The sequence below is a fragment of the Cupressus sempervirens genome, chromosome 11 (genome assembly GCF_028749045.1).
Source record: "Cupressus sempervirens isolate cs-2001-9-10 chromosome 11, ASM2874904v1, whole genome shotgun sequence".
Taxonomy (NCBI): Eukaryota; Viridiplantae; Streptophyta; class Pinopsida; order Cupressales; family Cupressaceae; genus Cupressus; species Cupressus sempervirens.
In genome coordinates, this window is record NC_143128.1 from 426554796 (window position 1) to 426626884 (window position 72089).

The following is a 72089-nucleotide window of genomic DNA, read 5'->3' on the forward strand; positions in this document are numbered from 1 at the left end:
TTAGAATAGTAGGGCCTTAGAATAGTAGGGGACCTTACTTCCGATTATAGTTGTATGGGTGGGTCCCCTTAGAATAGTAAGGGAAACTGGTATGGGTCCCCTTAGAATAGTAGGGGAAACTGGTATGGGTCCCTGAGGAGCTACCTCGTGAATTCTCCTATAGGTAGGAAGGCTAGGGCTCCTCTTTCTCGGCTCCATCCCACACCAGAGGTAGGGACTAATGAGAGAACATACTATTTTACTACCTCGGTAGCTACTCGTTAATTCTCCCATCCAGGTGAATGGAGCCGACCAATCAGTCCAGCTTGAGAACAACTATAAACCAACTACCATAGAACTATGCCACCCACAATTAGTCTAACCTCTTTATTAATCAGCTTGCTAGAATAGGGGGGGCCCAACCAACTAATCTACAATTCTAATGGGGGGTGGGCCCCCCACCCATAACTAGAATTGCACCCTCGGTGGCCATGTTACGTATATAGCCTTCCTCCCTCGTTTCTCTTCCTTCCTCAGGTGGGAGGGCCCCTACTATTCGCCAGGGAGTTGAGCACGGGGTTGAGCTCCTTTCCTTATTTAGTTCAGTCTAGAATCTGGCTATCTATCCGGTTGAATGGAAGCGATGACTAATAGCTGCTTCGGAGATCGGGTGAGGGCAAGGAGAATAGAGCTGTTAGATTGGCAGATGAGAAAGCATTTCAGATTGGCTAAAATCCTGCCGACAGCTGAATCCTTCACTGCTGGAGGACAATAAAACCTTTCCTAGAAGGAGGCCCTAATGAAGGAGGGAGGAGGGCCCCACTACCTAACTCTCAAATAAAGGAGCGTTGATAGGAGCGGAGAAAGGATTGATGCTCTAGCATTGGATGGCTAGATTGATGCTCGATCAAATAGATGGGCAACCGAGGAAGGATGGGGATGGATATAAAAGCAGATAGAAAAGCAAGTTATTTTCTCCTTGCCCTGGTAGTCCAGCTACTTGCCTTCCTTTCAACCATCCAGCTTGAATAATATAATAATAGGGCGTATTGGATGGATGGTCCAGCTTGCCTTTCGGAGGTAGGGCCCCGCCCGGTTGGGAGGACAGGCTCCAGACAAGTTAGGCAACTATTTGAATTCTCTCCCTGCTTCCATGGACTAGCAGGTAGTTGGGCTAGTTAACTACTCTAGTTGGGGGTGAAGGCCCTAAGAACTTACAACCGAGGGTGATAGATTAGTTACTCGAGCTACCTTCCTTTACGAACTGCCCTATCAGCTAACAGGGCAATAACCTTCCCATAACCCTCACTAGCTATAGTCCCCCTTCTCGATGGCCAGGAGCAATAGAGTTTCCCTGGGGTTCTAGCCATTTATCATTTGGTCCCTCGCTCGGTACCAGCCGCCACCTCTAGATGGCCCTACTATTCTAATGGGCCTGCCTGCAGGATGGACAAAGCTACCTCCCTAATTAGTATACTCATTTACTGGGGGTGGGGGATGGACCCTAGAGAAGTTGGATCAAGCTACTCATGTGACCAACAAGTTAGGTGACGACCCTTCAACTATCCAACTTCGGAGCCCCCGAACAATCCAACTAGTGGAATTCTATCCTACTATCTCGAGTTAGGCTAGCCAAGAGAAATTTAGTTCTTCTTTTCGGCTCCAACTATTCCAGCAGATCCCAGTGGCCATTAATGAAAGCACGGTTGCCCTCCTAAAGTTGGGGGGGGTGGGAGATAGTTGTTGTTGAATTCCATCCAGTGGGTGTTAACTGCCCCGGCCTAACTATAGTTGTGAGAACTCCAGGCTAGCCCGGTGAAGGATCAAGAAACGATGTCCAGCTCTGATTGAAGGATAGTTGATAATCTAGTTAGTGTTGTGGGAGGGAATCATAGCACCCCCTGGCTGGTGAAGAGAAAGAAAGCTGCCCACACCCCCGAGATGAGGAGTCCTGGGGTTGGGTGGGATAGAAAGCCTCTAGGCAAGACAGTTTGTTCCCGAAAGAAAGGTAGGATAGCCAAGTAAGAGAAAGAACTTGCCATCGGCCCCCCTTGCATGGAGGTGGATTAATTGTGGGAGGAACTATCCCGGTTGCCCCTACTATCTATAGGTGGGATGGGTGGGTGGGAGGCCCCTACTATCCAATTATTTCCACTACTATAGGGAAATGGGAAATGATTCTTCTCGATTCCCTATAGAATGGTGGGGTAACATGCCAACTTTGGCACATCTATCCACCCTAATAATGAATGGGTCACTGGCAGGGGGTGGTTCATCGGTTAAGCTTTCTAGATGAATAATTCTAACTAGAAGAGAGTTTCACCCCAACCAGGCAGGCCCTCTAGTTTATTTAGGCAACTTCAAACAGAGAGCCGGGAAGAGGCGCACCTTCTGCTTGTAGTTGGACCCACCCAGCTCTCTCTTCGGGGTTGTACCTACTTCTCTCTCGCTCACTCGGTTCCCCTCCCCTTAAGTGCACATTGGAGGGCTGACTCTACAGGGAAACGACCCCTACTATTCTATATAGGCCCCCTACTATGAAAGGGGAGGGCTCGGGGGTACGAACCAATGTTGAGCTACGTGCTCTCCCAACGTCTCGAGGAGCGAGAAGTCTTAGCTTAGTTGAGTTGGTGATGCTGCCCTACTATATCTATGGGGTAGATTCGCATCTATACATGACATTCCTCCCCAACTGCTGGGTAGGCCCTCAGGGGATCTCCCCCCAAACTGGGAGGGTGATGGGTAGTAAGTAGGCAGGGAAAAAGGGAGGGCCCCTAAATGACCCCTATATAGTAAAGGGCCTCTGCATGCACCACCCTTTATTCTATTATTCTCGCCCCTCTTGAATAGTAGGGGTGAACCCTCCCTTTGCATCTCGATTCCCTATAGAATGGTGGGGTAACATGCCTGTGGGTGGCCCTCTATTCTATTGTTGACGGGCCCGCCTAGCCCGCATATTATTGTAGGCCCCCTAAGATAATTATTGCAGATTATTGGCTTATTAATAAACTGATTAATGGCAGCCCCTACGGAGGCCCCCCCTCAGATTCAATTGTGGGTGGGTGGGAGGAGATGGTGGAGGGAGCTATAGTTTTCCAATTGGAAAGCAGTAGTAGGATTCGGTGAAAGCCCCGTAGGGCACATCTCTCAACTAGAATTCTAACCCGAGAAGGTTTCTTGATTCTATACGTAACATGCCCCGCCATAGAATAGTAGGGGGAGCCCATCTCCAGTTCCGTAGGGGTAGGGGCCTCGGCAAATAGATTATTGTAGGGGCCCCGAATAATTTGTTGCCAGGAGAATAGTAGGGAGATTATTGTAGCCTTAATTAATTCATTAGCCTAAAGCTAGAGGTTGCCCCATAGAATTGATAGGGGGCCAGGTAGGGTGGGGGGTTGAGAACATGTTACGTATAGAATCTTGACTGCCCTATTATTCTATTATGAAACTTTCAGAGTGAGTCCCACCCAGAAGGATCTATTTTCACAAGTGAGGAAGGCCTCTCCAAGAAAGCCCCCTACTATTCTAAGGGCTGTTCTAATGTTCCTTAATTATGGCAGCAGGGTGCCCTACTATTCTATGGGAGATTAGTCTACTGTTACCAGGGTTCCCCCTCGTCCTACCGGGGGTGGGGGATGCCTCCTCATTGGATTGTGCCAGGTAACCTTCCCAAAAGAAAGCTAAATCATTCCCCTGGCTAACTATGTGGGCGAGAAAGCGATTGAACCAGTTGAGCTCTTGGACGGCCCATACTGGAGAGGGGGGGAGTCCGATAGTTGAACCTGCCTCCCAGGGGTTTTGTTTGCCAGCCCCATAGGCACGGTGGCAATGAAGGACAGAGGGCTAGAACTACCCTACTATTCTATGGGCCCCTACTATTCTAAGGCAGAAGGAGATGACTACCTATTCTAGTTGGGTGTTACCATCCAAAAGTTAGCAGGGGACCAATCAACACTGAACAATCCAACCGGGCTCACAATCCAACTTCTCATTAGGAGCCGGGTAACCTTCCATCCTCTCCTGTCGAATGTTAGCTCCCATGCTGAAGACCTTCAGACCTTCCAGAGATTAGTTCCCCGCACCAAAGGTTGGGAACTATTGCTTCCCACCCACCCCTACTATTCTATGGTAGCTTATTCTAGTTGTTGAATTCTCCCTCCCTAATTAGTTAGGGCCTAGACGACTATTAGTTAAGGTAGGGGTTAGTTAGTTTCTACTCCCTCACTATTGTCCTTTCTTTCTCCTACCAGGGGTGTTCAGTGAAGGGCTCTTGCTCCAACTCTAGGCTAGCCTACACGGAGGACGAGAAAGCCCTTCCCACCAGGCTTCTCTCCAGGCTTGTTCACTTCTCTCCGGGCACCGGCGAGAACGAACTGCCCAATGAAAAGGGTTGAACATCCTAACCTGGTACAACATTCACCACCGGTCCTTCCTCCGCTCCAACGGTCCTGTCCTCCACCTTAGGTTGAGCTCTCCCTCGTTAATTCTCTTTCCTGCACCCACGGTTCATCCGGGTAAACTAGTCCCCTTTAGAATAGTAGGGGAATAATCGCCATAATAGGGGTCGGTTTAGGATGGTTTGTTATACCAACGTTAGGCAGGTCAGTGGGGTCCTAACTATAGGGTAGTGCCTTCCGAAAGAAAGTGAGTTGGGCAAGAAAGTTAGTTAGGTTCTCAGAGAATCCTCCTACTCCAGGCTAGCCTACCCTTCCTACACCCCCGGGTGATACAGGATGGCCGGGTGAAGAAGGATGGCCGAAACTACCTTTATCTTCCTGGGTGGGGCTACCTTCCCTTAACTTCTCTACAACCACCTTCCTTCCTCCTTCGGGCTGGCTGGAGCTAGAAACTTTGGATCTTGCCTGGGGTGGCTCCCATCCTATCCATACACCATGAAGGATGGCAACTTGCCTAACTTCTTCCTATCTAGAGATCTCGCCGGTGTTGCTAGTTCGCTCTCCAATTCTCCTTGCCTCTCTCTCACCCATGGTCAACGATTAGCTATTCTAGTCAGGCCCCCTGGGTGACCTATCCTCACCCCTGGTTACTGAACTGAACACCTTAAGTGAGTCATTTTCTCGCCTGAACAGGAAAGAAACCAGAAAATGGATGCTCTTTTGAACCAGATGCCATTGATTGAGCTTTGTCCGGGGACATCCTAACTCAACTACTATCTCTGTCCTAACTCAACTACTAGAAAGTCCCATCCACCCACACGGATGACTTCCTATTGTTGAGAGAATGGAAGTAAGTGTGAGCTCCGGTTGAGTTTGACGACTGGCCCCTACTCTTTGACCGGGTGGGAGGGCCCTGGTTGAGGATATAGTTCCCTGGGCTGATAGCCATAAGTAGTTAGGATTAATGTTAGAACGAGGGTGAATGAAGGTCCTTCCCTCCTTTCAACCATCCAGCTTGTTGAAGGGAGGGCCAGATAAACTATAGGCCTGCCTGCCGGGGACCTGCTCTCCATCCTGAACTGCGACGGGGCCTGATGAGTGAACAGTGACCTGAACTGAACACCTTCTATTTGTAACTCATGCCATAGAATAGTAGGGGCCATGTTACGTCACTATATCCTCCCACCCAGGGGGGGTGGGAGGCAACTTCCTCTATCCTCCCACCCCTATGGCTATCCGGTCCCCTTTATAATAGTAGGGCAGATTATCTACGTCCTATAAAATGGTAGGGCCTCAGGGAGGGTATAGAAGAACTAGTTAGGGAGGGAGTCCTTAAAAACTCTAGGCCTCCAACTATAGGTAGGAAGGCTAGGGCTCCAACTAGAAATGAACAGGCTAGGGAGGGTATTTCTCGCCAACAGAGTTATTTCCTTCCACCCTGCTACAGGAGAAAGTGAGGACTCAAAAACATCTAGAAAGCTTTCACTCAGCCTGAACTGAGTTAACTACTATAGTTCCCCAGTGGCCCCGGGATGGAACCTTCCCTTGAGCCGGGTAACCTTTAGTTGGGTTACTCGACTGAGAATTCTGGCAATCCATCTATTCAACTATATGCTCTGGTTGGGGAATTCCTTCCTTTCGGCCAATCTTAACTGAACAATCCAACTGGGGGTGAAGCTCTAGGAGTTCTTTCATAACTAGTTGAATTCTATCCTACTATCTCGAGTTAGGCTGGCCAATAGCTACGGGGCACCGGCCAATCAAAACAAAGGATGGTCGGAGACTAGTCTTTTGGATGGAGAATCCTTCTCATGCGACGGAGTTCACTACCTGGGGGTGTTCTAGGCTGGATTCCTGGGGCGACGGAAAGAAAGAACAATCAAACAATCTGGAGCTAGTGAGGGCTATAATTCCTCTTAACCATCCATCGGGGCCACCCTCACTCCCACTGTCCATCCTTCACTTCCACCCTTCACCCCCTATAGTCCATCCTGCCCATTAGAATAGTAGGGCCATCCTGGTTTCAATGCAAGAACCGAGTCTACAATAATATAATAATAGGGGCCACCAGGGGCTCCTCTGCCATTCACTGGAATAGCTAGTAGCCCTGTGAGTTAGGCCAATTGAGGGTTCAGTGAGTTAGGTTCCTCCAACTGAGGGTGCTGATTGAACCCCGCCCGGGCCGGATAGAAACTTTGGATCAGTATAGAGGTAACCGGATAGAAGGATAGAGGTAACCGGATAGAAACTTTGGTTTGGATCGATCCTCCAACCAGCAGCCCCTACTATTCTATGGCCAGTCACAGGGTGGCAGGCGGGGGAAGGGGCAGGCTTTGAACCTGGGGGAAGAACAATACCAATAGCTTCATTCAACCAGTAACAATCCGTAACCGGATAGAAAGAACCCCAAGCGCTTGCCTGCCTCTCACCCAATTATCCAACTGGCTGAGAAAAAAGGGGCTCGGGCTCCTCGTTAGAGAGATATAATTGCTCCACCCCCGGTAGCTTCAACTAATCAATTAAACTAGATATATCCTTCCCTCACCCGATGATGCTCGGATTTCATGTTAGCAAGGGATAGGAAAGAAACCAAACCGGAGGTGGAGGATGGCGAGGGGGTCTCTAAAGGATGGAAGGTAACATTTAGGATATCCCCACGGGGTGGCTATAGCTAGTATTATGTAGAGAATCTAGTCTTCACTCCGGTGTTTACAAGGAAGGGTATATGGATGCTTTGATAGTTGGTGTTGACTACAGGCCCCATTGAAATGGCTATAACAATGAGGTCACTTCCATTCGACCAGATAGAAACGGATGGTAGTTGTTAACCTGCCTGATGGTTCACCTGCCTGCCTTTCTGCACCCCCGGTGGGAGTGAACATCCAGCTAAAAAAAGAATCTAGTCGTCTTGCCTCCCACCCACGTTTCTCACCGACCAACTAAACTGTCAGAGGAGTAGTACCGGAGGAGATTGTTCTACCTTCCTTTCCTCTGCATTGGCCTGGCCCGGTAACCTGGGTCCAACATCCTTATGGCAGAGTAGACTAGTTTTATTTGATTGAGGGAGGGAGTATACAACTCTAATAAGAAGGGAGGGCATTGGGTTATGTTCAATGTGCCACTTTCACTCATCCTGAACTGAACACAGAAGCAGCCTAAACACGGGGTGAAGCCATTACTCGCCTACAGGGAATAGTTGAGTCAAGTGGTTGGTCATCCTCAACTCAAACATGAAGCGATGTAGGCTTAGTATCCTCCCTGGGGGTGTAGGAGCTACCGATGGTCTGGTTGTCGTGTTCTCATTACTGCCTTCCAACCTTCCCTCCTTCATTGGATTGAACTAGTCTACTCCAATCAGCCTCCCTCCCTAACTAGGAAGGAAGGTGGTTCAGAAGCTACATCTCCAGCCATATCCAGCCAGTCATCAACCATATCCAGTCATCCCCATCGAGTCCTTTGTTTTCAGTGCTTGGAAGGCCCGTAGTAGGTTGGGGTGGGTGGGTGGGAGGAGACGGGGGCTTTATTTCCAGTTCAATCAGCCTAAATACGTAACATGCTATAGTTCCAAGCCTAGCTAGCCTAATCCTCCCACAGGAGGTTCAGGGTGGAGCGGGAGATAGGCCACACCCCCGGATTAGATTAGTTGTTCCCTCCCACCCGACGATAACGTTTCATTCCTTCTTTTCCCACTTCAAGATTTTGGCCCCACCCAGAAGCCTAAGATGTTACGTAGAGCCCCTACTATTCTAAGGGAGTCTAGTTGACCTACTATTTGAAGGGTGAGTGTTGAGGTAGCTATTGAGCCCCCTACTATTTGAAGGGCATTGAGGCAGCTGTTTAGGATTTTATCCTCTCGGAGATAACAGTTCTAGGAGTCGAACAATCAAAGGATGGTTTGTTATCATTACTTTACCCACCCCGCACCAACGGTTGCCCTCTACTCTATAGTTGTTGAACTCGTTACGACACATTCTTTCTTGTTGATGGGTTAGCATCTCCAGCTATTAGTCCCCAAAGGAAAGGATAAAGTAGTTGATTAGATTGTAACTCCCTAGTTGAAACCTCATTAACAGTAGGAGCCCAAGCCAATAATCTATTTGAGGGGCAGCATTGACTAGCTTCTTCTCAGTGGGGAAGTTCAACTGGGCACTCCCTAACCTCTCTGGATAGGAAACAAAGAATGGCCAGCAACCTGCCATAGTTTATTTGGCCTATCCTGCTGATTGCATCCATCGATCGGGCTAATAAACTACTTTCTTATTTTAGAATTCCCTGGGTGGGTTCATCGGGATTATAGCCTAGCCCTACTATTCTATGGCGAACCTGGGCTAGAACAGAACTATCGGGGGGTCTCATTGGCTCAACCGAGGGTGTGTATGGGAGGCTAGAGCCTGCTCATTGGCTCGGGGGTGTACTCTTCCCATGCGACCTTCAGGGAGGACAATCCTATAGTTCAGTAATTGAAGGAAGGGAGTTGAGTGTCCGATAGCTAGAACTATCCCTCTAATTGCCTTCCAATTCTCGCCAACATCACTGAAAATCAATATCCCTTGATGGGTGACTCCAGCTATTAGTCTAGCTTCCCTCCCACCGGCCTGCCTGCATGGATTAATGCCTACACCCCCAGGGAGGCCTTCACTGCTCGGGGGGGGGGGGGGGGGGGGTTCCATCCTTCAATTCTATTTTGCATCCTTCACTTCTATGGTCCTTCCTTCCTGCTGATTGAACCCTGGGTAACCAGATAGAAACTTTGGATCGATCCTCCCTCCTTTCTCGAACAAAAGCTAGAACCAAAGAGAACAAGATTAGGCTACTATCTAACAATCGGGGGTGAGGATGAGACTAGGCGGGTTCATCGCTCCTCCCATTCGTTAATCTCAACATCCATCCATCCTAGTTGAGCATGCTTCCATCCTGAGCATGCTGGAAGAAAGTAGTTGAGTCAACCGGCTAGAAGATTGGCTGAAGGACGGGCCAGAACTAGACAATCTACCGTAACCAGCTCCAACAACTGTGGCTCCAACCGGTGAACTAATATGGGAAATTCGAGAAACATGGATTGCGGCTGGTGGCTACTTCCTTCCGGTTGAACTACTCTCTCTCAACTGCTCAGAGTTCCCTCCTCGAGCGAGCAAAGAAACTATTTTTTTTGGTTCGTCAGAGAAAAGGAATGAAACAACCTTCTGAGGGTAGGGTGGGAGGACAATAGAAACAAGAAAGAGGGGGTGCCACCGGGGGTGAGGGATGCCCATCCTTTTTCACCCCCGGTTACACCCTTGGTTAGGTACTAGGCCAATCCAACTTCTCGAGGTTACGTCCCTTCCTATCTTGGGGTATTCCCTTAAACAATGAGTGAGGTTACTAGGGTGGTCTCTTCTCTTTGGGCCTTCAACAATCGGGGAAAGAAAGAAAGAAACTAATTTCCATCTGATGGACATGCAGAATGCTCGACCGAAAGGTGGGAGGGCAACCAAACCCTTTCTCGACGATAATTACTACCAGGGGTGGGGGATGAAGCACCACCGAACGATATTGCCTGGGGCTTCCTTCCAACCAGCCGGATGCACTGGACAGAAAGAAAGTGAGGTTCTCAGAAAAACTACTTCCTTCAGTGAGGTTCTCAGAAAAGCTACTTCCTTCCTTACTCGAAGAGAATATCTATCTATCTAGTTAGGCTAGCCCCCTACCAAAATATAGGCCACACCATGAGTTTTCTTGGAGAAAGAAGCCTAGCTACATGTTCCCATCCAGGAAGGACCATCCTAGTTGAAGACTTTATTGTTGAGAAAGCACACCCCCTCCTCTTTTTGTTACTCCATCCTATTGAACCCCCAAGGAATCATAAAAAAAATGAGGAGCTACCTGAAGCTAGTGAGGGAGAAGCCTACTGCCCCCCGATATTGAACTGAGCCCACCCAACAAATAGCTGCTATTTAGTCTTTCCTGCTAATGGCAGGGCCTACTGATCAATTCTCCAATTGGCCATCCTGATTACACCCCGGGGGGACAGAGAATGGGAAGGGAGTTTAATAAAGTATTCTCTGGCTGGATGGTAGTTATTATTTATCACGGCCATAAAATTTTAGGCGGTCAGCCCTATAGAATTGTAGGCAGTCATATGAACCAAACTTTTTTTTTATCGATGGTGACGGGACATTCCTTCTCCTTATTTTGATGCTTTAGTGACTACACATGGACCGCTACTTCCTCACTGGGTAAATAAGAGTTCGAGCAGATTCAGTTAATGATGCATTTTACCGCTATGACTGTTACTCACTCTGGAATGGGCTATGACTATCGATCTGGGTCTCTATCTGGATCTTCACCACTTGGAACCGAAACTTCTGCTAGCTTAGGAGATGATGGAACATGTAGGGATGCTAGGAAAGAAGCTACTTCTGTCTATGCTGCTGGCTCTGCTACTGCTGATGGATCGACTGAACCACCTAGATCATCTGCTTCATCAACGATAGAATCTAAAGAATAGTCTACTAAACCAATCAATCAACAGAATCAACTGATGCACCTGTCCTTGCCTATGCCTTTGCATCTGGATCTGGATCAACTTCTAGCTATCTCTGAGTGGTTTAAGTGTTCCTGACCTGTGCTGTATGGAGAGGTGAAGGCAAGGCTATCCCTTCAAGAATGTTATAGGGAGTGATAGCTATCTATCTGTGTGATCCTAACCAAGGGACGGTACCTAGACTCTGGTCAGGGGATAGTTTCTGTGCATCCTCCCAATGTGTTGATTAACAACAACTATTTGTGAAGGTGAAGTGAAGATTGGTTTGGTTCCAATGTGGAGATCTACTTCTTTCATGTGTGTGGAGTGGATTATTGCATTGTACAGCCATCATTATGTTGTGCTCATTGTCCATCGAGAAAGAAGTTGAGCATTGTCTGATGGATTCATTGCGTTGATGAAACAACCTGTCTCCTGTGTGGAGCTGGGGTCCCTGTACTCTCTGGCTGGAGTTGTCTATTGTGTCAGACCTATTGTTGTTCTTTGACCGACGCATAACTTTATCCTTGTGTTTGGGGTTTAAGATCTGTTGTTGCTTTAAAATTTGTTATTTACGCATTTCTCTGCTTCATCGACCTGCTGCCTGCCTCTACTATTCATTTACCTACCCTATCCAGCAAAATTATAGTGACTCTATGATAAGCTATCAAATTTGTTACTTAGCAAAATGGAAAGACTGACTATGGAACTAGAACAGGATTAGGATCTGGAACAGGATCATCTGCTGGGTATCGATCTCGATCAAAAGGCTCTAGATTTGGATCTTTAGGAGGCTATGGATCTTAAACAGGTGGCTCTCAAAATGGGTCTACCGCATATGGATCTCGCTTTGCTACTAGAGGATATGGATCTTTGGTTAAGGATCAACTGAATCTGGGACTTAATCTGCTTTAGATGGATCTGCGACTAGAGGATCTGAAATTGCTCCTGCCTTTCCTCTTGCTGCCTTAGATGCCGCTTGCTTAGCTGTTGGTTAAACAAGGTCAATTGAATCTGCAACAAAGAAGGCTGATAGCTTTCGAAATGGAAGGGATTTATGCTAGCTATGTATCTCCTATTGCTATCTCTATGCCATCTCCACTACTTCAGACTCAGGAGGAATTGGTTCATCTGCGTGTGGCATCAGATCTTAATTTTGACTCATTGATTGCATCTCGAACTGCTTCTGGCTACCTAACTTTAATAAGGGGGCTCCTTAATTGGATCTGCTTAAACTGCTCCAGACTCAACTTCTTACTTTGTGGGTTTTGCTCCTTCATACTTTGCCCCCGGTGGGCCCGGATCCGGGCGAAGTTATGACTAGGATGGCCCATTGTACAGCTTCCCCCCTTGCGGGACTGATGCTACTTATAGATAAATGGGTTCTTCAACGGGTGCTTCCATTCAGTAAACTGGCTAATAAACTGCTTCATCGACTGGATGGAGAAAAGTCAACCGGCTTTCGAACAAGAAGAGATGCTACTAAATCTCGAATGGACTATGCCTTTGCAGGATCAAATGAATCAAGGTAAACCGTCCCTACTACTGGATCTACTACTCAATCTCGTGATCAAATTAGGTTATGAACGGCCTTTTCTACTTTGGGTGTCATCTTTGCTTATGCTTACTCAGATGTGGACTGTGCCACTGCCTCCGGTGCTTTCCATGCACTTGCCCATGATACCTTTGGTAGCTAATGGCCTGGGTAGGATCTTAGCTCCGGTAAGGGTGTTTTGGTACCGTGTATGAGCCCATAGAATTGTAGGCACTGGTAGGGATGATCGACGATGCAACATGTAGGGGTGTTGCTTTATTAAAAAGCTGAGCACATGTAGTGGTGCTTATTGGCTGATGTCTGTATTAGTCTGCTGGAACCAATACTTGTATGGTCTTATCCAGCTTTTGATACCACCCTTTTTTCTTTATATACCACAGTTCTAGTTATCACACTAGGGTGCATTTTAACAAGAAGTGCCATAACTCGGTAAGGGGTTCATCTAGAATAATCTATTTGAGGGGTCACCATAGAATAGTAGGGGCCCCGTCCCTTTAGTCGAGCCCTTTAGAATAGGCCGGGGTCTGGCTCACCCTGATTGTTCAAGTGACCTACCCCCCTCCCCTTTTGCCACCCTAGTTCCCTAACGTCGAGCCCGAGAAGGTTTGGCTCGCCCTGACTAGCAAAGTGACCCGAAACGCCCCCGCCCCATTCTAGCCAACGGGGTGGGGGGGCATGTTACGTCTAGAATCTAGAATCTAGTCTAGCCCTCTAGTTGGAGATTGATGAGCAGAACTTCTAGATATTTCTCGGTGCTGCCTCGTAGGGCGATCCCATAGCCCTAAAATTCTATGGGGAGGGGCAGCACCAACCAGAAAGAATTGCTTCCCATCGGGGCCATAGAATAGTAGGGGCCCTCCCTCTAGATTCTATACGTAACATGCCCGAGTGGGAGGGAATCATAGGGTTCCCCGAGGGGGCATTGAAATTCCTTCCTTGTCTTGGCCGGAGTCACGAAGCATCTTCACTATCAAAACCCTCTAGTACTTTGATTCCCGCCGGGGGCACTTGCTCGTTCTGTGATCCGATCCCGCCCGTAGGGCCTCCATTTGGGGAGTCGCACAACCCTAATGTTGCCAATGCTAAATCAAGGAGGGGCACCCCCGGTTAGGCTATAGTGTAACTATCTAGAATTCGAGAAATAATAGCTAGTCGTTGGTAGCCGAGAACAATCTCACTACCGGGAGGGGAGGAGGAACTAAACTAGTCTACTCCCTGCCAGCCATACTGAATTCACTTTCTCGGAAGGGAGCACCAACTCATGCTAACTTTCTCACCCAATAAAGAGGAGAATGAAAAAAGGATGGGAGTCTCGCCTACCTGAGCTTTCATTGGAGCCTACCTACTTTCCTGCTAACAACTGGGCCTATAGAATTTTAGGCCATCCTTTTTGATTGATTGGCTGTCCAGGGCAAGGAGAAACTAACTTGATTTTATATCCATCCTTCACCACCCATCCATCCGGAGGGTCTAATCGCCCATAGAATAGTAGGGCAACCACTAAAATATAGGAAGGGCAACCGTTGGTGCCTACCCTTCCTACACAGTAATAAGGAACTAGCTGCCTATAGATTGTAAGCGCTCCCCTTTGAGAATAGTAGGGCCCCATAGAATTGTAGGGTGAGTTCCCCTCCTTTAGTTGTTGAGTGGGCAACAGCATCTAGCTCCATGAGGAGAAGCTGATGGAGGGATGAACATATGGAAATACAATATTCTAGTTTGAACTATATTCCCCATGCAAGGGAGGAACTCTTATCCAGGTGGGTGGGAGGAGATAGGGACTTACTTCCTTCGAATCGGATGGCCCGAAGAAAGTGAATGGGGAGATTGCAGTTCTATTCCCTCCTTCCAGAGGCAGGTGGATAATAGAGACTATTATTGTTGGAATACAAATAGTAGGAGGCAACAGTTCTATTCTTTGGATTGTTCAGGCCGGAGAAGGGAGAAACCCGACCCTCCCACTTCCAGTTCTGCCTAGCCTCATCTGGGGTTCAACTCCTCCATCCGACACCTCTGACCACCTCCCATCTATCTGGTCTTCCATTCACCAGAGTTGGAAGGGACTGATCTGATATAGTAGTTTAGCACCTCCCCTACCATTTTATAGGTGAGAGGACCTTTGCTTCTCGTAGGAGGCAGCAGTTCCATTCGTTTATCGACAAGGCAGGTTGATAATCAATACGATCTTTCACTAACGAATATGGATCAGGGAGTTCATCGAGTTCATCGAGAGGAGATATCAAATAGTGGGTCTTCATGGCTAAAGGGGAAGGTTCTATCCAATATTAGCCTAGATGACACCCGAAAGATCCAACCTCTTCTATAGTATAGTTCTCATCTGTCCTTGGTTCAATGCTGTATCGGAGACGCTTCAGCAGGTGCAGGTTCAATGCTGTATCACTCGACCGCTATAATTTGATGGGTGTGCATGGGGGCCCTACTATCCATAGCCTAGTTCTGGGAGAGCATCAAGTTTTGGTCGGCTAATATAGTCTCTGGCAGAACATCAGTCTGGCAGAGTATTGGGTTATAGTCTATAGTCTCTGGCATCTAGTCTATACTATATAGTCATAGTCTGTGGCATCCTTCGGTCTGACATCCTTCCCTTATGTCTGATCAGAGCATCCGGTCAACACCCGGGCTCAATCTGAATCCTCAGTCGAGCCCAACTATATGGATTATGGCTCCAGTCGAGCCCTAGTCGTTCTGCCCTAAAATTCTATGGGCCCTACAATTCGGCTGGGGGTTGGACCCTTTGTTTATAGTTTATAGAGAGGGGGGGGGGGGGGCTGCTCTAGTTCTTTGAAAAATAGAAGGGTGTTCATGGGGACTTGGATTATATATGTAACAGACTTCCTCAACTCAACTATCTCCTTCGATGCCATAGAATAGTAGGGGCAATTTAACCCCCCACAATTAATCTACCGACTATAGGGGTGGGTGGGAGGATATAATTGGGTTGGGGATCTTAGTTGCCCACACACATCAGCCTTCTAGACTTTCTATAGCGGGGGGGGGGGGGAGGGGGGGAATTGCCCCTACTATTCTATGGCAGGAGGGTAAAATAACAAGATAGTGATTTAGTACTCCTTGTCTCCCACCCACCCTAGATTCGTTATGTCAGATCGGCTTGATCCACACTCACTACTATAGTAGTTGTGATAAACCACTATAGAGTAGGTATGTTATGTATATAATGTTGGTAGTACGACGAACCATAATCCCTGGTGTACGATGTTTACTGGCAGAGTCTATCTAAAATAGCGACAACAAGATCTACTTTCTGAGCGGTGATGCAATCAGAAAGGAGCTGCTTTCCTAAACTATAGGATAGGAACGGGTTTGGGAGCATAGTTTCCACATTCTATTGGTACAGATAAAGATGGAGGAGTAGCACCAGATTCTATACGTAACATGCCCACCCCCAACTATCTAGAGTATGGAAATGCCTATTATTATTATTCGGCTAACAGGTAACATGCCCCCTACTCCCTATCGATAGTTGGCGTTGGCGTTTAGTAACGTCTAGTTTAGTGCTGGGCTGCAAGAGCATGATATTGCCCTTTCTTTTTTGATACCTACGGAGGTACCTTTTAAAGAGACAGTCAATCTCTTGGCTGTTGGGAGCGCCCATAAAAGTTTAGGTTTGGGCGCCCGGGGTGCCCATCCCATATTTCTGCTTCAGTGTGGAGAGAGATGCCTACTATCTATAGTTCTCATATTCCCTAACTACTTTAAGCAACAACGTCATACACACCATTTGAGCAACCGCGCCAGCCATCTATTTTCACAAAGACAATACGCAGCTATGCATGCGATTACCTTATGGTTATAGCCGGAGACAACTTCTCCGAATCATTCTTCCTCCGTTCGTCGTTTCATAGAACCCCTAACCTAGAATTTTATGGGCTATAGGCGTGAGTTTGGATTCAAGTTTCTTTAGCTCAATTCCTCCTGAATTAGCTTTCGGACCAGAGAGACAATCGGTTCGGGGTCCAATGCACGGGAGGATTCTTTGAGACCAATGAGCCTACTCTTCTAATGGGCATCGGCGTACTGTGCATATCAAAGAAAGGGATAAGTGTATTTCCCCATTTCGAGATGGCCTGATTCCCTATCTCTATATCGGGCGTGCATAAATGTATTCATAAGGACGGGGGAGAGTAAACTGCCCTTCCTATCCCCTTTTCTCGATTCCCACCAAAATTTGTTTGTGCCCTCTCTATCTCAACTATCGACATTTCGGTAGTTAGAAAATTGTGAAGAAGCCCGCTTTGTCAGATAGATCGCCAAAGAAACTATAGGGCCGGGCCCCTACCCTACCCCCCCCTTTCCCTGGTAAATAGTAGGCTAGGCTAATCCCCTATTATTTACCAGGGCAGGTTGGTGGGAGGCCCTATCTACCTATCCTGGGTGACCTCAATCCAGAAGGTTCGAACCCACATCTTTCTTTCAATGGTACCATCAACAACATAGAGACAGAAGACTCTGCATAGAGGCGGTTAAACCCCACATGGCTCCTGCACTCCTAAGACTATATCCATCCATTTAATAACCCACCCAACTGCTCAAACAACTACCACCAACCTGCAATTGTTCTCCCTCCGCGTCGTCTGATTGCTATGGTTCCACTTCGAATCCTATTGTTTGTTGGGTGAGATGCATGCAGGTGCAGGGCCCCCTACTATCTAATGGGTGCCCTACTATCTAATGGGCTGTCAGTTCAGCTCTGGCACGATTAGATGTAGATTCTGATGTCGAGCCAGCCATCCTGGAAAGAAAGAAGCGGTCCCTACCCTTTAGAATAGTAGGGCCCATACCCATAAAAGGGGTCCTTTTAGGCTAGGGGCCGGGTGGGTGCCCTACGGGGAAAGTTGGTGGGAGGAAGGTAGATGGGCTATCCCGTTGCCAAGTTGAGTTGAGTGGAGTTGAGCCCGGAGGTCGAGCAGATATAGATAGGGGCGGGGTGGGTACAGAGTGCCCCATATATGGAGAAGAAAGAGAGGGCCGATAGCCAGATAGATCGCTAGTGCCCCTTCGCTCCCTGTCTGTGCACCTTCCCTGTTACCTTTCAGTCCATATGCCCCAGGGAACAGAAAGGGTTGTTCCCTGTGTGTGGGTCTACCCTCCCCTATCTCTGTTGGGTAGTAAGGCCCTAGGGGCTGTGCCTATCTCTGGGTGGTTAGGAAGGCCCTCTAGATACTAGGGTTTTCTGTCTTTGGTGGTTAGGTGGGCCCTATAGATAGTAGGGCTTCGGAGGAGCCCTATATTGAGTGGGGCATCGTCTCAGGGCCTACTATTCTAAGGAAGCATAGTTGGCCTAGGAGGTAGCTTATCAGCCTATATCAGGCTGTTCTCTGCAACAATTATTCAATAATCCAATGTCATATGCAGTAGGCAAGGCAATAATATTAAAGAAGGGCTCCCATAGATTGAATCATAACTGCAATATCAGGATGCCCCGAATCGTGTGTGGGCCCCCCCTGCCCCCCCCTCTATACGAATTGAGGTAGAACTGGGGGCCATAGAATAGTAGGGGCCTAACCATGGGCCCACCCCTTGCCCTACTATTATATTACCCCCAAACAGATTCTTGTTGGGGCCCTACTATTCTAATGGGCTTTATAGGAAGAGATAGTGGTATCCGTCCGATATCGTTAATCTGTAGAGTTGAGAACAATCTTCATGGTGGAGAGCTAAAGCCATCCTATCTACTAAAGGATTAGAGAAAGATTCTATACAACTGTGGGGTTGGCCCCCCTTTCTATAGTTATCAGCTTGCTACGCCCATAAAATAGTAGGGGCCTATAGAATAGTAAGGGCCTACCCACCCATAGTTGCCCACCCCCTCGGCTGTTGTTATTGTAGGGCATAGTTGAACCGGTCGAAGGGATAGGATACATTTGACTGATTCCACCTGCCATAGTTCCCTCTTCCCCATCCAGTCGAGACTGCAATTGAGGGATAGAGGAGCTGGTTGGCGAGGGGGGGAAAAGACAATGAGGCACTCTGTCGTATCTACTATCTCCTCAGCCCCTGGGCCCCTATGGGAAGTCTGCTTTCTTTCAATCAATTCCCTTGCTTACTCTAGCTGGTCGTTGGGGGGCTAAAGTGCCGGGTGGGGGGCCCCTACTATCTACAGGCTAGTTCCTCATAGGGCCTGCTCTCCGCTGCTCCTCCCTCCGCTCTGCCCTCTCCAGTCAAACTATAGCCGGAGTAGCAAGGTAGCATAGCATCTCGCTCCATATTGTATTATATTATTCTTCCCTTTATAGAAACGTAGGAACCCTTATAGAAATGTAGGGGCCCTCTGCATGCATTCACTGGCAATCGCCCCATTCACAGGCCCATCAGGGGAGGGGACCGCATCTCCATTCTATACGTAACATGCCCACCTAATAATCGATCGTTAAGGTACAATAATCTATTTAGGAGTGGCACTTGCCCCCTATGGCCATAGAATTTTAGGTAAGGGCCATGGTAGGGCCTAGTTCCATGGTAGGGAAATTGATAGTTGAACCTGCCTCCCAACAACTATAGTATAGTATAGTAGGCTCCCATCCAGAAGCCCATAGAATAGTAGGGCCTGCTGATTGAATGAACCTTCCTCAAATTTTATGGCCTATAATTCTTTATATGGGGGGGGCCGCACCCCACTATTTTGATAGGTCTAACTCTTATCATGCAGAGTCTTATTGGGATGTTACGTATGGATGCGCTGATGCGGAAGGCCATCATCGTGTAGTTCCGCTTTCCCCCTTCGCCTATATAAGGAATGACTGGAAGATCCGGTATCAAGAATGGTAAAAGAAAGAAATCAAGTCAATCAAAGCTGGTGAGCTGGCTATAGATCTAGTAGACAGGACACAAGTGTAGCAAGACATTATCGGGGTTACTCAAAATTAGACGCTGGCGCTGGCCTAATTTGTTTGTTCTTGAGTCAGTAGAAGGGCCCTTTAGCCCTTTATAATAGTAGGGGGTAGGGGAAAGCTATTCAAAATATGGGCGGGGTTGGAGCCCTACTATTCTATGGGGATAAGGCTTGGGACAGACATAAATACTTGGGACGGAAAGCCCACGCCCCATGCCTCCCACTTTAGGGAAGGCCAGAGTGCGTGGAAAGTCAGTCAGTGTACAGGGAGGGAGTGGGCTTGCCAAAGTAAGCACCTGAGTTAGCTAGCCCTCGGTTACTACTACCATAAGCAAGGGCATCAAAGGCAGAGGTTGATTCGGCCTTTAGAATAGTAGGGGCTCCAGTCAGTCGAATAATCCATAGTTTATCCGGTTGCCTATAGATAAGTAGGGCTTGAACCAGTAGCATAATAAGCAAAAAAGCAGATATAGATCCAAAGCTAGATCCTGCAATAGTAGATCCATCTATAGCACCAGCATCAATAGCATAAGTAGCACCAATAGGATCAGTAGCGTACACCACCAGTATTGGTAACATAGGCAAAGGTATAGGCACCGATAGAGGCTAAGGCATAGTTAGCTAGAGCTACAAAGGAAGGAGCAGCACCAGTAACTAAGGAAGCATATTCACCAAGACCCCACTAAAATATAGGGTTCCAGGTCTGGATTCATAGCTTTCAGTAGCATCTGTTGAAGCACACGTAGCAAAGACAAAAGCAGGGCATCTAAGCCATAAGCATCTATTGAATAAAGCATCTATATATGAACCAGTCATTGATGTCGATGATCCATATCCAGAGACATACCCATCATAGCCAATAGCTACGGTTCCAGTCCTATACTAAGTAGAAGATCCAGTCCCAGCATCTTAACCAGATCATGATCCAAATCCATAGCCTGTTGAAGCACCACCTGTAGAAGCACCAATTGCCATAGCCTAGAATTTATAAGGTAGGGGGTCACCCCTACTCTTATATGGGCTAGCCCATCTCTAAATAAGGGCATAGTTTAGTTATTATGATCCATATCCAGTGCCAGTAGCTTATCTAGTAGTATCAATAGCAAGAGCAGAGGTCACTATAGCACGGTAAGCAATAGCCCATAAAATTTTAGGCCATACGCCAGCAGAGTCAGCCCTAAAATTCTATGGGCAGAGGTACCGGTAGTAGATCTAGTAGCAAGTCCAGGATCAGTAGTTGTTGACTAAGCAGTGGAGTCGCCCCTATAATTTATAGGCAGGTCCAGTTAAAGATGCGCAAGCAGTTCCATGACGAGATCTAGGTGAAGATACAAATATAGAACTATAAGCTAAGCAGATCCAGTAGCATCTTCTGTAGTTTACCTTTAACCAGTAGCAAAAGTAGCTAGAGCACCATAGGCACCATAGGTAGAAGTGCCCATAGAATAGTAGGGGGCATAAGCAAACCCGGATACTTCTTACCCACTAGCCAATCAAGAAATAAGGGCTTATACATGAGCACTACTAGTATAAGCAACAGAGTAAGCACCTTAACTATCCATCTGAAGCCGTCGCACCTACCCGCTTCCCGCTTCTATTATAGTTGTGAAACCGGAAGGTGTTACCATCCTTTCTTCACCACCTATTGGCCATATAGTTCTAACTAACTATAGCCCATAAAATGATAGGGAGAACTAAACTATAGTTGCGGACTTAGTTGTTTGTTGGCTGGATAGATAGGGAGAGAGAGATTAAGGAAGGCAACTGGCTATAAGCCGACTGGCCTGCCTCAGTGGAAGGAAACTAATTCAACTGAAGGAAAGGAGTTCAATATACCCCATAGGGCCCTACAATTATATGGGCGAGGTTAGGAGGCAGGGAGACTAGTTGTATAACTGTTCACTCATCCTTGACGAGGGAGGCAGTTCGTTTAGTTTTTGTTGGAAGGCCCTCTATTTTTTAGTTGCGTTGCCGGAAGTAGTTAACATCAATCACCCTACCGGCGCCTAAAATTTGATAGGGCCCTCTATAGCCCTACTATTTGCCTATTATTAGATTATTGCAACCGCCCAATTTTAGGCTAGGCAGGCCCAAGCTGGATGGTTGAAACCTTCCTTTCCAATTATAGAAAAGAGGGGGTGCCCTTTTTTTCTACCTTGGGCGGATCCTTTGAAATAATCAATCTAATAATAGGGCTCGATTCTCTACGTGATAGCCTGGAGGGAGGGTTCTCCCAACATTACTTTCCCTCTATGGGTGGATGGGACTTTCCCAACAAGTTGATTTCCCTCCTTCTCTGGGCGGGAGGCCCCTACTATTCTAAGGGCCTCACCTGCCCATTCCCATTCCCATTCCCATTCGCCATATAGGGTAGGGTAGGCCCGTCTCATAGATTATTGTAGGGGGTAGGGCAATCAATCTGTTTAGGGGCCCGCCCTATTATTCTAAGTTGTGCATGCAGAACTCCACTCATATTTAGGACGGACACTGTGGGGCCCCCGAGAAATGTGCCGTTGAAAGCCGAGATGTTGACGAATTAGCTATTTATGCAATGTGGTGAAGGAGACTGGGAACTAGAACTATAATTGTGGCGAGGACCATAGAATTGTAGGGTGATTCTGCTGGGGCTGCAGTTCATGTGGGAGGCTTTTATTTGAGAGTGGCTGGCGGGAATCTGCCGTTTGAACTCAAATAGTGGCCCTCCCACCCATGTATAGTATAGATCCTGATCAGCATCTTGCCTGGGGATTAACCTGCAGGGGTGATTGTATTGTAGCCCGCCCAATGGCCCCATAGAATAGTAGGGAAATCCTATAGCCCTACAATTCTATGGGACCTTTCTCAATTCCCACCTATAATGTGGGGTAACATGCCGGCTATCCACCCTGCAAGTTCCTCCCCACCCGGCTGATTCCCACTCAGCGAGCACGCCCCTAAACTTAGAATAGTAGGGCCCGCCCTCACCTTCACCCTACTATTCGGCAGGGGCCCTAAAATTATATGGCCCGGGCCTAGCCTATAGTTCCCCATAGAATTGCCCCTTCTATATTATTGGCTCACCTTCCGGCACGTCAGATGAGGGCCTTCATAACCATGAAGGTTACAGCCCTGGCGAATAGTAGAGGCCTCCCACCCCCACTATTTTGCCCTACTAATCTAAGGGGGCCATCTAACCTGACTACCCTAGAATGTTGTCGCTGGGTTCATCAGCCGTTGCCTTTTTTGAGAATCTGCTACCAAGTCCACCCACCCCTGAGATACCTCGATTCATTCTAAGCTCCCTAGGCTGGTGGCCTTACCCTACTATTATAAGGCATTGTGTAATCCCTGTTTGGTGTTAGCCCTTGTGATTGTATGATGAGCCCTCTGCCCCCTCCCCCGGCTGTTATTCTATCTTCGATGCTCCTGTGGGCTATAGGTCTGATAAGTGGGTCTGTATGGCAAGGGCAGCATGGGAGTTTGGTAGTCCTACTAGGTACATGTGTGGTCATCCATATCTGGGTTATGGCTGCCCCCCTTCTAGATTATTGTTCATGTTTGGCTTATGATTTAGAATCAATCTTTATAGTCCACGTTGAGTGGGGCCGAAGGCAGGCTCAATCCAAGGCGGGTGGAGGGGCCTATTCTATAGAAATAAGGCAGGATTTCATTAACGAGGGAGTATGAATTAATGAGGAGCTAGGAAGGGAGCACCAACTATAGCATGTTACGCAGATAGTGCATCCCTATATTTTGCCTACTATTTTATAGCCAGATTCTATACGTGATAGCCGCCTAACTAAGATTCCAACCAGCCCCTTCCCACTAGCAGGTTGATCCCTTTAGCCCCACCCCTATTTATTATTGTGGTAAGCAATAATCTTCTTTCTCTGTAGGGGCCCTACCCCTACGGGCGGGTCCCTATGCACTATTCTCAATTATCTGCCCTTTCCTACTCGGGCTAGGCAGCCCCTTTCATTGCCATAGGCCTGATGATGCAAGCAAGCAGCCCTATAGCCCATTAAACTCTAGGGTAGGGTTCAACGTGCCTAAAATTCTATGGGGCATGCGGCCCTATAGCCCATAAAACTCTAGGGTAGGGTTCAGCGTGCCTAAAATTCTATGGGGCATGCGGCCCGCCCTGGTAGGGTTCAGCGTGATGATGCTGCCGGCAAAAGGGGCCCCTGGTGAACCGCCACTTCATCACCGGCTCCCACCCATGTGTAGTACAGAATTGGCCCAGAAGCATGCCCATGCAGTGTAAATGAATGGGTCACCCCTATAGAATTGTGCATAGGCAGTCATATGACCCAACCCCTACCATTCTATAGGGCACTGGCAGATCAATGGAGGTGATGCTGCAAAGATGCCCCGCCTGCAAAGGTTAGGGCCCGGTTATCCCATAATCTGAACGCAGATATATGGGCCCATAAAATTTGAGGCTTCGCGACAAAAATGCCCTTCCCCTTCAGATTATTGGGCGGGTTAGTTTGGGCCCCTACTATTCGCAACTTCTCAAGTTGGGTCACCCTATTGAGTTCCATTGTAGGCAGCCATAGGAGCCAAACTGCATGCAGAATGCCCGCCCTTCTGCATGCACCAGAAAGCATGCACCATCTGCACCTCCATTGGCATGTTACGTATAGAATCTGGTGCACCATTGGCAGGTCACGATAATCTAAACCGCCCAAATTTGAGGCGGAGCCAGACAAATGATCGATCGATCTTAGTGCCGCATATTATTGTTAGGCCTCGCCCAACCATTATTAACCCCAACGCCCTACTATTATAAGAAAATAGGCTTCAATTTGCATGCACTATCCCTTTCCTTTGCCTCTATTGCTATTGAGGCTTAGCGCACCATTCTCCTTCGCCTCTGAGGGTTAGCGCACCATGTTTCTGTTGTATGGAGGGTAGTCTCATGAGTGCAATCCCTTGGGTTAGTGATTATTCCTCTGGCAGAGGATTGGCCTGGGGCAATCGGTATGGCCTTACGTAAAGCCTTGCATCTCGCATTGGTTCCTGTTGAGTGGGATGTGATCCGATCCCCTATGAGAATGTAAGAAATATTTTCCTGTGCTATGTGGGGCATTATGGCTAGTATCTCATGCGGTCTCGCTTGTTCATTCTACCGGAGTATGTGGAGCATTCTGGCCAGCGTAATCTGCCAAACTATCCTGGACTCTATGGTGTAATCTCAGTATGTCGCGTATTACTGGTAGGTAAAAGTGATTGCTTTGAGTCAATCCTTTGCATGAAATTCTTTGAGTGAATCCTGCATTGGGATCCGATGCCTTCGTTGATTTATTGGATGGATAAGAAATGTCTCTATCTTGGTTTGGTAATTTGGGGATGAATGTGCTTACTCAACCAATGTTATGCATTGTTATCGTATATAGATAGGGGAGACAATAGATAGTGCAGACCCTAGAGAATCTATAAAGAAAGGGGTTGCTTCAATCATGCATGCTCAGGATAGATATATACTATACAGTGGGGGCTGCCAGGTCTCTATAGTCTAGGCTGCCCCCGACAGTTATAGTTCTCCATAGAATAGTAGGGGCCTCTGCACCGAGAGTTCCCCCGAGCCATATCATATATAGTCTAGTTGCCGCCTTACTATGATGGGAAATAGTGCCGGGTACCTCGTCAATCGAGTACCCATGCAGAGGCCCTTTGCATGCATCGATGCATGAAGAGATCTGGGTGGGGCATCGACTGGTGGATGACTATGTATTATAGATAGATAGTCTGCTATCTGGCAACCGAGCATAAACTAACTACACTACACTACATGAGTCCTCAAGCCAGTTATTTTGGAGATGCGATTGGTGTCCACCTGGTTGGATTGCCCAGTCTAGATCTATCTCTCCTCTGTCACTCGCCCTCCCCACATCAATGCCATCAACTGATAGGGCTATATCTCAAGTGACATTGTATCTAAACTCAAGTGGAGGTGCCCATCCAGAACTATAGGGGAACGATCTATTCTCCTGATTGATCCCCTATAGTTCTGGATGGGGACTAAGCGAGTAAGCCCTGCCCTATATCGAGAAACATTTCGAATGAAGACATACGATGCAGTTTATTCCCTTAGTATCAATGGACCTCTGCATTCCGCTTGACCTAAACTCTTTACGAGTTGATACTAATCAAATCTAATCGCCTATAGAATGGTAGGGCAAAGGTTAAGGAATGAGGAACTAACTTTAGGCTAGGCGCTCGACCCCCTCGATCCCCCATATAGAGAGAGGGGGGTCAAGGCCAAGTATATGGTATGGCGACGACCTACCTACTATATAGAGCAGAGCTAGGGGAGGAGGGTATTATCCATATAGAATATATCCCTATCCCTATCTAGTTGGCAGGGGCGGGCCCATATCCCATCTCTGCCACTGGACCATATTATAGAGAGTTGCCCCCTACCCCTATCCCGATAGGGGTCGCCATCATATAGATAGATAGATGGTGCCGACTAGATGATTAGGATTAGAGAGTTGCCCCCTACCCTATATATAGATAGATCCTCCCCTAGTAAAGACTGTATAGATAGATGGCCCAATAGATAGATCTGGGTGCCATATGAAGGCCTTCATAGGGCATTACATATGGGTATAGATAGGCCCTTATCGCTAGATGATCACATCACTATAGACATAGACATAGACATACGACATGTTACGTATAGAATCTAAATCCAATAGGATTAGGATCAGGATGGTTTCCCATAGATCTATCGACCTATCTCTAGCTCCAGCTCCAGTTGGGAGGCCTTTACTGGGCCCTCTATATGGATTTCTGCCCCTCTATCCTATATGATATGCGCTATGCGCCAGAAGACCCCCCCCTCAATTTCAATCTATAGGGTAGGGAGAATATGAGATAGGCCCATAGATATATAGGGGCGGCTATATAGTCTAGTATAGTCAGTAGGCACTTCACCATTCGTAGCTGGGACAGTCCCCCGCCGCTCAGAGAATTGGCTAATCATGAAAGAAATGGGAACAGCCCCCTATATTATGAGGGTAGGGTCCCCGACAGTGTTACCGATCCGGGCCTATATTGAGTGGGGGCTATCCTAAGATAATGGGCACTCTGCCGAAGAAAGGCACTCTGCTCGGATACGCTTGTCCATCTCTTGATCTCTAGGCACTCGTCGGGATGCATGCAGAGGAGCCCCTGCCCCCCCATATAGATAGGGATAGGGCCCCATATCTAGATATACCATCAAGCAGAGCGGAGCATCCGATCAACATTGCCCCCATATATGGATAGGGCTTCAGTCGAGCCCTACCCTAGTCGAGCAAACATTAGATGCCACCCTTTGTTCAGTATATACAGGGTGGGCCCCAATCAATCGAGTTCCTCTCCCCCAGCTATAAACTATGGCCCTCTAATCTATATGGGTGGGAGAGCACCCCTCGATTGATTTATCAATCAATCAATCAATTGAGTTCCCCTATCCCTATCTATATATGATGCTAGGGCCTCATCCTCCTCCGAAATATGGAGTGGGAATTGTGGAGTGGAACCTCTATGGAGTGGACCTCTATTCTGTATGGAGTGGAGCTATGATGTGGTGAAGAAGAGAAGGTGGGTGTTTCTGTCTGTTTCGTCACCAACCGGCTACCTTCGGACCGGGTGGGAAGAAGCCTACTCGACCGACTTGAGGAGGCTATAGTTATATATCACTTGGCGGCTCTATCGGGTTCTATCGGTCCGGCCATCTAGGGAAGGAAACTATCCACTATCAAAACTTATGAGATGTTTTTTTAGGGCAGCCAGCCTGCCTTAGAATAGTAGGGGAGTTAGAATAGTAGGGCATGCCAAGCACAATTGAATAAGATGAAACATCCGTTCGATACCAAACGCGAACCCTACGGCAGGACCAGATAGTCAGAAATAAGAGATAAAATACGACGCGCCATAGAAAACATCAAACTATCCTGATATAAAATGCGACTCCTACTATTAATATGAATAAAGGGTACAGATAGAGGACATAGCCCAATGCTAGACCCTCGAGTTTATTCATATCAAAATCGAGATTGAGTTTACCCGCTTCCAGCATCGGACTAGCATTCTGTGCAAGGCCCCGTTCAAGTCCCACCCATTAGTAGAGGAGCAAGCAGGACCAGTTGCTTCACTGATTAAAAAAAACCTCCCAGGGGGGCCTGGGCATGTAGAGTCTCCTTCATCCATCCAAGATAGGTCAAGGCATTCTCGTGCAGATGGAGGCAGCAGAGTGACAATAGAGGGAGAGGCATAAGATAGCTATGGGCCCTATATCTATATCTCAGGAACAGAGAAAGATCTAGGCACCCCCACCACCTCCAATTCCACAGTGCCAAAGAAGCCCCATTAGCCCTTAGGCCGCTAGGGTTGGCCCTTCCCTTATCTCGTATCCCTTACAATAATAGAATAATAGGCAACCTTAAAATAGCCGGGGGAACCTATCATTTTATGGGGGCCCCTATCCCCCTATAATTTTATTCCTTACCCTAGCCCTAGCCCTAGAATTTTAGGTATGCCCCATCCTATAAAATTCTAGGGATAGGGCCCACACCTAACCTACACTAAAAATGATAGGGCTAGGGCTAGGGCTAGGCTAGGGATAGGGCCCTATAATTTTAGGTAGGTATGGTATGGGCTATCTATAATAATTCTCGGATAGATCTAATAGTAGGGTAGGGCCCATACCATAAAAGCCATACCCATAAAAGGAGTTCGAGGATGGATAGGATGGCTGGCTGGCTATAATAGTAGGGTAGGGTAGGGTAGGCCCCGCTTTAGAATAGTAGGGAGATTATTGTAGGGTAGGGCCCATAAAATTTTAGGCTAGGGGCCCATAAAATGATAGGGGGCGAGCCCTTACCTTACCTTAAAATAGTGGGGTGGGGTGGGGTAGGGGCCCCAATAGCCTATTATTGTAGGGGCCCCCCTTCATATTATTGTAGGGGTAGGGCAACTATGTCCTCATGACCACCCCCGACAGACTGCAGGGGGCGACCCCTACTATTCTATGGCGTGTGGCCCACCCTTATAATAGTAGGCGGTTAAGTCCTCATGCCATATAATAGTAGGGGCCACCCCTGGTTACGGGGCCTAATTTTAGCTAGGGGGCCTACCATAGAATTGTAGGCTATGGTAGCGGGGTGGGGGGAGATAGAAGGGGCCTCCCACTCACCCCCGCTTCCCCATAGAATTGTAGGGCCTATGGTTCATGGCGAAAGTTCTATGGTTCTAAGGGAGGTCCCCTACTCCCCTACTCTATAATGGGGGGGGGGCATTTCAGTTGGTTCACCTAAAATTATATAGGGAACTCTCCCCCAGGTTCTGAACCACTACCTATCTCTGCCTATAGATAGTAAGGTTCATCGGAACCTGGGGTGGGTAGGTGTGGGTTCCGAACCACTACCTATCTCTGCCTATAGATAGTAGGGTTCATAGTCCTCTTGGAATCAATAGCATTTTGTCGGAACATGTCCTGTCTCTTCACTCTAGTAGTCCTATGCATAGTCAGTACTGTAGCCCCAATCATGGCTACTGACAGAATGAGACTAGAAACCAAGAACCGAACGAAATAGTAGGTATGAAGTGAATTGCCCGATGTTTCCGAATTGGTCCAACCCTGTATTTCTCCAGCATGAACTGTATATCTAAGAGAGTTTGCCCAATTATAGAAGGTACTCGTTGGTAATAATGGAATGTGATCATTATCTGGGATGAGGGACATTTCCCACCAAGGGATCAGTCTAATAATACCGCTCACTGGTGGATAGCGCGATACATTTTCGTGAATCTCCGCTATTTGAATATTCTACATCATGAACACGGGTAAGGATAAAATGGCAATAGCTCCTGTATGAACCACCGGGGAGATCATGGTGGGGAAGCCAGGACCTAACAAAATGGGTGAACCTGAGGTGTTGCAAAACATTGGGATGGAGGACAGAATGGGATGTACTGGATTCTTGGCGCGTACAACCATCAAATCGGAGACCAAAGCAGGGCTCAGCAAAATAGAAAGTATCGTAGTACGCCGTCCTTCCCTAGAATGGAACTTTCGTGCCGCAGCATTCAAGTTGATCCATTACGCCCTACTTATCTATAGGCGTTCGCATCTCATTATCGTAACTATAATAAGCGACGGCACTCACCACTATATAGGTAGCGCTAAGCCCCTAAAATTTTATGGCCCTCAAATTTTATGGCCGTCACCCCTACCTATAGAACCCCTACCTTTATAACTCTCGGTGCGGGACCGGTCGATTATATATGATAGTTAGTCCGCATGCACGATTATGACCAGTGAACGAACTTGGTAGACGAACGGGGTTTATGCGCCGCTAATGCAGCAGCTTGTCGAGCATCAGACAAACTCACGCCATCCATTTCAGATGAGATTTTTCCCGTAGAAGCACGAGCAATCCAACCCGTAGGATTCCCTTTCCCTTTTCCCATTCTCACTTCTGTGGGTTTACTGGTAATGGGGAGATCCGCGAATACTCTCACCCATATTCTCCCATTTCTTTGAAATTGTCCGCTTATAGCACGACGTGCTGCTTCAATGGCTCGGTATGAGATACGACCGACTCCACAACTTCTGATGCCATATCTTCCGAAACCAAGTTGTGTACCACCCGTTTCGCAACCTCTACGTAATACGCCTTTTCGGTATTTACGATATCTCATACGTTTTGGATATAGCACCTTTTTTTTATCCTCTTGGGAATGGGATCCACACTTTTACACCTAAGATTCCATAACGAGTAGAGACTTTCGCATAAGCATAATCGATTTGATGGCAAAATGTATTACACGAGGTTTTCCCATACTCCCTGCATTCGATTCTAGCGATTTCTGCACCTTTCAATCGACCCGAACGACAAATACGGATCCCCCCCACCCCCTTCCTTAATTTGGGCATGACTAATGAAATACCCCTCACTATTTTCCAAAGAATGGAATGAAATGATCTTTTTCCGTCCCTCGATTGGAAAGAGATGTCCTGAGCAATTGGAGAAGCACTTTGATAGATAGATTTGATTTTGATCGACCCAATGAAGGTATTCACGTTTGTTCCACCAGACAACAAGGATCGCATTTTTCGCACTTCGTTCAAATAATAGTTGTACCTGTATGAAATTTTTTTGTTTTGCGGTATTATCCTTATCATCATTCCTATTCTCCTCCTCACCAATCCCCCCAGGTCTGTGAATTGTTCTACCAATCTGGTGGACCCTAGGCGGTTCCTTAATACCCTCCCTAATTGACCGAGGAGTTGTTTTCTCTGGGCATTTCTTTTTCTTTTTCTTTTTTTTAATCTTCCCACCCCTCATCTCGTTCTCCATTAGGAAGAAAAGAGCATCAAGGAGAGGAAAGAGCAGGGACCTTAAAAAGTCTAAATAGTGGCCTGATCGGGCGGGGTAGGGCTCAGCAGCAGAGCGAGTCTTGGCGGTCAAGCTTTCTACGAAAAAATGTAATCTCTTCTCCAAGCTGGAATCTGGTGCCACGAAATGATTGATACCCCATATCCATATGTGGTTCTCCATATGAAAGGAGTATTGCATGACTAAGTAATTAGAGGAGGGACGCACATCAGGGATGGTCTGTAGAAGTATTCTACTTGTCGCCCCACTAACCAGGTTTGCATGTCCACTATGTCGTCTACTATGACTATGAATGCGCGGGAGGAGGAAGTTTAAGCACTTGGCCCTATAGATAGTAGGGCGTTGTCTGGAGGGCCTCAAAATTCTATGGGCATTGGCCCTACTATCTATAGGGCTTGAAACACTCATCGGCTTGTGGGCCAGCCAACCGCTGACTCGGAGGTAGCATTTGTGGGAACCTCCCAAAAAGTATTGGCCCGATGGTGATTGGCATCTCCAGATCACTTCGCTCCGGTCGTCGAGCCCGGTTAGGGCCTTTAGGGCATTTATGCCCCTCTCCCGCCCTATCCATAGTAGCAGGGCTCCTATCCACCCCCCCACTATAGAAAGGGGGGCTCTCAACCGCCTCTGGGGTGGGGGCGGCCTTTAGGGCCCCTATCCACCCCCCCAGGGGGGGGTACTCAGCTGAGTAACGGTCGAGGGTTTCCCCCTCTCTAGCGGTCGAGAGCACCCTTATCCTCGTCTGCTCTCCTCCACCATAGAATAGTGGGGCCCACCCCAATCTATACCCGGGTGGGTGGGTGGATATAGTTCAATAGAGTTTCCCTCTTCTCCACCGGTTCCCCGAACCCTACCGCATCCCCCTACTATTTGATTGGGTAAGGGCTTCGCGTCTCCGGGAGGAGATAGTTGCAACCTGGGCATGTTACGTATAGAATCTGCCTAAATAAACCCCCCCACCCATCCTCGCACATGTGGGAGAGGCACTATAGTTCCAACCCCACACACGCCCCCCCCCCCAATATCTCTCGGGCCCCTACTATTTATCAGGGAAGGTAGGGGCAGTGCCATGAACGGGTTGATGCGAGGGTGGAGATCAAATCACTCAACCAAAAATCAATCTTACTTGAAGCACTCGACCACCCTATTGATTCTTAGTTTGCCAGCAAAAATAGATGCAATGGGAACATGCAGAGGTTCATGGTGTGCTCTTGCTTTCTTTGTTCCATCAACCTAAACCCTTTCCATAGAAATAGATAGAGGGCCTCTGCGGGCTATAGCTTGGCAACTCGGTCACCAGGGCCTCGGTAAATTGGCTGGCATTCCCCCTGCATACCCCCTATACTATTAAAGGGAAGGGCCGGGTGGGAGGTGGGTGGGTGCTCCGGCAGGCAGCCTATGCTTTCTTTGCTACTAAGGGAGTTGGGTCATTGACTGGGTTAAGGTAAAGTACTGGTCCAGGTTCGGGGATAGACGATTGGGTGATACATCTATGTAGTGCTCCCCATCCATCTATCCAAGATAGGCCAGGGGCCGCGTATTATTCCATTGATCGACCTTCCAGCTACCGCATAGAATTGTAGGGGGCCCCACATATAATAGTAGGGCATTGATACTAATTTCAAAGAATACAATCCTATCTATGAATACAGGACAGATTGCCAGCTTGAGAATTAGTCTAGTATGGTGTTCATATTGAGCCTCTATCAAGAATGCGCATATGGGTAGGAATGCAGAGATCTAATCCCTCCAGGGTGGGGGGGCCCGCCCCTAGGGGTGGGAGGAGGCGGCTGGCCCTATGGGTGAATATCGTAAATATGTAGAGGTCTTTGCTAATTCTCTCTCCCGCTCGTGTTTGGGACCTGTGTTTTCAATCGACGTCTGCAGTCTCAGCTGATGCCCTTACCTTGTTCTTTCGGTGAGCTACACTCTGCACCATCAATGCCCTCTCTCCAAAGCTAACATCTATCTAAATTGAGTCAATCCCCAGCAAGCAGACGTGGGTAAGGCGTCGGCCATGTGCATACAGAGAGCAGGCCTTCCCGGCCTGGGTGGATGGTCCCTGGCCTATCTAATTCCTTTCCCGATCTGATCGGAACCTAGCATGTTGGTTCTGCAGGGTCCCCTACTATTTTATGGGCCGCGAGCACTTATCATCCATCATGCACAAAGCTTACACATGGCTTTAGATGGCCGCCTGAGGCGTTGGTCGGTTAGATGCCACGGAAGAGGTGGGCTTCAGTACACCAGAATAGGTGTGTTACCGTGTTCGAGGTAACGCAGGGATATAGACATCCCCAGTCCTGCGCAAAACTCTGGATCCCTAATGGGGGTTGCTTTGTCGAGCCAGGCGAGCAGGGTGGGTGGGAAGATATAGTTGGGGTGGGTGGAGGTAAGGGCGTTCGTCGAATTTATGGCTCATCCCATATACCATATTCTATGTCAGTTTGGATCAGCCATTCATTCAGTCTCCGGTTTCCCTTACCCTGGCAAATAGTAGGGGTAGGGGTCACACCGCCCTTACAATTCTATGGGGCTTCGGATCCAGGTCAATCTAGGCGATCCGCGAGCGCCCCCCCTTACCCCCCCATGAGTTGTTTCCCCCATCCTGCCGGGCATCCCTGCAGGCCTGGGGCCGAGGGGTAAGGGCCCTACTATGGAACAAGGGTGAGCAAAGCCCCTGGTGAATAGTAGGGCCAGGGTTCCTTGAATCGAGAAAGCCCCGGCCATTAAGTGCTATGCCTCGATCATCAGCATGCACGCTCTATGTTCTAAACCCAACTCCTGTACCCGGCACCTATCCATATCCATATCTAACAACCGAATAGTTGGCTCAAGAATTCATTCTTCGCTCTATATATAGTTGATAGCCCCGATCCATTATTGGTAGACTAAGGACGAACACTCATGGCCACCAGGGCGACCGATAGCATTTACGCCATTACGGGCTTAAACATCTATATGCTCGGATCTATATAGAGGAGATAGCTGGGGCAGCTAGATCTATATGACGGGGGGACATCAGTAAGTCATACCATGCCCCCCTTAACATTTAGATATGGCCGACAGCAGATAGGTGTAAAGGGCAATTCATAGGGGGCCCCTATCTCTATATAGTAGCTTAGCTATTTAGCCGGATCTTAACGTTTAGCCCCTGTCCAGAGTTTGGCATTTAGACAGCAATAATAGAGGGAGAGACCCTGGCCCTAGGGCATGCACCCTTAAATCGTTCACTGGTTAGCATAGAAAGGAAGGCTGCGGGTTTGTGCGGCGTTGCCTGGGTGGAGTGACTGGTTAGGGAAACTATAGAGGTAGGGCTACTATATGCCCTGCAGGGTGGGGGTGGGCATGTTACGTATAGAATCTTTCTCTATCTTGCCGGCCGTAGGGGACTAATAACTCGATTGATGGTTCACTGTTGGGCTCATAGTCCCTGACCTTTCTTCGTAACGGGGTCGTTCGATGAACCATGCCTTCAACGTCTCCTTCTCCCGGATCCCAATCCGTTCGTTCGCCTCTATTCCCACGACCCACCCATCAGTGACCCACCAACAGAATGAATGGACCGATAAGAGGAACAGGGCCTCCCACCTCATAAAGCTCGCTACTTCAGTCAATAATATACAAGGGGGCCTGTCGGGTCATGCTCTTCATTCACGGTCATCCCTGCAACACTATCCTTCCCTTTCCTGCTAATGAGTTCTCTGTCCCTTGGGGTCATGCCTCTCCGGCCAAATGATCAAGTGGATCGGATCTCCTCCTCGCCTCTACATTAGTAGTTGAGTCCGGCAAGTCTCGATTCGATCAAACCCCCTACTAACTATACCCTACTATTCTAAAGCCCCGGGCCCACCCAATCCCTAGTTGTGGGCATGTTACATATAGAATCTGGAACCCCTACCCCTACTATTTGAAGGGTAAGGGAAGGGGGCAGATTATTGCTTCCCACCCACCCTGCCCTATTATTTGTAAGGGCCCTATCCCCTACTATTGAAAGGGCGTGACTTTGCATGCATAATGATCGACTCAGCATGCAAAGGTAGGGTTAGGAGGGGCCCCGACCCCCCTACTATTGTGCCGGGGCAACTTAGTGCCGCCCATAAAAAAGTAGGGGGGTCGCCCCATAGCCCATAAAATAGTAGGGGAGGGCACCAACCATATGAGCGACTCAACTAAATTCTAGTTCCTGCCTATCAATAGTAGGGCGTGCCGGTAGGGTTAGGGATCCAGTCGCATGAAGCAAAAGGTGAGTCAGTTGGTTCTGCGGTAGATTATGCAGTTGGTTCATCAATTTACCCAGTACCATAGCCAGCAGCGGATCCGGGCACAGAGACAGATCGAGAGGCAGACCCATGTGTTCTAGATCGAGACCCAGATCTTTCCCTTACAGATCCATACCCAGATCCAAATATAGATCAAAACCACCCGCATCAGTAGCAGAGAAAGTGCCAGCATCTAAGCTAGTCTTAGTTCCAGTTCCAGATCCATCAGCCTACTATTGATAGGGCCCCTACCCTACCCCCTACTATTGAAAGGGAAGGGGAAGGGGCAGTAGTAGCTAGAGAGGCAGTACTAGTTTAAGCATCCCTACCATTTGAAGGGGAAGCATATCCAAATAAGTTGATCTATCAGTTTAAGCATGCACCACCAGTAGAAATGAAAGTAACATACCCAGTAGTAGTTCCAAACACATACCTTCGGCCAGATCCATACCTTCATGATTGAAAGTCTGACCGGGGGGCGAACGAAAAGGTCTCTAATGAAAACTCATGCCAGAACACCCCGACACTAGTTATAGTAGGGCGGCGCCCCCTAGATGAATATTGGGCAAAGCTCAGGGTAGGGCACCTTTGAGGGTAGGAGACTAGAGCAGAAGGGGCAGAAGCAAAGGTAGCATAGGTACCTAGAGCAGCAGATCCTGCAGCCCTACTATCTAAAAGGGATCGACCTGCCCTACTATCAATAGGGTGCCGGGTGTTCATAGGGAATTCTAGTTGGTGGGGGGTTCCCTACTATTCTATGGGTAGTCGGTCGAAGCCCAGGGGATAACTAGGAGGAGGGGCGGCCTTGGTTGGGGTAGAGAGCCGTAAGCACAGTGGGGGTGACAGAGGACGTGCTCGTATGGTCCATAGAGGGCACCTCTGCCTGCATCGTTGATTGTTGGGAACTGGAACTCCCCCGTATTCGAAATATGCTTTCCCGAGGGCATCACGATCTGCAACTCAAATGGTCTCTCACGAAGTATCTATTGGTTTGATCATTATTACCGTACTAATATGTGTAGGTTCTCATAATTCGAGTGAGATTGTCACGGCACAAAGGCAGATATGGTTTGGTATTCCCTTGTTCCCCGTATTGGTTATGTCCTCCATCCCTCGTCTAGAAGAAACTAATCGAGCTCCTCTTGATCTCCCAGAAGCGGAAGCTGAATCAGTTGCAGGCTATAATGCAGAATATGCGCGGGATGCGATCCTCGGGAGTTCACTGTTGGCGAAAGCCGATGTCCCTGCAGGGCAGGGACTAATTCAAACTGAAACAAGGCCAACTGCTTCTCGATTGGAGGTCGGGCCCGGTGGCACTATTCAATTAATTCGCCCATAATCAGTTTAGTTGGGAATCATGAATCCCTATTAGAAGAGTAGGGCACCGGCACTATAGCTAGCCTTAGAATAGTAGGGGCCGGCCCGTAGGGGCCCAGCAGGTGGCAACTATCTCCTCCCACCCGCCCTGGCCCTTAGGGGGCTGGGGTCACCCTGCTGCCATAAATAATGGCAGTGTGCATGCATACAACCCCTACTATTCTAAGGTAGTTGTTCCCATAGAATAGTAGGGGTCCACCTTGCTTCTAATTATTCTGTAGGGTGGCCCTCTATTCTATTGTTAAAACACTTTACTGCTATATACCGGTTAATGCTATGCCCCCCACCCCCCCAAAGAATAGTAATATACCTCAATTATATAGAGGGGGGGCGGTGTTCTCCCAGCAGGGGGCCCACACATGCCCCAGCCGGGGAATCCTTCATGCCCTACCCTACCCTACCCTATAATTCTAAGGCTAAGGCTAAGGCTAAGGCTAAGGCTAAGGCCCCGGCTTAACCTTAGAATAGTAGGGGGCGGTTCATAGGGAATAGTTGTTGGTGGGTGGGTGGGGGGAGCCCTTACCCTTACCCTTACCCATCACAATAATCTGTTTGGGGGCCCTGCCCTTAAAATAGTAGGGTAGGGTAGGGTAGGGTAGGGTAGGGAACCCCCCACAATTAATCTACCGACTCCCTTAGCCCGGGGCTGGGCAAGAATAATAGAATAGTAGGGCCGCCCACACACGGGGTGGGAGGGAAACTATAGTTCCAACCCCACACACGGGGCTTCCCTGTAGGACCCCTACTATTCTCAGGTAGTTTCTTGCCACAGTGCTTTGGCAGAGTCTCTTGGCGAGCCTCTCCTGCCGCGGATTCCATCCCCGTAACCACCCCTAGACTATTGTTGTGGTCGAGTCTCTTGGCGAGCCCGAACAATAGAATAGAGGGCCACATGAACACCCCCGAGTTTGAGAAATCTCGAGCGGGCCTTGCTACATCATCATGAAGTGAAATGAGTGGGGGGAATTGTGGTTGGGAATTATACCCTCCCGCCTGTAGGGCCGGAGGGTGTTCGTTCCTTGTTATTTATCGAGATCCCGGCACCACCCACCACTACCCTACAACAAAATTTTAGGGGGGTGGTGCGTCTGCATGAACCTGCAGAGTCCCCTACTATTCGCCAGGGCCTAAAAGTCCCCTCCCCTAATAATTGTTCCGGAAGACCCTTTTGTCCTCATGCCATAGAATAGTAGGGGCCACCCTGCATGTGCATTCACATGGGGGATAGTAGGGAAACTTGTAGGGAATATCCATCTCCCCCCCAAACGGGGGTGGGGGGAGGCAAGAGGGGATAGTTAGCATTTAGTTTAGTCTAGTTTAGAGTAGGGCGCCAGTCCCTTATAAATTATAGGCCGTTCCTTAGTCAAGGTATACAATAAAAAAGGTGATTCCAGTTGGCCCTTGGACAAGCACTTCGGACGTAGAACCGGGTCGCGCTATGAGAAAGGTCTCTTTCTCATTAGTTAGGTGGGGCGAGACGGAACATTTGCATGTTCGATACAGCCGCCTGTACGATGGAATATGCATCGTAGGGGGGAATCCCGACAATACATCGTCAATTGGCGACGTAAACCTAGGTGGGAATATTTGATCACAGGGAACCATTGTAGGGATGGTCAGAGGGGGGAACGTCGACGACTATCTAGCAGAGCCTAGAGGAGGGTTACTTAGAGCCTAGAAGGAGCGCGCAGGCTCACCTCTTTCATAGAGATGGATGGATAGGGTAGCTATTCAATCCCATAGATCCGATCGGCGAGAACCAGACCACCCTTCCCATATTGACTGGTGGACACGGACGGACCCGTGAACGAGCAATACATCGGCGTGAATGGAGAACAACATGCCACTACTATTCTAAGTGGGTGTTCAGGGGGATAGGCCCCCCTACTCTTATAAAGGGCCCCAGGGGACCTGCATATGAACAGGGGCCCGCCCTTTATAAGAGTAGGGGAATAGGCCTGCAGGGGCGTGCCTATAGATAGTAGGGTAGGGGTGTTACGTCTAGAATCGAGCCCTTAGGATCCCACAATTTGAGATACTGACTACCATCCGGGGCTGCCATGGCAATAGCTTGCTAGCCTTAGAAGCCGTAGGGGGGGTTGGGTTGGGGATCAGCCGTTGCCCAGAGTTCCATAGTCAAGTTTCACCCCTACTATTCTATGGCTATAGTAGATTAGCGTGATGGATGATGGCCCATACTGCAGACGTGCCCCCAAACATAGGGCCTATTATTGATAGGGGGAACCTATGGAGGCTTGGCTAGGGGCCCTTTTATTGTACCAAGGAAGGCAGTGAGGGAAGGCCTTGTTAGCTCTGCACCATGCTGAAGACCCTCCATCCATTATAGTGTAATTTCCTATGGTGGCTTCTTACCCTTCGGCTTATTACCTTTTCCCTTTGGCTCCTTACCTTTACCCTTACCCTTCGGCTTATTACCTTTTCCCTTCGGCTCCTTACCTTTACCCTTACCCTTCGGTGTAGGCTTCTTGTACAAAGTGGGTTGCTCTGACCCCGTCGGGGGTTTAGTAAGAGGGCGCTTCACTGCTATAGGATGCTTGTGCAGAGTAGGTAGCTTAGCAGATCGCAATTGAATCTTTTCACGCAGTTTAGCAACTTTTGACTCCAGACAAGCATATGCTTGATCTTTCTTTTCAAGCATCTGAGCGTATTCTTTATCTTTCTTTTCTAGCTGCTTCCTAAGGATCATCAATTCAAATTTCAGAGTATGAATTTATTGGCCACCGAAGTCAGTGACTTCTTTGGGTAGTGTATCTACCCATACATTGTTACTATTGTAGATAGGGTCTACCTAGTTTGATATCGAGGGTGACTTGGTAGGCCTTTTTGGCAATGTTAAGGGTGTGCCAATCAATTTTGAAGTTGGATTCGATGGCAATCTGCTTAGTTTGAGAGAGATCCACGTATTATGATTCGAACTAGTCAACATTTACCATGTCTTTTGCGGGCCCTTTATGCTTGATAATATCTCCAGCCTCTTCGGTTACTATGGTATAGCTTTTGGGTGCTAAAAAGATACCTCTCTTGACAAAGTGCTCTAGCTTTAGCTTACCCAATTCGGTGGGAGAGATTTCATCTTTTGGGAGAGGACTGCCTAGAATGGCTGAGTCGGTATCTGTATAGTAACAGTCGAGTCTTGAGATGTATTTGTACATATGAATACGGGAGTGAGCTGTAATGGCTGCTGCCAATTGAACAGACGAGATCTTTGGAGGATTCTAGTTTTTGTCCTCAGCATTTATCAGATTGCCAACGTAACTTACGATATAGTACTGTTTGCTCAGCTTGTCCCCAAAGATCAAATTGTCCCTCTGTGTCAAATAGTCATATCTATTCCTATTGCATACCTCTGTAATGGTACTTTTTGGGTTGATACCGAATCTACCGTAGACCGAGTTCATGAGGATCTTATAGCCATAAGCCATAGCTTCATCACTGGATAGCTTAGCATCTTGCCTACTCGCGTAGAGGGATGTGACAAAGCCCTCGAAGGGACTAGGCTTCTTCTCAAACAAGTAGCCCCTCATTGGGAAGATCTTGTAACCCAAGTCGCGTGCATATATTAATTCTTCGCTGAAATACACACCTATGAATTTACCAGTTGGGAACAGTAAAGTGTCATTATGATCCCTATATGGTAAGAAAGGTCTAGTCATGGTACTAGGACACACTACATAGGCCTCAATAAATCCATACAAATTGGACAATTCCTGTCCTTCCAAATTAGCATGCCATACAGGTACACGCCCCGGCATAGAGCAAGATTTCATGATGTATGGGTATAACGAGTTGACGTCGTAGTAATACAGGTTTTCACCATATGGATTATACGTATCAGCATGGCCTCCATAATACCCACGCCGAATGAATGTATCTTCATTCCTGCTTGGGATATGGATTGGCCAACTAATTTCATCATAATAGTTAGAACGATAAATGGTCATAGCTAGCGATGACAACGTCAAGCAATTCTCGATATCAACCTTGTACTTGGTCCAATAAATCTCTTGTGCCTTAAGCATAACACCACCTAATAGACAAATATCCTGTATCATATATTCTAGCAGTTGCTCTCTAAGATCCATCAGATTTGACACCCGCACTTCGTCATGCGGGATGGAGCCTTTAGAACCTAATTGCGGACATAGAGTTTTAGCCAATTTAGCCAGACTAGTAGGGAGCAGAGTTAAGGAATCTCTTAGATGGAACACTTGTTTCTTACCCCGGTACACAGCTAACTCATAAAGCTTGCGGTTCCTCATAAGAGGTCTAAAGGTGTATCCCTTATCCGCACAATAAGCATAATACTTCATTAATAGAATACCATCGAATCGTGAAAAGTTATGGAAATAGACCGTTTGAATATTAGCTCGATCAGCATGTATGGCTAAATGCTCTAGAAAGTCGAACAACATTTGGTCACTTCTGTCTTCAAATTCAGGTATATGAAAGAGGTCATCTTCACTGAAATATGTTTCAAAGGATGAGTCCAAGTAGACCCCTATATCATCACCAGGCCTAAGCGCTATGAACCCCGTTGCATAGGGAACATGGACATTATTGACTAGAACAGTCTCCATATCCACTACAATGAAAGGCCTCCTATCCTTAGTAGTGGGTTTGAGTGCCGGTATATGATTGGGATAATGGAACCTCTTACCCATAGCCTAAACTTCCTATGGTTCACCACTACCATCTATGTTGGCATTCTCTATGTCGGAATTCATTAATTGCAGAATTATGGCATTCATTTCATCAGCGCTAAGAGGTACCTTTTTGGTGTCCTGCATACCTTTCAGATACCCTTGAATGAATACACCTGATAGCGGTGCCTTATCATAATCTTCTGCTTTTTTAATTAAGAGTTTAAAGATCTGAGCGCAGACATCAACAAGGTTACCGTTTAAAGAAACAACTTTACCTACTGTATAGGTAACTTCTCCGGACGGGATCTTCATGACATAACCTATGGTAAACTGACCAGACTCAAACTCAGTAGAGTATACATGCTGCATTAACAGCTGCAGGACTACCAATAGTATCATTTCTACATCCGCGCATTGGATATATGGCAGTTTAAAGTCAGCTCTAGCCATTCTTAACCCTACAAATGGATCCAAGCATTTTTCACTTTGCTTCAACCGGTTCAAACGGTTCAAATAAGCTTCGATCACGGGCATCGAATATTTTTGTTGTTCCATCTTTTTCATCATCATCATTAATAATGCACGCTGTAGTTATGCCCGAGAGACTCCCAGCTCTTAAGCTGTTCATGAAATTCATTCCACTTCTCATCAGCATGACGCATCCCACCATCCGCATCACCGCACACTATATTAACATATCTCTCATAACAACTCACTATATCTTCTATCCTAGAATGCCATTTTAACGTACCTTTTATACTCAAATCCTTAGGCTACAAAGAGCTTAAATCTATTATAAGAGAGTCACCAGAAATGGGACTATCTAGAATAGGATTGTCAGACAACTGAGAAGGCTTCAGATTCGAATAAATAAATTCATTTACTATTTGAAGTGGATGACCCATGTCCATAAACACTTTTGTATAAATTTTTGGAACCCCTGCTGTGAAAATAGGGGTTGTTATAAAATTATCGTGTACTATGTATACCGGCGCTTTCATTAAATTCAATTGCTCTACCACCTTCATGGCTATATAGGCATCCTTCTGATGGATGAAGTTGATGCAAGTAGATACTTGAGTCTTGCGCTTATCCCTCACCGAGGTAGGCACTCGAATAGTGACCTGATGTCTCTTCTTACTAACCCTATCATACACCCATATATATGCTTTCTCACTCCGCATATAATCCTGGACAGTGGTGAAAAATGAAATGCTATAAATCACAGGTTGATCCAAGGCCAAACAAAGCCACCCAATTAGGTTAAAAAGCTTCATTAAATTTGCGATGTCTGGATATTTATTGATCCAGAATTCATAACAAAGTTTGGTGATGTGATAGTGATCCTTATGCCCTAGCAATTGGCCGTAAGCCTCACGAATATCCTCAGCCATGGTTATAATGGTCTTACCATAAATCAAAGGCATAAAGAGTAGTTTGACTATTTCCCTCGTTAACTAAGACTCTATGATAGAGTACATATTACTATCCAACCTTGAATGCAAGAACTTCTTAAGCTCATTTTTCAAACACAGATACAAGTCTTGGATTTTCTTTTCAGGAGATGAAAGAAGATTAGTTCGCATACCCATTTCAGCATTAAGAAATAGATAACTCATGATCTAATAGGCACTCGAGGATGCATCTTGATTCACTGGAATACTACTCATACCGCTAATATCATCAGCTCTTTCATTGGATATAACCTTGGCCATGAACTGAAACGGATCACTAGCTTTAAGTGCTAAGTGAATTAAACTGTGGTCCGATTCAATCATTTGTTGATGGTGTTCTCTATACCAGCTATAAGCATCCTCGAACGAGGAGAAATTTTGATATTTAAAGGCAGCTGCATTAGCTAATTGATTTCTGAGAAACATCTCATCACACTGGGGCGGTTCTGGTGCTCAGGCATCAGAGGCAAATATGATCAAACTCCGGGCCAAATCCCGCTCGTGAAAATGCAGCACATCGGCTCGGTAGATTCTACCATGGAAGTCCATGAAGGCAGGCAAATAGAATTTATAGCCTGCATATACATTCGCCAGAGTTAATATGAAATCCTCATACCTAGCTTGCTGCACCCGCCTATATAATTCCCCCAACAGATGGTTACAGCTACACTCCTTCTTCACGGCATCGTCACTGAAGTAGCAAAACCTCAATAGGCTAGATGCCTCTTGTAGATTCACCCGTGCTAGACTTCTATTCATCAAAATACCCACATCTTCTAAGGTGTCCCAATTAGTCATAATGAATAACAACACCTTATCGTTTATCTCAAAGGCTTGAGACTGAAGTGTATTCATAACTTCGAGCATAGGCCTCGGAGAATTCAACTTGATAAAAAAGTTGCTATAGTTACCAGAAGTTAATAAGCGAAATCTATTAGAGATGTCTCCCGTTAGTCTGCTTAAGTACCCCCCTTCTATATCAGCTAACGTGGAAGGTTCATTTTCACCCTTAATATTCTAGGGTACAGGCTTGCAAACCATTGGAAGATTAAGCTTGATAGGAAGGATACTCAAGTCGAAATTGCAGAAGGCGTAACAATTTAGTATATAACCCCTCAACTTAGATACTGGCACATGCTGCATATAGCATGCTTCTGTTGTTTCAAGAGTGATCAATTGTCTTTCAACCAATAACTCAACCAAGCCGACCCCAATAGCATATTGACTCCTAGTCATTTTGCATCTTTTCTCAGGGGTTAAAGATGTATCCTCCACTTTCTTCGTACCCATCTTCATACCCATATTAATGGCATGGACTCGTACAGCTGAATCAATCTGATGGATCAAAGTGGAAAGCCTAATGATGGCTAATGACTGCACACTGCTGAAAACTGATCCTAGTACATGAATAATTATAGCTTCCAGTGTATATTTGCCAAAAACCTGTATACATGCTAAATCAGTGTCTAACAAGTACCTTTTTTGCTTGAGATAGTTATTAGCAGTAATCATATCTTTATGAATTAAGAGTTTGATCAAGCTCGGATAAGTTCTAAAGATGCTCTTCTCATCAAAGAAGAGAGTAAGATCTTCTATATCTCTTTGGAGAGAAAACAACTTATCCTGGCTATAACCTTCCATTGATTTGGAGCTAACCAACAATTTGATAACTTCGTTGTGATACAAGGTGACATTAGAAACCTTCTTATAACTAGACTCCTCTATTTTACTATAAAAATAATTCCAAAATGAATCAATATCATTACTCTCATAAGTTGAGAAGAATCTACCTACACCATACAACAACATGCTCCTACTACGATACAGCAACATACTACTCCTACTACGATACAGCAACATACTACTAGTTACGACGCAGGCCTGCTGCGTCGGGCGGTTCCAGGCATATACCTTCGAGGTTACCACCAAACTCGTCAATTTTATAGAGTATTTCATGGGCAAATTGTGTGTGTTTATGGGGGTCCTACGGTGGAGTACTGGCTTTAGATTGGAAGCCTACAGACAAGGGTTGTGCAGAATGGTTTGACATAATCAAGGACCACCACACCAAGGAGTATACACTCTTGTTGGGGGCAGAATTGGATTTAACCCTGAAGAATGGGTCCTGGGAGGGGGTCCCCTCGACCCAGCCAACAGGTGGCTCATACTAGCAGGGCAGAATAGGGACTAAATACAATGGTAGTGCAAAATTGATTTAACCCTGAAGAATGGGTCCTGAAAGGGGGTTCGAATAGTAGGGGGTAGGGAGGCTATGGGGCTAATTAATAAAGAGGGTTATCTATCTTGCCCTACTATTCTAAGGTAGAAGGAGGTAGCAATAATCTGTTTAGGGGCCCTAGGGGGTAGGGGAGTATCTCTCTGGGCAAATGCTGGGCATTCGTTTGCCTACTATTCTAAGGGTTGAAACCGTTCCCTGGAGAGATCATCGCCCTGTAGGGTCCACCGTAGCGGGCCCTAATCCTCCAACCCTGAAGCTGTCCATGGAACCCTTGAGAATAGTGGGCTGCACCGATCCTGCATTGGGCTACCCAGCAGACCCAAACCACCACATTAGCCACCGAGATTTGGCAGCTCTTGAATGGAGGTGCCCCCCCTACTATTCGGCAGGGCAAGCTTCCAGACCAAAGTGGCTAGCAGGATCAAGACTCCCCCTTGCATCAGGGTTGAGGTCATCGTAGACTAACAACTATTTGGTTTGGCTCCTAGTCACCAAAACTCTCCGCAACAGGTGAGCGAGAATAGTTGAACCCACCCCGCCTGTAGAATGGTAGGGCTTCAACTTGGCCCAACGGCAACACCAGAATTACCACCTGGCCTGTAGTCACTCGATGGGTGGGACTTCTAGTCGATAGAGGCAGTCCATTTTGGTGGTGTTATGTTGGATGTTGATAGTAGGAGAATGAGCTTGCCTTCCATGGAATAATCTGCTTAGGGGGAATTGATAGGGCATTAAGAAATATAGCATTGCTTATCGACTAAGTTGCTCTCGGTAAGATGGTCCTGACTGAGTTTCCCAATGTTTAAGCTGGGCATGCTTGTGCTACCCACATTTTCCCTAGGGGTTACTCCCACTGGGGGCTGACCCCATAGAATAGTAGGCAGAGCCTGGGGTTAGTAATGCTAGCCTAAGGGAGCACTTTCGTCGTTCTATAGCAAGATGCGCGCGTGGTAGCCAAGTTCTCACCGACATCAAGCATATGCTTCTGAGCTGCCCAAGTGCCCTATAGAGTGTGTTCCTATTTTAGGAGTTGGCACAATCCCGTCAACAGCCGGCCCTCCCCTGACATGCACATTAGAACTCACCAAATTATTCGTCGAGAGACAGGGGATACACACCAATGTTTAGCTGCCTACTCTGCCGGTTGTCTCCCCGCCTACAACCTGGCAGTGATTATACCAATAGCCCTATCCCAATGAGATGTCAGCTTAGGATAATATACGATGCGCTATAGGTAGAGGTAGAATCGCATCTCTACGTAACATGCCCCAAAATACAATATATTGTTGGGAGGGCCGGGAGGCCCGCATATATATCAGGGGATCTCCTCCCAAACTGAATAGGTTGGTGGGTGGTTAGGCAGGTAGTAGGATCCTTCCCACATGAATGCGCACCTCGCATGCACTAGCGGGCATTCCCCACCCATAAAAGAGAGGGGTCTTACGTCACACACTTCATTCTCCCCCCCCCCACTTGATCATCGCCGGGGGCCTCCCGCCGGACCCTACCCCGCACACCCAAAAAAAGATGGGCAGTCATTCCCCGCTAGTGATTTCCCCCCCCACTGACTAATAGGAAGGGGGCCCTAAGGCAATATGGGTGGGAATCCCTGCCTGCCGATTCAACATAATCCCTTCATAATAGTAGGGCCCGTAGGGGCCCACAATTGCCTATCAAATTGTAGGGAAGGGGGCTCATGTCGGGTGGGTGGGAGAACAGCCGCCCCCCACCCCCCTTTACCCCCCTATAGAGACCTTCTCATAATAGGGGTAGGGCCCGGCCCCCCCAAACATATTATTGTAGGGGCCCGTAGGGTTGGGTATTCTAGTTGAATCTTAGTTCGGGCCCTACTATTCTATGGTGAGGCCCTACTATTCTATGGCGTCAGTTCATGATAGTTGGGTGGGAACTATAGAAAACACCTCCCTACTATTCTAATGGGCATGCATGTAGGGAACCCTCTACAAAAATGCAGGCATTGCACGTGTAAGGAAGGGATTGTCTGGTACACATTACACTGATAGGCGCTTGCCTCTGAGGTTGGAGGATATAGCTTACTCTGCTCCTCATGGTGAATTCACAATTCAATTCGCTCTAACCTCCCTCGATCTGCCAATGTTAGTGGTGCTGGGGTAACTCCAACCGATGAAACAGTAACTACTACCCCAGCTATTATAATGGGGTTCTGGGCCCCTACTATCTAGCCGGGGTCAACAAAGTGAACAACTGGATCATACGTTGGTGGTTCCTTTGCTTCAACAGATGGTACCAATGGTGGTGAAGATGCAAACTATGGGTGAAATTGGCCCCTTTATCTTCCTCCCACCCTGCTGCAGGGTGGGGGGCCCCCAACTATAGATAGTAGGGCATATTCTTCCCGGCCCCTACGGCTGGGTGGGGCTCGATGGTTGTCGTTGGCTAGGAGGATGGAACTATATAAGGAACGGGGAGGGATTCTTGTTGGTTCATCAAGATGGTGGTGAAGAAACAAGCGCGTATGGGTCTCACCCTTTGAACTTTAGTTGCCTAGCTCTCCTACCATCTATAGGCTGACACTGTATATGGAACGACATTCATAGTGTCTAGGCACAGGTCCGGTGGTATGGAAGACTCAGATCCGCCTCTAGATGGTAGGGCAGTTTCGGTGCATTGGGAGGCTATTAATCTGTTCAGGCATTCATTGGAGAACCATAGCCCTTCAGCTGCATTCCTTTCACCCTCCAATTCTAGATCCAGTCTCTTAACCAAACCAATTAATCTATATGCAGCCTATTTACCTTGTTTCAGTCCCATTCCTGATGCCCTTTAGAATAGTAGGGCCGTAGCAGAGTATTTAGTGCCTCCCCTCGGCTCAATTGTCATGGGCCCAAGCCCTATAATTTTATGGCAACCTCTTTCCCCATTATTCTTTATTCTGTCTTTATTTCCCTTGCCTTTCATTGCTTTTAATAGCCAAGGGTAGGGACAAGGGATGAGGGACAAGGACAAGAACCCCTAGGAGATAGGACCCCAGGACCCCAGGGACAATGGACAAGGACATAACTCGACCCTACTCAATACCCTTCCTCAGAGTTCAGGTATTGGGGCCTCACCCAAAGACAAGTGCAGGATGGATGCTTGGGCATGTTGATTGTTTATCATAGTAGGGGTTCTTTGTTGACTAGTAACAATATAGGTGGCCAGTGTTACGTGTATAGATAAGTTTGAATCCTCTAAAGGATGCAGGTTCCCTACTATTCTAAGGGCCGTATGATCTATAGGTATAGGGTGCCTAAAATGATAGGGGAATCGATGACCCAAATCTAATCTAATCATCCTGGTTAGTTCTGGTAGATAGTTCTATACCAGTCTCCCCACTTGGATATCGCCTAAAATTTGATGGGCCAGTGGTGGCAAGTACGGCTCAACTCAGGCTAGGGTGTGGTATACGGCTGATGGGACCCACGGCCATAGATAGGAATGATCAGTGCATGTTCTTAGGGGAAGTGCCCGCCCTAAATCTGCACTGTTAGCGAAGCATGGATAGTAGGAATCAATCTGGTGTTTACTATCCCTACTATTCTATAGCCACATGACTGGATGGAGAGCAGGCCCGAAATGGGCAATAGGACCAAGCGAGGGAGCCTACTATTCTAAGGCAGAGAGGAGGGGCCCCCGATGGAGCAGCCACCCTTACATCCCCGCCCCCCCTCTCTAAAATTGATTATTCAGTACCCCCTATGGGGTGGGTGGGAGGACAAAAGGGGGCCACCGCCCCTACAATAATATGTTTGGGGGGCCCTTTAGAACCCCTACTATTCGCCAGGGCACCCATGATGCCATTGCCCTACTATGGAACAAGGGGGGCCCCTACCATGGCCCTATTGCCATTGTGGGGACGTATAGCCCAGCCAAATAGTAGGGGGCGAAGCCCTATCAATTCTCTGGGAAAGATTCGCCAAGATAGCTACCTCCCCCAACCCCCTACAATGGTCAGGAATCTGCCCCATAGAATTGATAGGGGCCCCCCACCCCAATGCCATTGAATAGTAGGGTTCATTAATGCCGAAAGGAAGGGCCCCTACTATTCTAGAGAAAGGTAGATTAATTGCCCTACTGGGGGGAGGGGGCTATTCTAAACCCTATAGTTCCCACCCATGTGTAGTATAGAAGAGAGAATCTAGTCGAAAAGATTGTGTAACACGCGCAGATGAAAGGCCAGATTTCGTCTCTGCAGCGTGATCGGGGCGTTCCAGATCCCAGTTGCCGGGCGGGCCATCGGGTTACCGAGCTAGAGATCCTAGCCCGCAGAGTTCATCAGAGTGGCTTATCCATTTCTCCAAACCCATCTAAGCCATACGGCGACCCTTTATAATAGTAGGAGCTAGGACAAGCCAAGTTATTCATCACTACCCACCCATCAGCCCCAATTATTATAGATAGTTCGTGTAAGGGCCTACTATTCTAAAGGGACCGATTGGTTCTCTTCTGCACGGTGAAGCTGAACCCTACCATTCTATAGGCCCCTACCCCTATCCCTATCCCTATCCCTACCTACCCTACCCAACGAGACCCCTAAATAGATTATTGAAGGGGAAGGGCTCTATAGGGGGTCTGGGGGACCTGTGATCGGGATCCACCAGAGCCTGCTGCTGTTCGTGATCGATATCGGGATCCAGACCCATAGCCATAAATTTCCCGCCACCCACCAGCCCGCCCCTCCAATTCTAGTTGCCTATAGCATATAAAAATGGTGGGGTGGGGGTGGGAATAATAGAATAGTAGGGTCCCCTGTCATTCTTCAGCAGCCCCTACGGGGTGGGTGGGAGGACAAAAGGGGGCCAGGGCCCCTACAATAATATGAAGGGGGGGCCAGGGCAGGAGTTGAAGGCAGCTCCTGCAGGAATCACCACTAAAAGCCCCTACCCCTACAATAATAGTTGGCAAAGGGGGGCCCCTACAAGGCCCCTACCCCCCGTATATATTGAAGGGAGGGCGTGCCCCCAAATAGATTATTGTTGGGGCCCCTTTTGAAGATTATTGCTAGCGGGCCCATAGAATAGTAGGGCCCTGCCTAGAATTTTATGGCCTATCATTTTATGGGGGGGGATCAACTATAATAATAGGGCCTTACCTTACCTTATAATAGGCCGGGCGTAGGGGGTAGGGGAATAATAGAATAATAGGGCTCCCACCCCGAAGCAGGGCGGGGGGCGGTTATATAAGTAGTCAGGTGTGGAGTTGGGTAGATGCCATTTGTGGGAGGCTAATGTTGGTGTGTGGGGGGAGCCCTACAATTCTATGGCGCAGAGCCTTCCTTCTTTTAGTAGGCCTAAGGGATCGAAATGCCCTCCACCAATTTCCATATAGAGGGACGAGTGCTTCGCTGCGCCCCTACTATTCTAAGGCTCAACGACATATATATCATCGTTGGGCCCCAACCCCAACTCTAAACTAGGCTAGGCTCTATAGATAGTCAGTCGGCCCCTACTACTTATAAGGGCGGGCATCGGCACTCGATATAGATCTCTTATATACGTGATACAACCGGATGATATTAATGATACAACCAGTCATCAGTCTACAGTATCACGTGTAGAATCCAATTCATCCAATCCGATCTGATCTCCTATTTATGTAACATGATAGGCAGCCTCGTGACACCCTTTTCAACTTCTATCTTCGTTCCCGTGTGGGGGGGCCTATCTCTAATCGCCCTATCTTAGGGAAACCACCCTCTCTTGTTTCACCCTCTCTTTGAACCTCTCCTTTCTCGTATGGGCGGCTTGAACCTCTCTATTTCTTGTACGGCTAACTATTTGGGATGAAGTGAATTGCCTGATGTTTTCGAATTGGTCCAACCTTGTATTTCTCCAGCATGAACTGTATATCTAAGAGAGTTTGCCCAATTATAGAAGCTGCTGCCTGCCCACATCGGTCACTCATGTTGGTCGAAGCCACCATGGTTACCAGGGGGGCACTCTATTAGGGCCCTAGCATTCCACGGGGGCACTGGCTGGGACATGGATTACGTAGCGATACTAGGGTTTCATATGGTTTTGGAACACGAATTGATGATTTACAGGTGTAACGTATAGAAAAAAATTGCAGCATTGACTCTATGGATACCAGGGTTCATGCAAAAGAATCGATCGATTCACACGTCATGATCTCCCTTCAGTGGATGGGGACCTAGTTTCAATGGTGAGGTAGGGAGCAAGGATAGCACCCGACATCTCTCTCTTAAAGTTCCTATTTCCTCCCACCCCAGCCCCTTAGAATAGTAGGGCAGGGCCAGTTCTGAAGCCCCTGGTTCCCTCTGTAGATTTCGTTGATGGAGCGGCACTTCATAGCTAGCTATGTTATATATGTAATTCTTCCGGCCGAACTCGCAGCCATCATCCCAGCCGTCATGGGCATCGGCCACCGGAGAGGGGAAAAAAGATCTGATTCTTATCCTGGCGAGCGACTATAGATGGTTCATTCAACGCCCGGCAAAAGTGCTTGTGCATGCATCAAACCACACCATCTTAGCAGGGGGCATACGCCCCTTGTATCTGTCCCTTCACCGAAAAGAACCTAAGGTTGCTTGCTAGGCTCCCATACCTTGGCTTCTAGTACCCAATGCCAACATGTTCTTCTTCATGAGATGGTGCCCATATTATTAGTTGCATCGCTCCCCCACCGGTGCCACTTCAAAAGCATTCTCTGCTGGTCAACTGGACGACATGGGTCCGTGTTATGCATCAGAACTTGCTTGCCCTAGCTCTTCCATAGAATAGTAGGGCCATAGTATGGACGCCGGGATCGAACCGCATAGAGGAAGCCAAAATACTTTCATGACTCCCCCCACTCTACTTGGCTTTTTAGTCACAGGTCACAAGCTCTAGCTCTTTGAAGTATTCTATTATTGTAAGGGAATTTTGAGGGCCGTTGCAGTTGCAGGCTCCTTCGGAGATGACCCAAACTTACCCCACCCTATCTCTATGTTGCAGATACGCTGGATTGTGTCACAGGTATAAGAGTGAAAATGGCGCCATGCGCAGGTGTGGCCCTACAGGGTAGCCCCACCCCTCAATGAGTGCGGTGGTGGCACAGTCTTCATCGGTGGCTCCCGCTAGATTGGCCCGCTCTGTCGTCGCCCCCCCCGGCCCATGCCTGAACTCCACGGGTGATGGGGCGAGCGGGCCCATAGAATTAATAGGGCTGAAAACTCATTATTCCTTCACCACCACGCATTAGATATTTAGATAGAGGGTGGAGGTTACCCCTATCCCACTCAATCAAGCCCTTGACCACTGAAACTAAGCCGGTGCCGTATCTAAAGATTGAAAGGAGTGGTTGGTGTATTATATACGTATTAATGACTTCACCCGCAGGGCTCCCTGGGTGGGATGGGGGAGAGGGGAAGGGCCCAACGATGGCACTCTCCCACCCTACTATTATAAGGAACCTTCTCCTGCAGCATGCCATAGAATAGTAGGGTCTGGTTGCTAGTCTAGTTATTTGAGAAATTGGGCGTTACTCAGAAGACTGTTGAGTCGAGGTACTTTAGTTATTCCTTGGGAAATGAAGTTCCCACCCCGAGGAAACTTGCTTCTCCAGACCCGAACGGACATCTTCCCTCTGATTGATTGGGGAACCGGATCCGCGTGGTCAACCATTAAAGAAAGCTTCTCACTCCCAGTGGTCCTAGACTAGAGATAGGCTCCTTAACCTCCTATAGCCCGAGGATTTAAATCAGTAAATGAGAACACGAGAAGGAACAAAGTGATAGATAGGTCCTCTGGCAATCAATAATCCCTGGTGTCATCGGTTAAAGTTGGAGATGGATTCAAAACTAGGGCACTCCCTCGTGCGTAGATCTCCCACCAGATTCTGGTGGGGGGGGGGCGTGTTCTGGTGCATCAAGACAAGACTGCCGGGCCCTTCCACCCGTTGTTCTGCCGACTAGAATTTTTAGGCAACTGGTTGGTCCACTACTTGAAGAACGGGGTACAGAGGGCTGAGGAAAGGGGAAGGCCCCTACCCCTACTATTTATAGGATAGGCAATCGGTGCATCAGAAGAGTGCAGCTTTCATTCAGCTTCTTCCCCCGAAAACCCAATCAATCACACTTCTTATTCCCACCCCCCGACCTATCTATATATGGGTTCCCAGTACTCCTGCTAATGAGGAAGCCCCAGTAGGCCACACTTGCTCATCCAACCATAACTGATCTCTTCCAGCTTGACCCCTTGGATCACATTCGATAGCCGCGACCAATTGAAGGAGATATCGAGCCATCCAACCCTGCATCTGCACGCACCGGTGCTTGCCTCAGAAAGAAATGAAGGAAGTGAACTGCCCTACTATTTTCCAGGGTGCCCTACTATTCTAAGGTCCGAACCTTCCTTCCCATCCGACTTCGTATCCCCTTCTGCTGATCCCCCATCTCTTATGGCCGATCATTCTGTCAGTTCGGGTCCAGGGATCATTGTTTTGATCACCCGGCTATCCACCTCATCCATCTCACCCGAACGGCAGAATCACTGTTCAGTTCATTGAGAAGAGATCCCTAGGAATGGAAACAACGGGGCGGGATCTCCGATCGGGTGATATGATGGCCAAGCCACAAAATGCATTGAAGCGGGGTGAGTGGGATGAGATGAGGGCTCTACTATAACTAACTAACTATAATGGGGCAGCAGGGGGGGGAACTTGAGAATAGGGCAAATCTGTGATGGATTGTATCACGTATCCCTACTATTATAAGGCAGGCCAACTACCTGATCTCCCGGGGCAAAGTTCTAGAGGAGTAGGGCCCCTACTACTTATATCTGCGAAAGGCAAAAGGAGTGGGGGGGAGTGATACAATCAATCACACGCCTATAGATCGGATTGATCAAAAGAATTCCAACGGAGTCTTCTTAACCTTAAGATCTTGTTGGGCGGAAGCACAAGTACGCCATTACAGTCTAGCTTGTTAGGCCACAATAATAGAATAATAGGGCTCCCACCTTCTGCCATAGAATAGTAGGGGCTGCTGGGCCCATAGAATAGTAGGGAGGAGGATCGATCCACTGTTGTGGGAAGGTTCAATCAGCTCCTGCTTTGAACTCCCTCGAGTCACCCGATCACAGGCTTCTGCGGGGGGCAACAGCACGGGTTGAGATACTCAGTAGGAAGGAGTTACATTCCCAAGCCCCCCAGTTTGAAGGAGTATTCTAAAGGGCGGCTGTTCACTGGAACCACGCAGTGCCAAATAGCTAACATTGATAAGGGGGTAAAACAGACCCCTGGTCTTGCTAAAGAAAGGGCTCCTACGGGGGTGCCGGCTACACCAGAAGGGAACATAGGGAAGCTGGTGGACAGAGGCCCTTTAGAATAGTAGGGGGTTTGGGGCCTTAGAATAGTAGGATGCCTTAGTCAGTAGGGCTTTACGTTCTATGGAACCATTAGCTCCCCCTGCACGAGTTTCTAAAGCAGAGTGTGAACCACTCGGGTAGGTAAGCTTGAAGCTAGAGTAAAGGTTCTAATAATGAGTAATGGGATGGAGAAATATAGATTAGTTGTGGTGGAGGAACAGTGTAGTGGTATTGGAGGGATGCATGGATTGGAGATGGATTTGAGCCTACTATTATAAGGGGGAGCCCTTTACTCTATAGTTGCCTACAATTCTATGGTACGTGGTTAGCTATGAATGTCTAAACTATAGATAGTAGGCTATCTCAAATGGATGGACTTTATATGTCTCTGCCCCCTACATCTGTCTCTGATGGATGGGAAGGGTATCTGTCTCTGTGATGGATGCTGTGAATGGCTATCTCTCTTAGATGGACTGACTTTCTATATAGATGTCTCTGGATGGATGTTGTTGACCCAAACAACCAACATAGCAACATAGGCTGCTGTTTACTGATGGATGGACGATTGACTGTATATGTATGTCTTTGGATGGTATCTCTTCTACTCTCATAGTTATAAGTGGATAGCTCAGTGGATAGCCAGTCTTTCCCATTGAAAGGAGGAGTGTATTCAATCCGGAGCTAGTGATAACATTCCTCGGGCTGGATGGATATGTCTACGAAAATAATGGATCGGATACAGCAGTTGATGAATCTTCTGATGGCTTAAAAGAAAGCTATTTTATTTGATCCAATGGCAAATAATCTGTTTGGGGGCCCATAGCTGGTGATAGCCTGTAGCTAGTGATAGAGGGGCTGGATTCCGTAGCTAGTTATAGCATATGAAAATGTTTCCCCCGACTGGATGTTAGGATGGATGTAGATCCCATGGTGCATTCCCTCCCGAGTGTGTGTAGTGCGTAGTGTAAGGATTGCGGCCTTGTGGTGTTGCTCTGCATTCCGCTGCCTCCTGCCCCTGACCTGTGTACCCTGGGCATCCATAGCTGCATTCGCTGCCCTGCTGGTAAGGCTAGAATCGCTTGCACAGGGAATCCTGTCCCATGGCAGTAAGGAAGCATATATATAGTCCCCCTGCTTGTTATATCTATATTGGGATCGATAACGGAGAGTATACCCCTGCTTTCCTCTGATGGCTATAATGGACCCTAGAATTTTATGGCCGACCCATAGCCTAAAGATGGTTGGCAAAAAATAGAGATTTCCAATTTGAGAATAGTAGGGCCCATAGAATTGTAGGGACCTGAACGCTAGTGAAGGTGAGGCCCTTAGAATAGTAGGCCTCCCCCCCTGCAGGGGGGTTATATTACCCCCCCCACTATAGATAGGGTGGATAGGGCAAGGGGCCGGGCAAAAACTCTAGTTGCTTACGGCTTAGATCCTCGCTTCACCAATGCAGGCCACCGGGGGATCCCACTTAGTCACAGCAACCCCAGAACTCGGGGATACTTAGGGATCTACCGCATGCCCACCTTTGCTGGTATACTAATAGTTTATTCCACCTAGCCCTAGAGAGCCCCCCTGTTTCCCCCTACCTAGGGGGTTCCCCCCCATGCAGACACGCCGGGTACTATTGCCCCGATGCCCTATCCACCCCCTAGGCCTATCTATAGTAGGGGCGGGCTACCCGACACTATAGCTCTAATTCTGGGGGTGGGGATTCTAATTGGGGGGGAATTGTGGTTCCTATGCAGAGGGCCCCGTAGGGGCTATAGAGAGGGGGCCGCCCTCTGCCCCTACTTTATCCTTATCCTCCCACCTTTAGAATAGTAGGGCCCTAACCTTTAGAATAGTAGGGCATCTCTTGACGACATAAAGAGAGGGCTCCCCGAAAGGGCTCGCTCATATGACTGCCCCCCCGGGAGGTTTATATTATCGCGACCCATATCCCCCAGCCGAATTGGGCGGGCCCTAAGGAACTCGCCCAATAATCTGAAGGGGGGCCCTACAGGCTGTCAGTCTGGCTCCTATGACTGCCTACAATGGCAATAGGGTGACCCGGGGAAGTGTTCTGCGAAAATGAAGGTTCAACTGCACAACATGATCACATACTACACATGAGTGGGGGGGCCGCCCTACCGTCCTTTTTTTGAACTATAGATAGTCCGTTACTTTTTTCCCCTGCCCACCTTCCTTCAATCTCTCTATCCATCCATCCAACTATCGAGCCATAAAATTCTAGGGCCTTCGTCCACCCACAGTATCAAGTTCTCCTTGCCCTTCACCCACTGCCCGGCTATTAATGCCTTAGGTCGGTGGGGTTGAAGGTTGAGCTCTATAGGGTTGAGGGTACTCATTCATTAAGTATGGGTATGGGTGGAGGATGCAGATTAGTTGAGGGTGGCTAATGATCGGGGTGGGCGGCCCCACCCCCACCCCACCCCACCCCACCCCACCCCACCCCACTATTTTAAGGTAAGGTAAGGTAAGGTAAGGGGAAGGGGAAGGGGAACTCCCAACTATTTGAATTCGGGCGGGCTGAACCCTGCTCCCACTATTTTGATAGGTCCTTGTTTCATAATAGAATAATAAGGCGGCCATCCGCTCACTACTTTATCCCCACCCCTCTAGATAGTTCCCTTTCCCTTTCCCTTTCCCTTTAAAATAGTAGGGGCCTGCAGGGGCCCCTTCAGCTATTATTGTAGGGCAGCGGTCCAATGGATGGAAACAAAGAAAAGTTCCCTAGGGAATCTTAGTTTGTGAAGGTGCAGTGGTGCTGGCCCCCTACTATTCGTAAGCAGGGGCCCCTATCAAATTTGAGGACCCCACCATTCTATAGGGAATCGCCATCAAGAATAGGCGAAGGGGGAAGGCGGAACTGCACGATGATGGCCTTCCGCATCAGCGCATCCATACGTAACATCCCAATAAGACTCTGCATGATAAGAGATCGGGCCTCTTCGGTTCTGCTCCAGTGTGGAAAAAATACAGACATATGGCCACAGTCGAGTGTTTCACTAAACTTCGGTTGGGAGGGTAGACTCCTGCATAAGGTTGGTATTCTTTCTTTATTCCCTACCCCCCTGCAGAGCTTCGAACCAGCTTCCAAGCTACCGGGCCTTAAGGCAGATCATTCTCTTCCCCTGGGGTGGGGCTCCTATCATCAAATAGAAATGGCCAACCCCGGCGGCGAGCTTAGGAATCTAGTATAGTAGCTAAATTAGGCAGCTGTGTAAGTGTTCCCACCCTTGCCCATTAGAATAGTAGGGGCCCTGATGCCCTATTATTTATAAGGGGTGGCCCCTACTTATCTATAGGCGACCGGCTCCCCTATTATTTATAGGCAACTGCCCATAGAATTGGGCGGGGGCTGGGACTGGCTTTCCCACCTTTACCTATGGTTCTAGGTAAACAACTGCTGAAATGACTGCTGCGAGAGCTCGCCCTTTAGAATAGTAGGACTCGGTAAACCGCTTCTTTGACTGGATATGGCCCTTTATAGAATTATTGCCTATAGAATGGTAGGGCACTGATGAAAGTTCAAATGTCCCCACTCGGTCCCTACTATTCTAAAGGGCATTAATGGGTTATTACTCTACCGCATCTAGAATAAGACAATGCAAAAACTCGCCTATAGATAGTAGGGCAATCAAATGACATATCATCTAAACCAAGAGTTCAATGGAACGTCAGCCTATCAAATAGTAGGGGGAAAAAGAGTCAAGGGTGTTGTCTCTGCCGGTGGTTAAACTGCGATTGAAACTGAATCAACTGAATAATATAATAGTAGGGGCTCCTGTCTTTGATGCTTCAGCCTCCGCTACCCCTGTCTCTACCACCTCTGTTGCTGGGTCTTGATCCCTTGCAGACTCTAGCTCTTGAACAGGCTCTGTTACGGTTGCTTCTAGCTCTCGATCTCAATAATTTGGGGCTAGGGCTCACAGGCCCTTTAGAATAGTAGGGCACCTCGATATGCTTACTCCAATGGGTTGTATCGATCTATTTTTGGAACTTGATCTCTACTATTCTAAGGGGTTCTGAATCAACAGGGCGGGCCTTAAAATGGTAGGGCGCATGTAAACTGCTCCCTTTGATGGTGCATGCTCTGCCCCTGCCGATATCTGCTAGCTCTCGATCTCGAATTGGTTTACTATTGATGGTCCAGCTGCTGCCCTCGACCCTTTAGAATAGTAGGGGCCCGTGTGGGTGCTATTGGTGCCACTGGTGATACTCCAACTGCGTCTTTGTCACGATATGGATCTCGATCCGTTCATACCGACTATGGAACTCAAACTGCTGGGGGTGCTACCTTTGTTTCTGGGGGCTCAGATGCTTGGAATGTTTTTTATATAGGTAAACCTCTTGCTTACTCTATTGCCCGGGTCAACTCAATTAGATGTCTCTGCTACGGCCTCCCTACAACTCTATGGGGCATCCCGGAGTGGGAGGAGACGGGGTTCCTATTTGCTTTGGTTCTGTTACCGTCTCTGCCTCCGTCACTGGATCTGCTACTGGGTCTCAGTCAATTGGATATGGGCCTTTATTGCCATAGGGGCGTGAAACTATTGCCTTTGTCCCCACTGCTTCTAAGTCTCGATATCGATCAATGGGAATGGGATCTAGATAAACTGCGGGTGGATCCCCAGCCCGCTCCGAAAAAAAAGAAACTATAGCCTCCCCCCCCCAATAAGAATTGAATTGTTACTCTAGCAAGCTCGGGCCCCTACTATTCGGCTGGCGGGAGGAGGCTATGGGGGCCTTACAATAGCTCTATAGGGGAGGGCCCCCCTATAAATATTCGGCTGGCTATGGGGCGCCATCAAGAGGTAGATTATTGTAGGGCCATAGAATTGCCCTTTTTTATATAATTGCTTGCCCACCCGCATCACTACTTGGAACAAGCACATATGTCGGACCACAACTAATTTGAACTTGTGTTATTGCAAGAGCTACACTGATAGGAACAGAAGCGGCCCTACAATTCTATGGGCAAAAATTCTTGGAACATAAGCTAATGTTAACACTTTTCTCGGCGGCCCTACTATTTTATGGGCGAGGTAGCCCTACTATTTTATGGGCGAGCCATATGTCATAAAATCTCTTGTACTATTCTAAAGGGGAGCTCAAATGGGTTCTCGCACCTCATGCCATAGCCCTACTATTCGCCAGGGTAGGGGCAGCGATCGTCCGGGACTTATCAATACATGTATATAAAGATCTGGGCAGTTGCCCACCTCCCCTCTACTATTAGATGGACTCTACTACTTCATCTAGATCTGGGAACACTCTAGATTTATATCTATCCCCCGGGGTGCAGTAAAGGCAAGGGATTTGACTGAATTGACCCATAACTACCTATAGCAAACACAAGGATAGCAGAGGCTTTACTGGAGGCAGCTAGAGAAGAGCCATGGCTAGTTACCTTAGATCTTGACGTAGCAGTTGAAGCAGCATAGGTGGTAGAGACTAGGGTTGCAGCACCCTCAAAGCCCCTTAGAATAGTAGGGCATCGATCGGCTTCTGGCCCATAGCCCTACTATGGAACAAGGTAGGGAGGCGAATCAATTCTATACGTAACATGCCCACCCCCCCCTACAATTTTATGGGGACCTTGGCTTTGAATAGTAGCACCCCCACCCATGTTATGTATAGAATCTGGCAAGAATTATATCAAAAGCCCCCCTACTATTGAAATTCGAGGAGATTAGTGGATGATTCTACTAGTTAATTCTCTATCGCCCCTTCCTTTATAGTTGATGCCAATGGAAGATTAGCCTATAATTCCTTCGAGCGGAAGGAAGGCCTAAGGCTACCTATGGAAGGAAATACCTATACCTGTCCTACCTATAGTGGTAGTGGCTATAGGGGTAGGTGCTCTAATCCCTCTGTACTTCCGGGGCCTAAGGGAATTGAAAAAACCTACCCAGAAACAACTTTGCCCAGCCGATTGATGGATTGATTGATGGATGGAAACAAAGAAAAGTTCCCTCCCCCCTACTATTCTCAAGGATCTCAAAAAAGGGCAATTCTAGTTTACCGACAGTTTTGAAGAATGTTCGAAATGGGACGGGGGCATGCTTAACCGACAAGGGCTAAACGACTACTCCAATCTGAATATTCTCAAAACCACCCCATAGAATAGTAGGGCTACCAGCCGGGTCAAAATTAGGCCGTGCAACCTTTGCCCAACAAATATTCATTGGCGGCCCCCCCTACTATTTGAAGGGCCAACACTCGATTGCTGCCGGATCGAACTCGGGCCCCCCCCTATATAGAATTGAGGTCTATTCTTGTTGGGCATTAGATTCTTCATGTTACGTATAGAATAGTAGGCCCATAGAATAGTAGGGAATAATAGAATAGTAGGGCCTTGTGAGGTCAAGTAATGAGTGGAATCAGGTAGGAACGCAATTATAGAAAGCTTATCAAAATAGTGGAGGGCAATTCTATGGGGAGTGGGCAGGAACATGCGCACACATCGCCCACTATTTTGATAGGGTTATGCAATATTCTAAGATGTGTTCCTGTCCATCAATCTTTAAGACCAATCGAGCTAGTAGCCTATGTTGAATCATAACATGTGGAAGCAGCACCTGCGGTTCACTTATAATAAGCAGAAGGAGAGGTGGTTTGATAGCCAGCCGCAAGAGAGGGAGCAGATTCAGTTGCCCGAGTGAAAGCATCAGTAACAGGAGCAAAGTACCACCTATAGAGGCCTAGTGTAGTAGTATAGGCATAGTCAGTCCCAGGACCAGAAGCAAAGGCCGCAGCTTACCTCCTAGTTGACTACCTAGGTAATCCAGAGCTTCCAGCAGCATCTTCATCACCCTTCCTCATCCCACCCACCCCGGCATGCATGCAGAGGTAACGGTTCTATACCCATAGCTAGAAGCAGTCGCCTATAGATAGTAGGGGGCAGTAGTTTATGTATATGAAGCAGATCCAGTTGCCCTACTATATCTAAGGGTCGAAGAAGCATCTGCAGTAGAGCCCCTACCCCTACAATAATCTATGAGACGGGGCCCCTACCCCTACTATTTTAAGGTAAGGGAAGGGGCCAGGGCCTTAAAATATTATATGGGCAGTTTATTCTTATGATTCCTACTATTATGCAGTCACCCATTATTATAAGGGGTATTAGTTTATTCATAAGTTTCTAAAGTTGGTCGACGAAACACAGATTCGGAACTGAGTCAGATAGATTCCTAGTTTAGACATTGAGAACCATACCTAGTACCAGCCCTACCCTACCCCACTATTTTAAGGGGAAGGGAAGGAAAACTAGTTTACTAACCAAGACATTATGATCCTATTTACCAAGTTCAAGGAGACCATCCATTTACCAAGTTCAAGATACATACCCACCCTGCATCAGCACGAACACTAGTTACAGTTACGAATCACCTTAGATATAGTAGGGCATAGAACATAGCATGGGTAGTTCAAAAGAATAGAATGGAACAGCAGAACCCCGTCTCCTCCCACCCACCCCAACCTCAGTAGGGGCCTCCCACCCACCCCAGCTAATCCCTCAGCTCTGTTCCCTACCTTTGAATAAACTCCACCTGCCGAATCAATACAGTAGAGGGGCCTAGCCTTGCCAATCCGGATAGAGGAGTATTTTCATGCCCAGATGCTCCTCTCCTTCCAGATGTCTTCCCTACCCAGATGTGGATTCAAAAGCAAGAGATAGGAGTATGCCCTCGGAGCCTAAAATTCTATGGGCTTGCAGCAGGAGGATCTCCTATCAAAACCAGGCAGAGGTGTGGTGGCCCCTACCTTTCATTCATTACAAAAATGTTGGTTGCTCCTCCCCTTCCATCCAATAAAATGTCTTCAAATGCCCCAACATTCTATAGTTGGGGAAGCAGGGTGCCCCAACTATAGAAGGTTGGGGGGCGAGATGAATTGAATGCCCAGTTGCTATCAAATCCATATTTGTTAGTTCAGTCAACAGGGCCACCATAGGAGATAGTGGGGCGCCCTACTATCTAAAGGGAAACTATTTGTATCGGAGCCATAGAATAAAAAGGGCACTCATCTGAATGCCCTACTATTCTCCCTAAACAGATTATTGCCCTACTATTTGCCAAGGGGAGGAGCAGAAGACTATAGGGCTGGGGCTCCACTCCTCATAGAAATGGGATCAGATGAGTAATGCGGCTCTACCAGGTTCATAGTTCTGGAAGGCCGAACCAGCACTGCCACACATATCCTCTACTCGACTACTTAGGAAAGTACCCATGATTGCCCTTCAATCATCTAATGGAAAGAATTCTTTAGATAAATAATTGAGAAAGTTGCCGCTGCCCGTGAAGGCGAATAGTAGGGGCCGACCGGGTGGGAATCATAGGGTTCTATTATAGGTGTAAATTGTGGGTGGGAGGATAGCCGCCTAAAGAAATAATAGGCGGCTGGGAATCATAAGGCGGTGGAGCTCGCTCTCTTATTATATGGGGAAAGCAGTTTATTCCATCAAGAGGATCAGAGACATAAAGGAAGGTGTTTCGAACCCAGATCGAGTTAGCTCCGCAGCCCCGTAGGGCGGATCATGGAAAAAGCATGGATCAATCAGGCCATAACAGCTAGTTCATCCAAATACCGAGTCAGGTTATTCCATTGTTCCAAGTGGGCTCGGGTAGTTCAAGCAGCCAGTCTGTGATACTCCGTGAGCTGACCATGTCGGTGCTGCAGTAACAGCTGACTCACAGGAACAACAATAAGGAGAATAGTTGGGAATTTGGGCCTACCCCTGGCACCCAACTATAAGAAGAATTCGGACCTTGTTCTATAGCCATAATTGATCGTGAGAATGAAACAGAACTCACTTCCATTAGCCCAGGTAAACTAAAGTGATGCTGGGCTCTGCCATAGCAACACCTTAGTTAGCTGCTAAGTCCCGAATCACCAAGATGGGAACTGTGCATCCAAAGGAATGCTACTAGCAAACCGTTATTAGAATAGTAGGGCAACCTGCCCTAACAACCTAGCCTGCTAAAGATGCTAATCTAGTTTCCCTTGTCTACATAACCTGCCCTAGCTGCCTTAGGGCCAACCGGCCCATTAGAATTGTAGGGGCCTAACCTAACCAATTCTGTAGGGGCAGGTGGCTATAGTGGTAGGTCCTCCCCTTACCCTTACCAACCTTTACACGTCTTTCGACATAGGGGGTATGCAGGGGGTAGGGCATGAAGATTATGGGTTCACCTAGGACAGAGAGAAAGTAGAAAGGTGCTCCCCTATCAAATAGTAGGCCGTCATCACCCACTCAAATATAGGGTGAAAGAATTATCGATTCAAAACTAATATTTTTGCCCCCCTTCTTTTCTGCAATTATTATGAGGGGTCGGGCCCGAATTATAGAAAAAAGGGCTACCCTTTCAATAGTAGGGCGGGCCGATCCGATAATTGTGATTGTTTATATATGAAACGAGGACTGCACCCCTGCATGCAGAATTGCTCTACCTACAATTGTTAATTGTTTGTTTGCTCTACCTACAACTACCCTACAATTCTATGGCCCCCTATATTTGAAGGGCCCGCCCGCCAAGATAGATAGGGCCGGTGATGTTACGTAATGACTCTAATGGTTCAGTTCACCGTGGTCTTTCTACCCGACCTTCTATAGCGGATGGGCTGCTACTTAGAGAGGCCGAGAACTATCTCCTAGCAGATGGTTAGGAGAGTCGTGCTCTATGCCTTTGTTTGATCAATCGGCCCTTAGAATAGTAGGGAACCCGGACTTCATTCATCATGTATGATCCATGAAGGTGAAACGGGGGTAGGGGAGCCTTTCAGATATTCGTTCAGATTCCCTATAGAATGGTGGGGTCCTATAAAATGGTAGGGGCCCACCCGGGCTCTCACTCGCAATAATCTTGTTGGGGGGGCTGGGGTAGCCTCCCTCTCTCCTCATCTCTCACCCCGCTGGAACTAGTCCATCCCTCCTTAGGCCCTACTATTATATGGAAACCACTCGACCATAGATAGAGTTGGAAGGACAATAGTGGGTCAGTGAGACCGAACAGAGGTGGTTCGGATGCAGAGGAGGGCGGGTAAGTTAGGCATTAGGTGGAGCTACTTAAGATAGTTGAGATCCAAAAACATAGGATGCAACCAAGGAGACAAGGAAACATAGAAGCAAGGAGGGAAGCAGAACAACCGCAGCATCACCACCATACGGCACAACACATTACTCAGCCAAACCACCAAACAAGTTCCCTACGCCCTGAAGCCTAGGGGAAAAGGGCAGCCCCGGCTATTATATGTGGGCCCTACTATTATAAGGGGAAGAGGGCGATTCTATACGTAACATACATCCCTCCCATCCTCAATCCCCTTGCCGAATATATTGGTGGTGTGTGCAGAGGGCTTCTGGTGCAGAGGTATATGGCCCTATCTATCTTGGTGGGCCCCAGCCGAATAAAATTGGTGGTGCGTGCAGAGGGCCCCGCCATCAATAGCCGAGCTTCTGGTGCAGAGGTATATTCTGTTGGTGGTGCGTGCGTGTTCTGGTGCATGCAGAGGGCCCCGCCATCAATAGCCGGGCCATCAATAGCCGAGCTTCTGGTGCAGAGGCCCGCATACTATATTGGGGGCTCGTAAGGGCCCTATGCACCACCCGGCAAGGGGAATCTTAGTTCGAACTCTCTATCTCTATGGACGTAATATCGATGCATCCATATCAAGTATAGAAGAAATCCCAGTCAAGCCCCCCACCTTTCTCGAGTAGGGCTATATATAGTAGAGAGTAGGGCCCCTACTATTGGTTGCGAGCGCATAAATGATTTCATAGAAACATCTGTAACTAGCCCTACTATTCTATGGGGTCAGCTTTTCCAAATTATATGCTCTAGCATGCACAATGGCATGGGAACTCCATTCTATGGCCTATAGGGGAATGGCCATTTCAACTTAGGAGGAACCATCCAGCCCTACAGTTCATGAAGCAGTATGGCCCCTACTATTCTATGGTGTTCTTCTGGGTCAGGGTGGCTCTGGCCCCTTATAATAGTAGGGGGTATGCAGGGGGAAGGTCTCACCAGCTCATTGAATTGGCCCCGGAAAATAATTATTGTGTTCATAAACTGGAATATTCTAGCAGGCTGATGCCATAAAGGGTGGGTGGATAGCCGCCCTACTATGGCAAAGGGGTCCTCTACTATTCTCAACATTATGGTAGTAGGGTGATGTGTGTGGGGAATTAATGGCCGAGGGGGGGTGGGGGGTTCTATTGGCCCCTACTATTCTATGGAGTTGTGGGATAAGAGCTAAACGAAGTGAAGGCCTATGCCATTGCCTATACGAATGACTAAAACTACTTCTGGTGGTGTTGGGCGGTCAACTGCCTGTGCTTCTGGCTTTGCTCGGTCCCCAGCCGCCCTACTCTTCTCAGGGTAGGGCAACAACTATAGTTGAGCCATCATGCCTATGAATAGTAGGGCATCATATTATAGCAAGCTGATTAATTACTGTAGCCCCCTCCTACTTCCTACCTCCCACCCTGCTGATGAACCCAACGGATATAAAGGTTGATGGATTGAAGATAGTTGACCGGGGGTGGGGGGGATGGTTCTAAGGGCATATTCTATACGTAACATGCCCCACTACTATCTATAGTTAGCCCCCCCCACCCTTATTATTTGAAACCTCAATTGGTTTGGTTTTTATAGGGGGGGAGCCTGCTAGAATAAGCCGGGGTCGAGATCGATCAACAAATCACTCAATTCTATCGACGACCTCCTCCCCCTTGAACCTGTGGGCCTACTCGAATAAAAGGCCTCAACTACTCATATCCATGGGTGACTGTATTCATGATCACTCATCAGAGTACATTCGATTCATGCAATCGATGCTACAGAAAAAGCAATTGCAGCTTGGTCTCACCCCGCCTGTAGCTTCTTGAGGCCAACCAACTATTGGAGAAACTCCCCCCCGATCCCCCCTATCTATCTATCTATATCTATGTATGGGCGGGAGAGGTCCCCTATATATATGGCATCCACCCACCATCCATCCCAGATAGATAGATAGATATATAGGCAGTCGAGTGCCCAATCATCAGAGATAGAGGGGGTCAAGCATCATGAATCTATCCGATCCGATCCGTTGCCCCTACTATTGAAAGGGGTGATACAACTGATGAAGTATCAGAGACTGACTAATAACTCTATGGTATGCCCCACTGAAGTCCCAATCTAGACCAATCTGAACGGATGATATGATCCTTCTCTTCCCACTGGCCCTGCCACATTAATATAGAACGGCGCCAGGGATAGTCCAGGATGAGACGGGAACCAACAGGACTCGACTGAGATGAGATGAGTAGCTCCTTGCCCTATATGTGATATGGATGGGGACTAACGAATGCGGGTGAGATGCTGCTCCCTAACCGTTACCCTTGGAAAATAGCCATCCTGGCACTGAGTTTCCTGTTCCTATATGGGGATGGGGTTGTTGACGCACACCCCCTGTGGTTCCCCCACTATCCACTCCAGATGAGGCTATATAGAGTAGAGAGTAGAGAGTAGGGGACTATGGAGATGAGATCTGGGCGGGTGCCTATATATTCCCCCATATGGCCCCATATATGGATGGGCGTGGTCCTCCCCCAGCTCTAGTTCCGTAGGCCTAATAGGAATGAATGAATAATTATTGAAGCCCATTTTTGCGTGCCCACCGCGAATTGAGTGGGTGCGGTGGGAAAAAATGGGCTTCGCTTATCGGTGATAGCCTAGAAAATCTAGAATTATCCTGCTCGGATTAGTTGTTGGTGCTGCTTCCTTCTCTCCGAAAGTTAGGTAGGTAAAATTGTGAATTGTGAATTTAGAACCGCCCTACTATTCTAAGGTGGTTTAAACTTTGCCTATATAAATTGAGCACTAGTGTTAAGGGGTAGAATTGATAGATAGCATGTTACGTATAGAACTCGACGATCTATTGATGAAGACTTCACCAACAATAATCCCCGATTCGCTCTACGGAGGGGGTAGCAAGCTCTCCGGGACACCCCAAGATAGTAAGGTGGAGGGTCAAAAATGCTGCTAGCCACTTGGATCTGTTAACGAGGCACCTCGCTGGGAACTTCCTCCCTTGCATCCCTGAAATATCCCTTCCCTAGGGATGGTCTCAAGTGTTCAAAGCTAAGTGAGCACAGAGAGGGGACTCACAGCAAAAAGGATTAATCATGAGGGTTGGGGACAATCCATGGGTTCATTCCGGGCGTAACCGTAGCCAATCGGAGAATTGACGCAGGAACCACCTACGGGGTGGGAACGGATGGAAAGATCCCATATTGACTAGATGATTAGGAGGGAAAGATTCTCCATGCCGCTGGTATCTGCCCAGGTGGTTTGCATCTCAACCGGCTTGAACAGGGAATCGCTTATGGCTTGTTCCTAATAACCTTGGATCAAACACATTTCACCGTAGCGAGCCCCTACTATTCTAAGGGATACGCCAACTCTATGCTCAGGATCAGAGTATAGAAGGCTACTAGTTTACTAGGCTTTCGAGATGTGGGTACAGTGAACTGAAGTTTTGAGTCATGTTAAAGTGAGCAGGCAACTGGGCTCTTGTTAGGCGAGGTAGGGGTTCAAAGAGTTCACGATCCGGCACATCTTCCCACCAGTACACCTCCTAATCCCCACTACTTATAGCCCCATCCCACTTAAATAGAAATAGAGGGCGGCGTCGGCTATTATCTAACCCATCCAACAATGAACAGGGAAGGAATCTAATTATGATAATAGTTACTATTCTAATATTCTATTAATCTATAATTAGAAGAGCTCATTCTATGTAAGCCCACTTCCTTCCCTTGTTTTTTGCCTCGGCCCATACCCCGACTTCAGGAGGGGTATGGATTAGGCCGAGCACTATCCTATCATCGTCATTATCCCACTATAATAATAGTGGCAGTCATAGAACAACCATTGCTATTCTAGTGAGTGAGAGAATAGAACCACTAAACAGATTCAAGTTTGTGGTCTTGATCACATGGTGCAGACATGCATCAGGGTTGGGGTTCTCAACCAATTCTAGTTAAGAGTATCTTTTTCTTGCAGGATCACCCCAAAGATATTATTGGTGGGTAGAATGCAACATAGACTAGAAGGGTGTAGATGTACATCTAGATTACTATTTCTACTCACTATAATAGCAGTAGGGTTCTCTGGTTGCCTATCAAGGTGGGATCATTACAATGTGTGTACCCTATCACTGCTGCTAGATATGGGTTCAATTATCGATCGTAGCTTAACTAACATTCGCTCACTTTGCATGCACAGTGAGCTCCACATATCACTATACAGTGCGGGGGAGTAGACGACCCAACTATTGAAAAGGGATCTTAACGCTGCATAACCCCCCTGCTTTGTCCACTGTCCACTGAGCTTCCCCAGTGGTACCTTTGGTGGCGGCCGGTATGGGCAGGAGACAAGTAGAAAGAGAGAATGGCCGGTGGGAATCCTAACTCAATTACTATCTGTCCTACCTTTCCTCTTAGCAGTGGTTCCATCAACCAGAAGCCCGTAGGGGCCCCTTTAAGTCTACTTGGGTATAGCCATGCATGCAGAGTTGCTCGAAGCGCCCTATCATTTTATGGGCGATACCCGGCCCATTCTAACTATTCCTTCGAAATGGACTGTTGCTTATGCATGCAGAGGGATTGGAATAGAACTATCCGAAATCAACTATAGAATAGAAAAAAAGGCATTCCCCTTATATTATAGGCTAACAGATGAAGAGGGAGTCGAACCCTCACAAGGCAGGCCTACCTGCTAATCTATCTACGTGATACCCGAAATAACCCTCCCTATCCCGATGAAAAGTACCATATTCAGGCAGGCTACCTTCCCTCCTAGCTGGTCAGTCTATGAGGGAAGGGTGGGGAACATGAAAATGTCGGGTGATCGATGGAGTCACCTTAGAATAGTAGGGCAAACTTTGAGCCTCAGGGCCGGGGCCCATTCCAACTATGAATGTTACGTAGGGAATCTAATCATGTACAATAATCTGCCTGCTTATAGCCTATTCTATGGTAGTTGTAGAGCTACAATAATATGAAGGGGGCTAGACAAAAATGGGCAGATTCGGGCAATAATATGAAAGGGGGCCCTGGCCCGTCGGGGGGCGAGGGTATGCATGTGAATGCACATGCAGGGGCCCCCCTTTGCCTATTATTGTAGGGGGGATTCGCTTGCTAGAATAATAGAATTTTAGGGCCACATGAACACCCCTAATGTTACGTATAGATCAGTGGGGTATCACCTTCCCTTTTTCCATAGGCACACCCGCATAGTTGTTGTTGCCTATAGAATTGAGGGGGGGTCGGCCGCCCCGCTAAGAATAAAATAGGCAGATTATTGGGCAGGGCGATTCAAAATGGGCGTAGAGGGCATCTGTTTGATATTTTCTTTGTCGGAATGCAGGCTGAGATTTAGAAAAGCCAACCTAAAGAGAGAATAGGGTTGGTGAGGTGACATTGGCCTCCTGGGTAGTCTCTTTTTTTTTGGACTTGTGCTAGTTTGTGAGGTAACACTTACTATATGTTCTATTGAGTTAGATAGTTATTGTATCTCTTTTCAATCATCGGAGTCGGTCAGATTGTTTAGTGTGTTGTTTATTTCATTTACAAGTTGGAGTCGATTTGAGACCCGGGGGCCCTATTGTAGGTTAGAGGTTCAGTAGGGGAAAAGGTCGAATCCCTGATTTCTACAGGGGGGCCCTGATGAATGATTGTGGTTGGTTCTGTCCAGGATAGATATTAAACAAGCGATCGATTTAGTAGAACCCTTTCCCATGCAGGGTGGGTGAGGGAAATAAGTGGGAGGAATAGTACCAAGATAATGTCGATTGATTGGACAGGCCAGGACAGGAGGCTGCCCGAGGATTTTAGAGGAGGAGACATGTCACGTATAGAACGAACTTGCAAACTATCGAGCCTAGTTCAGCCCTACTATTTTATGGGCAGTCTACGTGGTAAAGTGAGCGGATGGATATTTATCTGCGTGTGGATGGGTTCTCAATTCTCAATACTACTGGGGATTATTGCGACATAGGACACTTGGGCAGCTCGAGCATACGCCCTCTGCACGCACGCACCAATTCTATGGGGGTGATAACTTGTGCTAGAGCCATCTTGCTACAGAACGACAGAAGCGCTCCGACCTGACCCCCGGGTGGGTCGCCCCAGGAGTGGCCCTTAGGGCTGCTAGGGTGCTGCAGAACAAGCGTGTTTAGCCCGCCCCCTAGCCATTTTATGGGCAGATTATTGCTATGGGCATTGGGGAATTATGAGTGTCGTCTCATGAGTTCAAAAGTAGTGTTATGGCCCCTATATCTATCAGGCAAGGCTCCATCTTATGACGGGTTCTCTTTCGCTTGACTATGGGTTTCGGCTGAAGAGAGAAATTCTAGTGGAAACTCAACTCAATTTGATCTAGTGGCTAAAGCCCTATTATTCTATGGCCTAGTGGCCCCCTATTCTTCAATGGCAGCGGTAGACGGGATAGTCTACAGCGAAACACATCAGGGGGTAACGGCCTCATGGCAGGCACTAACCATTGTGATGCTATGCTTCATGGGCGTAACTAACCATAAAATTCTAGGGGGCCTATCAAAACAATAGGGCTAGGCTTCTGGACTATGGGTCGTGGGTCTACCACGGTCAAAATCCGTTTATCAGAATGCATGCAGAATGCCCCTGGTATCTGCCTCAAGTAGACCCAACCATAGCATAGATTGCGTGGTTAGCATTCGTCTGAATCCCTCCCCACCTCGCCTATAGAATGGTAGGGGAGCGACCAAGAAATTCATAAATGAATTGACCCCTACTATTCTAATGGCAGGGTCACAATCGAGATACCTCCGCCCCCCCTCTCTATAATCGAGGTAGGGATCAGCGCAGGGCCCATAGAATTGTAGGGGGCCCTCCCCCATAGAATTGTAGGGCGAGCCCATTTAGAAGAGTAGGGGGCTAGCCTTAGAATAATAGGGGGGGCCCACCAAATTCTATGGGGTAGGGGTTGTGGTGGGTGGGAGGAACAAATTGTCCCGCATATCATATCCGCCTATGAATAGTAAGGGGCCCCAGGTTTCACGGGCGGCTCGATTGGGTGTAGGTGCGGCTATAACTACTTGAATGGAGGAATGAATCTCCTCTCCACTATAGTGTTCGGGGGCATGTTACATATAGAATCTTCTCCCCTACCCTTGCAGGAACTATTGCTTAGGTGCTGCGTGCATGCATGCAGAGGGCCCCTCACCTTCCCCTACCTTCATGATAATGTGCGGTTGCCGGCCGAAAAAGGGCTTACAATGAGTGCCCTACGGTGCAGCGGGCCCCTACGGGCCGACAAGCATGTTACATCTATAAGCCTACCATTCTAGGCGGCCTACCCAACCATCATCCCGGGGGGGATAGAGGGGGGAGATTGGTAGCTATAGTGCCGGGTCCCTACTAGAATTCTATGGGGGCGGCTATAGAAAATTCATTCATGGGAATTGACTGATTAATGGCAGGATGGGTTGGGCCCTACTATTCTATTATTCCCTACTATTCTAAAGGGAAGCTAGCAGATACAGTTGATTCGGTTGGTTCTGTAGAGTCAATTGTTGATCCACCAGCATCAATGGCAGAGGTGGGAGCAGCTCCAGGACCAGTGGACCATACATAAAAGCCAGAATCAGTTGAACCAGAGCCCTACGGTGGCTTTGTTTACCCAAAACCTGGTTTTATATATTTCTTGTAGTAGATCCAGTAGTATACCTAGCATAGCTACCAACAAAAGCACCACCTATTGAACCAGTAGCAGGGGCTTGCTTCAGTAGCAGAGCGGGCGGGAATAATAAAATAGTAGGGCCATCAGTAACCTCCTGAGAACCAGCTTGCCCAGCAACAGCACCATCACTAGTAGCATAAACACGATTCAACAGCATAAGGGTAATATAGGCATAGGTAGCAAAGACAGAGGCAGTTGATCGATGCAGTGGAAGCATCAAAGCAAGCAGTTTATTTAGCATCATCAGGGTTCCAATCAAAGTAAGATTCTTCGATAGCGATCCCTGGTTCGACCCAGTCAATTGGGTATGG